We start from the raw sequence: 60,948 nt of genomic DNA, 5'->3' as shown, positions 1-60,948 counted from the left end.
TAAGCAGAAGTTAAAAAGTGTAAATGATTTAGAATTATGTTGCTATCTATAAAACTTCACTATTGGAAACAGCTCAAATTTCCACCAATAAAAGAATGTTTTGAAACTCTGATACATTCTTACAATTCTCTGCTACTCCATCCCAGCCACTTTGTCTCTGGGTGTTTGCTACCTTTTACTTTGGTTGGTATGTAAAAATTTGACTTTGCTTTCAGAAGAACTCGCAGCAATGCACTCCTAAGTAAAGCGTAAGACAGTCATTGTCCTTACAAAGCAAGGGAATGGCTTTGGCATCAGACTGACTCGGTGGTAATCTTACCTTCACCATTTACTTAGTTTCCTCCTCTATAAAATGATAACAGTCCCTACCTTTATCTATTACCAAAATATAAGCCTCTCCAGACGTTAACTTATTTAATTCTCCCATCCATCACCCAAATGAGTTCAATACCGTGGTTTGCTTGTTTTTCTCATAACGGAACTGAGGCACAGAGAGGTTAAGTGACCCGGCAGGGTCACACAGCTGGTAAGTTAGGGGAGTGTGTTGGTTCGCGATTTGATCGCCCACCACCCCCTGGCTGCAGAATCCGTGCCATCCAGCAGGAAATGAGCCCATCCCCGGACCTCGCACACGGTGAGCACTCTGCGCACGGCGGCCGCAGGACGTGCAGCATTCGAGTGGAATCCGCTTTTGCAGGAGCTCGACTTCTCAACACGGCGGGAGGCTGCGAGGGCATCCAGGGGTGGGGACCCCGCCCGGGAATCCTGCAGCGGTCGCGAGCGGAGTCCAGTTCCGCGCGTCCGCCGCACGGGGGCGCTGCCGCCCTCGCTGCCGCCCGCGCGCTCCAGGCTGTCCCCGCGGCAGGGCGCGCCGCTGCAAGATGTCCGTGCGCCGCGGACAGCGGCCCGCGCGGCCGGTCACCCGCCTCTCCTGGCTGCTGTGCTGCAGCGCCCTGCTGTCCCCGGCCGCGGGCTACGTGATCGTGAGCTCGGTGTCTTGGGCCGTCACCAACGAAGTGGACGAGGAGCTGGACAGCGCCTCCACCGAGGAGGCGCTGCCCGCGCTGCTGGAGGACTCGGGCAGCATCTGGCAGCGCAGCTTCCCGGCCTCGGCTCACAAGGAGGACGCGCACCTGCCGCCCCCGGCCGGCGCCGCCCGCTCCAGGCCGCCCCCCGCGCCGCCCGGGATGTTCTCCTACCGGCGGGAGAGCGGCCCGAGACTGCGCCCCAGCACCGCCCGCTTCCTGGCCCACGCCAGCGCCTGGGGCTGTCTGGCCACCGTGTCCGCCCACGAGAAGGTAAGTAGCCCCGCCCGGAGCCGGCTGCAGGTGCGTGCCTGGCGGTGGCCTGGGGACCGGGAGATGCTAGCGACCGCTCGCGCGCTCTGATCCAGGTCTCACAGACGTGCCCCGCCGGCGGGGTTGCGCTGTGGCCGGCGCGTAAATAACGGAACCAGATTGTGCTTTGGTTAACCTGGCAGAATGGGGGGCTTGGGAGGTGCTGACAGTCAGGCATCCTGCCAGGCGCATGGGGATTGAAGTGCAGTCTTGAGATGGTCAAAGAGGCGTACACATAACCAGCGCCTGACCCGAGACCTGGACAAAAGAAGCCAGAGCCGCCTTCGGCATCATAGAGTAGGCGCGTGCAGCCTCCCAGCCCACAGCACCCAATGGACCCGAACTTCCCGGTCACCTACTGACACTGGGGACTGGGAGAAAGACACCACGGGGGGTTTGGTGGAAGTTCACTTTTGAAATATGGAACTTAAGAGGTTTTCTGGAAAGGAGGCTTAGGGTGCAAAGTGTATAAATGCTGGAATGAGTTGTTTTCAGCTGCTGTTTTATCATTCGGTTCGTAAATGTTTTTACTCACCTGTTAGGTATGATTCCACCTTAAGCCAAAATGACATGGATAAATGATGAGGAAGTGACATCCCTAAGTATACACGGCCCAGAAAGCTTTTAGGGCTGGTGAGATCGATGTAAGGGTTTTATTACAGAGAGGTACTTTGAACTCCTGTTTAATTTATGCAAAATAAATATTTTTTTAGGGAATGGATAGGTCATTGGCCAGCGGCAGGTTCTTACCTCAGGTATGGTCTCATCTGTTTGGAGACTGGCCAAGTCACCGAGTTGTCCACTTTATTTTCCCCTTCTATGGAATTAAGTGGTTGACTATGTTAGTTTTGAAGGTCCTGTTTTACTTTTTAAAAAATATTTAAATGACTTTATTCTGATTATGGCAATGATCTTAATCACGTTCACAGCATCCAAATGGTTCCTCACAGTTATAAATTATGCTCCTAAGACATACCTTAGGAAGATATGAAGCTTAAATAATGAGGCTGATCTTAGTCTAAAGCACGGATTGTTCTGGGGTGTGTGGCTGGCTCAGTGGGAAGAGCGTGTCTCTCGATCTCAGGGTTGTGAGTTTGAGCCCTGCATTGGGTGTAGAGATTACTTATATAAATAAATAAACTTAAAAAAAAAAAAAGAAGAAGGATGTAGACAGAGTGAATGTTTGAAAAACCCCTTGGAGCACCTGGGTTGCTCAGTTGGTTTGGCGTCCAACTTCCGCTCGGGTCATGGTCTCACAGTTCGTGAGTTCGAGCCCCATGTCAGACTCTATGCTTACAGCTCAGAGCCTGGAGCCTGCTTCAGATTCTGTGTCTCCCTCTCTCTCTGCCCCTACCCCGCTTGTGCTCTGTGTGTCTCTCTCTCAAAAATAAGTAAACATTAAGAAAAAAAATTTAAAACCACAGATTGTTCAAGCAATTAAAAGTCTAGTGCCAACTAGACTTAGTCTAGTACTAAAGATATTTTGACTTTTGACATCTTTTTTCTTAGCGTTATTAGGAATTCCCTTTTCCAATGTTGACATTTAGTCCAAATTCAGTCCATTCAGAGAGCATTTACCCTATGCATGTCATGTGTGCAAAGCATGATTCCAGCCAATTTATGACAAGCTGAAAAACAGAATCTGTAAATGAACTTATGTTCCCATTTTGGAAGACACCTTAACATTGTGTCTTCTCAAATGATGAAAGCCATCTCCTATTCCAGGCCTATACACCATTGCCATGCAGTGTTTTAAAGACAAGACAGCTCCTGAGTTCTGAGCTCAGTCACAGTAAGGAATATTCTGTAAAGGGTAAATAAAGCTCATGAAGGTTGGAATGCAGGACCCAGCAGGGCCTGGGAAAACCTAAGAAATACTTGCATACATGTCTAAGAATTTCACCTACTCCACCGAAGATCATGAATAAAAATGGGTGTGCAATGTTTCTGTGACTTCCTTTTCTCTAAAAGGGCAAGTTGCTGACTCATATGATGAAAAATTGATTACAATTAAAAAATGGAACTAATAAGTGAGAAAGTGGTGTAGCTGTAAAAGAAACAATAGTAGAAAGTTCTCGGAGTCCAAAGACCAGGTAAGATATTAAAGTTAAGACTTAAGATCTATCCCCAAAGTTGTCAGAACTTTAAGAGAGTCAGTGAAGGCAGTTGGGCTCGCAGGGGCAGGTTGTAGCTGACTTCCATAAATTTCAGTGCCACCCCCAAATAACTTTAAATGTAACAAAGTGAGGGTGTTTTCTATGCACATGCAGCAGCTTCAAGAATAATCCCCTAGCCATCCTTCCAAACAGAATGTCCCTGCTCAGCTCCTCAATAGAGATCCCGGAGCTATCACCGGGTGAGTTGGGTCAATTGGGAACCACTGTGCCTTAACTTACTACCTGTCAGAACCATGGTGATGCCATGCCATCCACATTGCTATATTTCCTGGCTAAGCTCTCAGCTCAGGTCAATCCAAAACCCTGCATTGAAAACAAAAAATGAAATGAAATGAAATGAAATGAAATGAAATGAAATGAAATGAAATGAAATGAAATGAAATGAAATGAAAAATAAAATAAAGTAAAATAAAATAAAATAAAATAAAATAAAATAAAATAAAATAAAATAAAATACCCTGCATTGAAAAAGCCTTTTTTGGTGTTCGTTAGATCCCAGGACTGCCATTTGGAAACTGCCTGCCCATCAGCGACGGCCCCTTGAACAACAGCACTGGGATTCCTTTCTTCTATGTGACACCCAAGGACCCTGCAGTGGCCGATCTGATGAAGAACCCCATGGCCTCCCTCCTGCTGCCAGAATCTGAAGGAGAGTTCTGCAGGTAGACAAAGAGTTTGGCCTGGCCCATACAGGTTCTTTGTTATAAAGCAGAGGGTCTATGGGGTGGGACCTTTCTGAGTTGCATGAATTTACTGGGGCCCTGAGATGCAAAATGATGTGTTCACCAACTTGAAGTGGAAAGAGTATATGTACCTTTGGACTCAGATAAACAGAATTCCACCACTCACCAAGCTATGTGATTTGGGGCAAGCTACCTAATTTTGCGGAGCCTCAGTTTCCTCATCTGTGAAATGGGAATAATGTTTTCTGCCTCATACGGTTCCTGGGAGGGTTGAGGGTCTTGTACAATATCAGTGAGCAAACAGGAGCTCTTGTTATGATGGGAAAGGGGAAGCTGGGAGGTTGATGAAGGAAGATCCAGTAGTTTGTCTGTGGGGCACATGGAGCATAGAATCTATTTACCACCCCAAGAGTCTCCTGCTTCACTCTCTATTTACTGTTTTTCAAATGAATTTCTAACCCACTATCCCCCACCACCAGAGATTTGTACCCAAAGACCCCATATTCTTTAATACACCCTCTCTTAAAAGTCTGAAAGAAAAGACATTTACGTGCAAATGGAGCATTGATCCAACACCTCTGTCTGAACTCAAAATGTAGAGCTTGAAATCAGATCCTGCCTGGAGATATCTGGACCAAGTTTGTGTGGGGGCATGCAGGGAACCCCCTGGGCAGCAGCAAATGCAACAGGTGGCCTCAGGCGAGTCCCTTAACCCCCAGGACTCTGTCACTTCACTATAAGATGTAGTGACCCTTCAGAAACTGGGATAGGATTTATCCCAATTCCAAAGTTTGATTATTTTTTATGCAAAGCATAAAAAAAAAAACATATAAAGCAAACAAATTGATTAGTTCTTTCCGGGGTAGGGGGGTAGGTGGTGTTAATAATCAAAGCCACAAAATGCTGTAAAATGCCCAGATAAAAGACCTTGTCACTTCCCCTTGGGACACTGACAAGGAGAGTCGGCACCAAGCTGGAGACAGTTCAGCTGACCCAGTTCCCCAGCAAGTATGACAAGAAGCCAGGAAAAGGGATGTTTCCTCTTTCATGGAATATTCTGTGTGTTCTTGGCCAGTCAAGCTTGCTTGCTGGCACTAGAAATATGTGCCCAGGATACCTTTCTAAACGCCTGAGGAGTGCCTAGGTCAAGCATCCTAAAACTAGTCATGAGGCTGGAGAGTGTTGATCCTGCACCCGCCCTTGAAGACAGACAGCAGAACACAGAGCGGTGCACACAGCAGCTGCAGCTCACAGGTCGTGGAAGGAATTTATTGGAAGGTTCCAGGAGGACGTCAGCAGGAGCTGAGAGCTGGCAGCCATGAGAAACCCAGCTTAGAGAGGACCTTGCCAAGGGGGACTGAGGTTCTGCCAAAGCTGGGCAGGCCATCTACATGGCCTGGAATCAATCATGTGTGCAAACCATCTTCATGGCAGGTCCACACACCAAAAGTGCAAATGTCTGCACAATACCCCAGGGCAGCTCGGGGCCAGAGGTGGCCACCCAGGCCCCACTCAGCCACCCCAGGGCTGAGGGCATCAGTATCTCAGCACGCTTGTCACTCTGGCCTGGAAGAGGAGGGATAAGTGCCACCAGACTCCCCAAGTCTAGATCCTCACGTGAGACTCCTTCTCAGAACTCCTCCCTCCTCGCACTGTTTAAGCTTCTGAAGCGTTAAGGCACAACTTGAAGAAATAGGTACAGATCAAGGTTAGCCCCAGTGAGCACCAAAGCTTAGGTTACCAGACAGTGAGGGTTGTTATCACCCCAGGGTCCACTACTTCCATTGAACTGCTTATGACCAGGGGTGACTCCTCTGAGTGAGCTTCCCAGTCCAAGTTCAGCATTACATTTGAGGTTTTACGTCCAGAATCTGGGTAACGTTGAGCCGAGAGACTTACCAAGAAAGACAGGCAAACACGGAAGCCCTGGGGAAATAACCCAAGCAGGAGCTCCTTGGGCCACAGGAGCATAACAAGGCATCAGGCAGAAGTGTCCAGGGCTAGGAACCACCCCGACAAGCAAGAAGTTCAGGGGACAGCCTGGCAAGGTGAGCACAAGCGGCCCCTGCTGCCTGATCCCAGGGCCCGGACGGAGGGCCAGCGACACCACAGGTCTTTGTCAAGCACTTCAAAGTGTTTCCCACAGAACAGGGGGATACAAAAACACCTGTTTCTCCTGATGATGATGGCGATCATGACAACGACGATGATGAAGTTGATGAGGAGGATGATGATGAATCAAAGCCACCTGATCCTTTCATCTTCGGAAGGCAGCTCTTACTCAGGAAAATAAAAATTGCCTTCATTCTATAAAGTTGGTGAGTTGAAATTGGGAATCACAAACTTGCATTTTCACCATCACGTTTGGTGCCTTCCGTGGGCTCGTATTCTCTGTGGCTCGTATTCTCTGTGGCTCGTATTCTCTGTGGCTCCCCTCTGGGGAGGGGCCGGGTCTTTCCCGTCTCATCCTAAGTGGGAAGACAAAGCCAGAACTGGTTCCTTCTGTGTGATGCATCCCAGGGCTCTGTGGGCCCACAGGGCCACGTTGGGGCTGAGGAGCCCTCGGCAGCTGAACAAACCAAGGTCAGGCCGGAAGGAAGCAACGTGGCTGCTGAAGCTCTGAGAGAAGGAAAAGAAGTCCCTTCCCAGCCATTCCCTGGGCATTTCAGCTACAACCTGCCTCTGTGTGAATCAGGGTTAGCCCTGGTGCCTGTGGAGTCTGGATGGGGACAGGCTAGTGAGCTCCACTTCCACGGGCAAGACGCAGCTCAAGAAGCGGGGCCAAACACAATTCCTGCCTGAGGGTAAGCTGAATGCATCTGATTCTACTACAAGGGCGGGCTGAGCCGGCCACCTGCTTTTAGAGCTCCACACGCAGGTAGATAGCTGTGTGTGCGCGTGCATGGGTGTGCACCTGTGTGTACTGTCACACGTTCATATTATCCATTCTCACAACAGAAACGTCAACTGCCCCCACTGGGTCCCCCAGGCCACTCTGTCACCTTGAATTCATCGTCAATCCAACAGCTGAAGTGACCTTTCACACCCCAAATCAGATCCTGGAATTTCCCTGCTTAAATGCTGTCATTGGGAAAAAATAACAAAATCCTTGGTAATGGCCTAACAGGCCATGGGTGGCCAGGATCCTGCCTCCCTCTCAGTATAGATAAGAGAGCCTGATCCTTTGCTAATTGACTTAATATTTGATGCCTATTCTAGTTTTATTAATTTGAGAGCTTTAACCTGAAAGCTCATTGTAATCCAAGCTGATATGTGTTTGGCAGGTAGCTAAGAAATGCACCTTTTTTTATATATATAATTGACATGTAACGTTATATAAGTTTAAGGTGTACAATATGTTGATTTGATACATTTATATATTGCAGTGTGATTAGCACCAGAGTTTAGCTAACACCTCTGCCACATGCCATGATTACCATTTCTTTTCTGCGGTGAGAACATTTAAGATCTGGTCTCTTAGCAACTTCGGAATCTCTGCTACAGTGTCTTTGCCTGTGATCACTATGCTGTGCGTTAGCTGTCCAAAACTTACTCATCTTCCAGTTATATGTCTTGTACCCTTTGGCCAACGTCTCTCTGATTTCCCCCAATCCTCAGGCCCTGGTAACCACCATCCTACTCTGTGTTCTGGTGAGTTTGGCTTTTTTTTTTTTAGATTCCACATGTAAGTGAGATCATACCGTATATGTCTTTCTCTGACTGTCTTTTCTCACTCAACATAATGTCCTCAGGGACCATCCATGTTGTCCCAAGCGGCAGGATTTTCTTTCTCATGGCTGAGTAATATCCCATTGTATATATAAGAAATGCTTTTCACTGAGTAAGCACTCATGTATGTTGACTCATATCTTGCCTCCCAAAATTGATACTTAGATCCATCAAAACTGCTATGGGTGAAGGACATTGAGTATCCAAAACTCTCAGGAAGTATAATGATGAAAATACACAGCAGATATCCTTTCCTTAACTGAAGCTGGGAGAGGCCAACATCTTGAGAATAAGGAAAGGGACAAATATTTCTCTGTATTTTACAGGTGTATGGGGACCTTAAAGAGTTTCTCGGCGAATCTGAAAAATTCAACCTGGGATACTGCATCCCATGTAGTTAGGGGATTTTCCCCCAAACTTTTCACCACCCGATCCTCTGATCCCTGAACTTACCCTAAAATGTCACAGTAAAGTCACTAGATTTCATCGCACCCAGCTGTCTTGACTCCTGCCAGGACATATTGAATTGGGTGCTATTACCCTGTCTTTCTTCCTGGAGGAGATCATTTGAGAGGGAATCTTACTGGATAATAAGCAGAAAGTGACTTTTAGTACTGATTAAAGACAGGATTGGCGGTTTCTAAGGGACAAAGCGCAGGTATCCAAACTCAGGTGAACATGACAAATTGAGAATAAGATTCCAGTTTACAAGCTTCGTCAGCAATCCACAGCCCCCTCCTCTCTCATTTTCCTCTCCCTTCAAATACATAAGCATATAGAGATGCTCCTATGCCAAAGTGAATTTATGCTCAGACCAGAGACCCAGTTGTATGAAAATCCAGTAAATAACAAAGCCCCCCAGAGACATTTCTCATCCACTGAAACATCTTTTCTTATGGAGCATGCAGGCTTGACCACCATGGATTTTAGGTTTTGCATCTTCTCAGAGAGCCAAGGCAAAGAAGGCCCTCTGGGTCAGGAAGGGTTCTTCTATTGAGTGACATTCTGTTGTTGGCATCAGATGAATTTCCATTTTGAAGACTGGAAATAAATGGAAACAAAAGAGGTTTATCGGATGCTTTTCACAATGAAAAAATTTTGATAGTTTGGACAAATGCTATGTTTCTATCTGAAAACACTTGTTTCCTTTTTCCCAAAAGGCTTTTAATGAAATATTGCCATGGCCTGTTCCTTTCCCCCCAGCTGAGGGCATCTCTGCCCAAACAATGAGCTTGTCAAAGGTCTTTAATTGACCAGGACTCAGTGTGATTTGGCATCAGAGGAGATGCTAAGATTCTGGTTTGCAAAGGAATCTAGTTTCTGAGAGGGAGGTGCCAGACCCTGAATGGATTACAGCCTAGTAGGTGTGTAAAACATAGGATGGGAGGCTTTCAGAAATGATGATCCCTCAGAATTATTGGCTTGGGGGGTGGGGTGCCATGTTGCGGATGCAATTCAACACCGAAGAATCACACATCAAAAAGGCATCACTCACACTAGAGAGTTTGGGACAATGTGCTTGGACACAGATTCCTGCCCTATCCTCTGAGTAGCCCCTGCATTTGATAGGCACATTAACAGTGTGAGAAATTCTTTTGGTAAAATGTGGGAGGGTGCTGATGGTAGGGCTGGTCTGCCTTTATGCCACAAGCACAGGATAAACGCTTGGTGGGCGCGCACAACTCAAAAAGTGTACTGAGTTTAATTATTCCTTCTCTGCAGCAAATGACAAGAAATTCCACAAATATAAATGCCCCTTAGCCTGCATCTTTTTAACTATTCTTGTAGGAAGAAGAAATACGTTGAGTGGTAGCTGAAAACCTCAGCCCAGCCCAATTCTAAATGCAGGCTCCGGGATTTGTGCCCCTAGAACTGCGTGTGGAAGGCACTCTCTTCCATCATTCTCTAGGAGAGTTTGCACACAGAGTAAACATGTGCTTGCAACAGCTTGCCTGCTAACGGCCAAGATACATCTCTGTCTGCACTCTGTCTACCTGAGACGCGACATGAGTTTCAAAGCACAGGGCCCAGCCCTCATCAGATAAAGAAGCTGAATTCAATTTCTCTTCACTGAATTGTGTTCATTCCCCTTGAAGGCAACATATAAATCTTCTAGATTGCTGTCTGTCCGGATTCATGTTGCCTCTTCTCCTTTGCCTACACATCCCTGAAATCCTAAAGCTAACACTAACCTGAGTTGCTTTTAAAAGAGCTGTCTGGGAAGACCAGGGAGCCATGTGGACAGAAGACTTACTGAGCAGGTGTTTGAGTATTCTCTCCCATCTTTCACTCATTGCCATGGTCAGTGCTCCCAATAACCTGCAGCCACTTCTTTCTCCTGAATTTCATTTCAGCTCCATGAAGTTCTGTCCCTGTGATTCCCAGGACACTCATTTCATGGGTGCACTGATGATTCTGGTTCCTCTGTCTTTATACACCTCTTTCCTGCATCTCTGACTACCTCTCCTGATCCAGTTCATAATATTTTATTCACCTGGTAGACATGATTCCTCCTTGAGCTGAAATGATATGGATTCATAAGGATGCAACTTCTGTAAATATACACCTTCCAGAAAGCTTTTAGGGTTGCGGAGATAGATTTAAGAGTTTTGTTACAAGGCCCTTAGCCTCTGGAAATCAATAATCTCTTTTGTATATCTATTGGATTTGCCTATTCTGGACATTCCCTATAAGTGTAATTATATAATGTATGGTTTTGTGACTGATTTCTTTCACTTAGCACAATGCTTTGCCGATGCAAAATGAACGAACCTTTTAGAATCTCTAAAAGCAAAAAAGAGCATTTTATTCAAGTCCAAGTTAAGACAGCTGCCTGGGAAACACACTCTTGACAGGGAAGAAAGTGCTCTGGAGAGTGAATCATTTTTACAGAGTTATATCCTTTTTTACATCTTGTAAAAGCTCAAAAGATTATGGATTAGCATGTAGGCAGGAATCGCAAGTTTTGTCATAAAGCAATGCAGGGAGCAGGAGCATTGATCGATATCTCAAGGACAAGATGGTGTTCCTTTAGGCTACTCACTCACAAAACAGGTGTACGATGTGTGCTTGGCCAGCCGTAAATTGAGCTTGGGGTTGGAACGAAGTCTACGGACAGTCATGCAGACTTAGAAAGAAATATAATATGGCTTCCACTGCAGATCACACTGTTAGAGTTTTTCTCCCATCAGTTTTCAGGGCTCATTATGTTTTAGCATGGATGAAAACTTCATTCATTTTTATGGCCAAATACAATTTTGTTGTATGAATATACTACGTTTTATTTATCTATTTTTATTTATCTGTTCATTAGTTGATGGACATTTGCTCCCATGTTTTGACTATTACGAATTATGCTACTATGAATATTTGTGTACAGGTTTTTGTATGGACATTTTTTTTTCAGTTCTCTTTGGTATACACCTAACAGTGAAATTTCTGGGTCATATGGTAACTCTGTGTTTAATTTTTTGAGGAACTGACTGTTTTCTTCACTAGCTGTACCATTTTATCTTCCCATCAGCAACATATGAGGTTTCCAGTTTCTCTATATCCTCATCAACCCTTGTTATGTCTTTTTTATGATAGCCATCCTAATGGGTAAGGAGTGATATCTCATGTAGATTTGATAAGTATTTCCCTAATGGCTACTGATGTTAAGCTTCTTTTCATGTTCTTATTAGCTACCTATATATCTTCTTTGGAGAACTACTTAATGCCTTTACCCATTTTTTCAAATTTATTTATTTATTGTCAAGTTAGCTAACATATAGTGTAGTCTTGGCTTCAGGAGTAGATTCTCATAGTTCATCACTTACATACAACACCCAGTGCTCATCCCAACAAGAGCTCTCCTCAGTGTCCATCACCCATTTTCTCCACCCCCCCCAACATCCTATCCCCATCAATCCTCAGTTTATTCTGTGTATTTAAGAGTCTCTTATGGTTTGCCTCCCTGTTTGTATCTTATTTTTCCTTCCCTTCCCCTATGGTCTTTTGTAAAGTTCCTCAAATTCCACATATTAGTGAAATCATATGATATTTGTCTTTCTCTAACTGACTTATTTCACTTAGCATAATACCCTTCAGTTCCATCCATGTTGTTGCGAATGGGAAGATTTCATTCTTTTTCATCACTGAGTAATATTCTGGTGTGTGTGTGTGTGTGTGTGTGTGTGTGTGTGTGTGTGTGTGTATACATACATAAATACACTACATTTTCTTTATCCATTCATGAATTGATGGCCATTTGGGATCTTTCCATAATTTGGCTATTGTTCATGGCACTGCTGTAAACATTGGGGTACATATGCCCCTGTGAATCAGCACTCCTGTATCCCTTGGATAAATTCCTAGTAGTGCTATTGCTGGGTCATAGAGTAATTCTTTTTTTTTTTTTTTAATTTTTTGAGGAACATCCACCCTGTTTGCCAGAACTGCTGCACCAGTTTGCATTCCTACCAACACTGCAAGAGGGGTTCCCTTTCTCCACCTTTCTCCACATCCTTGCCAACATCTCCTGTTTCCTGAGTTAATTTTAGCCACTCTGACCCGTGTGAGGTGGTATCTCAATGTGGTTTTGATTTGTATTTCCCTGATGATGAGTGATGTTGAGCATCTTTTCATGTGCATGTTAGCCATCTGGACGTCTTCTTTGGAAAAATGTCTATTCATGTCTTCTGCCCACTTCTTCATTGGATTCTTTGTTTTTCAGGTGTTGAGTTTGGTAAGTTTTTAATAGATTTTTGATACTTACTAACTCTTTATCTGATATGTCATTTGCAAATGTCTTCTCCCATTCCGTCCGTTGCCTTTTAGTTTTGTTGATTGTTTCCTTTGCTGTGCAGAAGCTTTTTATATTGATGAGGTCCCAATAGTTCATTTTTGCTTTTATTTCCCTTGCCTTTGGAGACATGTCAGGTAAGAAGTTACTGCAGCCGAGGTCAAAGAGGTTGCTTCCTGTGTTCTCCTGTCGGATTTTGATGGTTTCCTGTCTCATTTAGGTCTTTCATCCATTTTAAATTTATTTTTGTGTATGATATTAGAAAGTGGTCCAGTTTCATTCTTCTGAATGTTGCTGTCCAGTTCTCCAAACACCATTTGCTAAAGAGACTGTCTTTTTTCCATTGGATACTCTTGTGACTTTGTCAAAGATTAGTTGACCATATATTTGTGGGTCCATTTCTGCATTCTCTATTCTATTCCATTGATCTATGTGTCTGTTTTTGTGCCAGTATACTGTCTTGATGATTACACTTTGTAATATAGGCTGAAGTCCAGCATTGTGATGCCTCCAGCTTTGGTTTTCTTTTTCAACATTACTTTGGCTGTTCAGGGTCTTTCGTGGTTCCATACAAATTTTAGGATTTGTTTTTTCTAGCTCTGTGAAGAATGCTGTTGCTATTTTGATTGGGATTGCATTGAATGGGCAATGGCATCCCTTCCAAACTCCATGTCTCCTGCTTGTGCCTTTCTCTTCTTTTCTGTGTCTCACCAACCTCCCCAAGCAAAACCAAACCCTTCTGTGTCTACTGCCTCTACAGGAATCCAAAATGCAATACCATCAGGGAGGATGACATTTGCAGGATTGCACACACTTAATCTCTCCTTCTTTCCTCCCACACACCAGCCTGGGTGCACTGGGGAGGGGGCCTTCCCTTGCCCTGATCGTCCAGACTCATTAACGTACTTTCCTAAACATGAAAGCAGCCCTTCCTGAGACGCATTTGCTACTCTCTGCTCCCACCACGTGGCCTCTACCCTAGTCACACAGACATGCAGGAATTCATGGCCAGCTCCGGTCAGTTATTGTTTCTAGTAGTGATTTTATTTTCTTGCTCCTTCAGGAGCGAAAATGTGCAGTTAAGCTAGACTTTAAGGTCAGGAAATAGCAGATGGGGTATCAGACTGGAGGGCTATGCAAAGTGATTACCAGGGAACAAGAGGTGAAGGGCAGACTTGGGGGAGGTTCAGTAGGAGAAGAGGCAGTTCCTTTCCTGCCAGTGCTGCATACATCCCAGGCTGGGGATGGACCAGCAAGGCCCTGAACTAATCCAGAAAGAACAAGGTCACCAATGGATTCCAAACTTTGCATCAGCAAGGTCTTTTTCATTATTTCACTCTATACTCCATATACTATGAAATATTTTTGTCTAATAGGCAGACAGTGTTTTGAAATAATTTATCCCCCCATTTTTATTACTCTGATTTGTACATATGCAAATCAGAGCTTGTGATCAACATGACATTTTTACCTCACTAATTCCGGAGTGATTTAATTCCAACCAAAAGCAAAGAAAATGGCTTTACATGGTGTCAAGAACTGTGACGGGTCTAAGATTTTACCCTATTTGCAAGCAAGTTGGCTATGTTCCTTCTCACTAACAAGTGAGCCTGCCATGGTTTGTGGATGCTGGCAGAAGACACAAAACTCATGGGTCAGAGAAAAAGGGCTGTTACTCACAGCAATATTAGTAGCTAGAGCAGCAGCACTTTATGGCAGGGGTTCCCATGGGCCCTAATTCCCACAGGGATGTGAAGAGGACCACGGGCATGTGTACACACAGTGGGTTGCATTATGGGAGAGGAACCCTCAGCCCAGAGAAACAAAATCTTGTATAACAGAGCAAGCCTGCCTGCCATCCCCCCACCCCCAAGAAAGACAGCATCCTCATCCTACTGGACAGCAAATAAGCCTGCCCTTCGCCCCTGAGGGAAACACTGTCTCTTCCAAGGCTGTTTGCTCTATAAAGATCTTCAGGGAAAAGACGGTCCCAAACACAGGGAGCTAGTCCTCTGCTCACAAGAGTTCAGAAACACGAAAGACCCATGGAGAACTTCTGCCAGAGAGATGGTGTATAGAGTCTTATCTCAGAGAAATGCATAGATTTGTGAATATTTTTTTAAATACAGGCCATTTTTGCTTCACATGATCCCGTGTTAGTACCAATGGTAGCATATGGGAACCACCCTAACTTTACACAGTTCCACCATGACTTTACTACCTGTATTGAGAATAGTTTGTGGATCACTGTTTTTTTAAATGTTTATTTATTTTTGAGAGAGAAGAGTGTGAAGGCATGAGCGGGGGAGGTGCAGAGAGTGAGGGGGACAGAGGATCCAATATGAGCTCCGCGCTGACAGCAGAGAGCCCCATGTGGGGTTCAGACTCATGAACCAAGATATCATGACCAGAGCCAAAGTCAGACACTCAACCAACTGAGCCACTCAGGCACCCCTGTGGATCACTATTAATACCACCCAGCATTAGGATCCATTCTAACAACAAGAAGAGTTCCAGAAACTGCAAACCCTCCTTTCAGTGAGGAACCACTCAGTTGCAAGAAATAGAAAAATAAGCTCAGATGTGCTTAGAGAATTAAAAAAATTGGTTAGTTGACATATTTGAAAAGTCCAGAGGTAGGCTTTTCTTAGGGGCTCTGCAGTGTCGGCCAAAATGAGATTTTCCCGTTTCTCCTGTCTGCCTCCTCCAGTGTCTGCTCCATCTTAAGGGTGGCCCCACTTGTGCTCCAAATGCGGTGCTGGCAACTTCGAGGTCGCTCTCTGCTTATGTCCAGCAAAAGCAGGCATCTCACCAGGTAGACTCCAAAGGAGAGTAAGGGGGTTGCCATTCCAGAAGTCCCCAGCAAGTAGGTCCTTGAGCTTTAGTGACCAAACTTCTTGTGCCAATCCCTGAAATGTCACTCTGGCCAGGGGATAGAGCATGCTGGTTGTTGTAGGCAATCCCAGCCCTCAGGATGTGGGGATGGAGTAGGGCTCCCTGAAGCTGTGTGAGGGAGAAGTGGATGCCTAAACAATATGCAAAGTACAGAGGCAAGAGGCGGGAGTGCTTCCTGCAACCCCTGTTCACCAAGGTGAACTGGAAGGGTTCCCTGGGTACACTGCATCCCCCTTCCTGTCGCTGGCGCATTTACTGACCAGGTGTGTTGCACTCACGTGACTAAGGGTGGGGTTGCCGTCTGACCTCTTCCAGATGGTATATGGTTTCCTTTTGCTGCTGTAACAAAGCACCATAACCCAGTGGCTTCAAACAACACCAATGTGTTAAGGTTATGGAGCACAGGAGTCCCAAACAGGTGTTAGTAGGCTAAAATCCAGCTGTAGGCAGGACTGTGTCCTTCCAGGAGGCTCTAGGGGAATAACCATGTTCTTGCCTTTTCCAGCTTCTAGGAGCTGCCTGCACTCCTTAGCCCATGGCCCCTTCCACACTCAAAGCCAGCCATGGCTAATTGAGTCTTTCTCATACCACATCTCTGTGACACTCTCTTTGGCCTCCCTCTGTGACCTTAAGGACCCCTGTGACTGCATTGGGCACAGCCAGATAATCCCAGATAATCTCCCTATCCAATGCCAGCTGATTAACCACCTTAATTTCTGTTTGAGACAGTCACGTGTCTCAGAGATTAGGCTGCAGACCTCTTTGGGTGGGGGCATTATCCTGCCTACCACAGGTGGGAAGAAACTTAATGCTGAGTCTAGCTGGGTTGCCCACTATGTAAATCGAGTTTTCTATTTGCCTATTTAAATACATCATCTCCTTTGTATTTTATGTAATCACCACCAGTGGAGAAGCAAAACACTTCCTATTTACATATGATGCTCCCTATTTAAATTCTGTAATGACTTACTTATGAGTACTAATTTGTTGCTTTCATCAAATAGCAATTTGTGAAGAAATTAGCTTTAACAGTGAACAAATAATTGGGTACAACTGATGACAGTCTTGCCCAGTATATGTAAATTTTGTTCCTGTTTACTATTCTTACTTATCTTCTCCTATCTCGGGTTTTTTACAAAGTTCAATATAGATTCAGTTTTTGTAGTTATTATGTGGATTGCTTCCCATCATTCCTTCTCCTTAACCCACAAGAAAAATTCACAGTTCAGCAATTAATTTTTGCGGTTTCATAAACACAGCAGACCATAACGTTTCCAGTGGTATACAATGTTCTCACCTGAAGCAATTTACCTGAAAATGTGGGCATGTCCAGTGTTTCTCTTGCTATAACTCAACAGGATGTATAATAAAAGAAAACTTCCAAGCAAGTGAAAACAAGTTCCTTAAATATAAGCAAAACATATGCTTTGCTTAACAAACGTACCTTTCTCAAGATTTTAATGCAATGTAACGGATGAGAATGAGTTTCAATGAATCGTGCCTCAGGGCTTCCATTTTAGAAATGTGTGCCATCTGGGAGAAGAGGATCTGTGAGAGTCTGCTTGGCCAGCTGTGTCAGGAGCCCCCAAACCACCCCCGGGCTTGATGATTCACAAAAAAACTCACAGGATTCAGGAGCTCGTGCTTTATGACTGTGAAAGAATACAGATCAAGGTCATCAGAGGAAAAAGCTGCACTGGGCAGAGTCCAAGCAAAAGCAGGCACAAGCTTCCAGGAGTCCCTCCCAGTGAGACCGTATGGAGACACACTTAATTCTCCCGGCCACCACGCATGACGACGTGTGCAAAATATTGCCAGCCAGAGACGCTCACTTGAGCCTTGGTATCCGGGGTTTGCACTGTAATTCAGTCACATGGGCACTACAGTGTCTGCATGACTGATCTCAGCTACTCCGTCTCTGGGCCCCACGAGTTCAGATTGATCCAGTGTGGCCTAGGGCCTCAGAAGGAGGTGTCAAGAGCTCAGAGGTTAGCTTCCAGGAGCCAGTCAAGGGCCAGTCCTCCTGAAACAGGCCATTCTTTGAAATGTGCAGGCTTTGAGCAACTGTGGTCTGCCGAGTTAGCTCTTTGCCTGCGTGTCAGATTACGTGACCTACGTCGTGTGGATATTGTGAGGCTTAGACAAATCAGTTGCCTTAAAAGATATGTGATGTTATGTAAAGAAGATATGTAAATGTCATATAATCACCCCTGATTTCAAAAAGGAAAACAGAAATTATATCATGTTCTCAGCAGCAATAAAATTATGAAGTGAAACAAATGAATAGGTAGCTAAGTGGCTAGATTTGAAATGATTTGCTTGGCCTACCCAGAAACTGGCAAGGTCCCCACAGTGGGGACAGCTTTTGCCATGATGCCGGGGTACATCACGGTATTAGGATGGTGAAAACACACAAACTTCCAGGAGCCAGACAGTGTGTGCTGTCCCCACATCTCCCTGGGCTCCTTCAACACAGGCTCCCAATACAGGGAGAGGATGTGCCACAAACATAATAGGTGTCCATTTTAAGCTTAAAAAAAAAAAAATACTTCCAAGATTTTATAAGTTAACTCCCCCCTACATTACATGTTAGCTACTACTCTCCTAATTTAACCCCTTCCATCCCATAACACCCTACCTCTGCAACAAATGTAGCCAGGGAGGCAGAGGGGGAGGCTTCTGGTGCTCACCATTTCATAATGACCGTTCAGTCCCTACCATCTTTGCGTTAGCTCAGGCTTCCGTAGCAAAATACCACAGCCTGGGAGAATGAAACAGGAGAAATTTATGTTTTCACAGGTCCAGAGTCCAGAAGCCCAAGACTAAGGTGTCAGCTGGGTTGGTTTCTCTTGAGGCCTCTCTCCTGGGTTTGAAGATGGCCACCTTTTTGCTCTGCCCTCACATGGGCTTTCCTCTGCCTGCCCCTCCCTGTTCTCTTCTTATAAGAGCAGCAGTCCCATAGGATGAGGACACCCCCCTTATGACCTCGTTAACCTTAATTAATTAATTAATCAATTAATCTTAATTACTTCTCTGAAGACCCTATTTTCAAATACACTCATGGGGCACCTGGGTGGCTCAGTCGGTTGAGCATCCGACTCTTGATTTCGGCTCAAGTCATGATCTCGCAGTTCATGGAATTGAGCCCCAAGTCCAGAGCCTGCTTGGGACTCTCTCTCTTCCTCTCACTTCCTCAGGCCTTGCTCATGCTCTCTTACTCTCTCAAATACAGTCACTTTGGGAATTCGTGCTTCACTATTTGAATTTGCCAGGCACACAGTTCGGTCCACAGCAATCTTCTTGATATTTCACAATCAATACCCCCACCAACTGAGGCTGTAAAATTCCTGAACTCTCCAGCCACCCCACCCCTTTCAGCCCCCGTGACATTTGAGCAGCAACAGCATCACTATAGGAGGGCTTGCTACACACCAGGAACTATTCTGATTATATTATGTAAGGGTTCAATCCACATGTAAGGGTTCCAGAGACCCTGACGAACAGCCTACCTCTTCCAGTCCCAGTCTAAACCAGGGGTCAGAAAATGATTTCTGTACTGAGGAGATGGCAAATTTTGTAGGTGAGGTGGGCAATGCAGTTTCTGTCACAACTACACAACTCTGCCATTGTAGCCTGAAAGCCACCACAGAATGGGACTGTACTCCAATACAACTTTTTGCAAGAAGAGTGCAATCCAAATTTCATATAGATTTCATGTGTCATAAAATCTTCTTCTTTTGATTTTTCTCAATCCTCTAAAAGCATAAAATCCATTCTTCTCTCTCGTGCCAAACAGAAACAGGTGACAGGCCACACTTGGCCAGCCAGGCCATCATTTGCCTGATCTAAACCAGTGGAGGAATGAAAGAGTAAAGCAGACAGAATAGCAAAGTATTGCCTTCTCGTTGACCTAGCCAACATGGTGTGGGCCAGGGAACTCCAGAATTCAATAGATGTACACAGTCTGCAGCACTGCACCCAGGGCTTCCCTGAGCTGTGGCAGGTCTTTCTCGTTTATGGCAGATGGATACCATAGTATGTGCACTTCCTGCAGGGAGATGTTCAGTGTCTTCTTTCAAAGTCACCAGTTAATGTAAATCTGAGTAGTGGAGAGAGTCAAGAGTGTTATCCTAGGGAGCCTTGCTCATCGCAGGACTGAAAAGTCTCCCTGTCTCCCGCCACCAACACCTCGAAACACCACTATAAGGCAGGAACTTTTTGTGTCTGTTTCTTACAGGTGAGGAAATCGAGGCACAGAGAAGTTGAATCACAGCCAGGATTCCAGTCTAGGGGACTGAATAGGAGCCCCTACTCTCTCTCTCTCTCTCTCTCTCTCTCTTTCTTTAGTTTATTTATTTATTTTGAAAGAGAAAGAAAGAGTATGAGCGGGGGAGGGGCAGAGAGAGAGGGACAGAGAGAATCCCAAGTAGGCTGGGCATTGTGAGTGCGGAACCCAATATGGGGCTTGAACTCACAAACTGTGAGATGGTGACCTGAGCCGAAACCAAGAGTAGGACACTTAACCGACTGAGCCACCTAGGCATCCCTGAGTAGGAACCCATACTCTTAACCACCTCACTGTATGCCTTTCATGTCCTTCTGCATTTACCATATATCAGAATGCTTGGCTATCCGGACTGTACAAGACAGACAAGGAAGGAGTACTCTATCTCCCTTTTTCCTGACTCTAACTGGCCTCAAGCAAAAGGAAAATGCAAGCTGTTCCCACTTCCTTCTCCTTTGATGTTGGAGAACAATCCATCATAAAGTTTTCTCATTTGGCCTACCATAATGAAATGCAGTGCCGGAAAAATCTTTCAAGGCTATAGACTAATGGAGAAGGGAAATAATGCAGTCTGCCTCAAAGACGATCTTCTCTATCTTTAACCTGCTCACATTCACTTACTGTAGTTTCACATTTATATATATGAGAAAACCATTCATTACTTCCTTATGATGTTCATCGTGCTTTTACATTCCTTTGAACTCTGTGAAGAAGGCAGGCAAAAATTAATGTCCTCATTTTTCAGAAGAGGAAATTGAGGCTATATTCTTGGGGCCCCAGCTCACAAGGTCAATGGGGGCAATGAGACCAGACACTGTATTTGCTGTGACTCAGCTATGTCACACAGCTCTCACAATACAAGTAAAATCATTCAACGTCAGAGGTGAATCTTTCCAGCTCCTCCTGTATATTCAGTAGACAGAAATAGTAGATAAATGTTTGAGAATTTTGTGAGTAAATAGATTTCCCAGCATGTACTTCTCGATCTAAAATGTTCACAATTTAATTTTTGAGTGGAAACAAATAAGATAAAAGCTCTATGTAGGCTATAATTCCAAGTTTATTTAAAAACACTTATTTTTACTTTCTAACATATTTTTATAGTCTCTAAATCTTCTACATGGAAATTCTTTGTTTTTAATCTTAACATTTTTTTATTATTTAAAGTTTTAAAATACAACTACAGACTTCATCAATCTAAAAAAAAAAAAGCGGTAGGAAGAAAAACATTCTTTTAAATGCATACTCATAAGAAACAAAAAGAAATCCCCTGGGGGTCAGAAATGAAGATGAAACAAATGAACAAAAGAAACAGAACCAGAACTTCACTAGTGGGGTTTGCTGGTCTGGGAAAAGTAGAGGCTTAGGTTTTGATACAATGAGAACAAAGAAACAATATCTTGGGCTGGGTCAGGTGACGGGTTAGAAATAAGGGCCCGTTATAAAATCTGACCCCCAAAGAGCTACACTTTCAATTAAAGATTGGGAGACCTTATGCATTTTAGATATCTTTATCTCATAATCAATTTAGTATATCTTGGGTATCTATTTCTGATATTTATTGTTTCTGCTGGCTCTTGCCTGTGTCCTGTGAATTATGGACTAAGGTCATCTTTAACAAGGTTTTGTCTGAGAATCCTTTGAGGATTTCCCCAGGGATACCAAACAGCCCAAGAGAAAACAAACAAACAAAAAAACCCAGATACTGAATAGTTAAGAGTCCTTCAACAAAACCATCAAGACTGATCACCTTAGAGTAAAGTGCACTAGTCAGAAAGCCATACCTATGCAGTCACAATTTCCAACTGGCTCTGGGGTGCCACTTTTAAAAAAAAAAATTGTTTAATGTTTATTTATTTTTAAGACAGAGAGAGACAGAGCATGAGCAGGGAAGGGGCAGAGAGAGAGGGAGACACAGAATCTGAAGCAGGCTCCAGGCTCTGAGCTGTCAGCACAGAGCCCGACGTGGGGCTTGAACTCGTCAGCTGCAAGATCATGACCTGAGCGGAAGTCAGCCGCTCAACCGACTGAGCCACCCAGGGGCCCCTCTGGGGTGCCACATTTTAAATATGAATAAACAGCCAAGGAAAACATTTGAGGAAAGTCTCTACCATGCAAAATGAACAGATAAAAAGAACTAGGAAAAATTAAAATAATACAAAGAGAAGGAAGCAATTTTTCAGGACAGAAGACAATATACTGCAGAAGAATAGGCTTTAAAATAAAAACACTCCATGAGAACAAACAGAAAGAACCCTTAAAAATTAAAAATATGAAGGGTGCCTGGGTGGCTCAGTCAGTGAAACATCTGATTTGATTTCAGCTCAGGGAATGATCTCATGGTTTGTGAGATCAAGCCCCACGCTGGTCATGGAGCCTGCTTAAAATTAAGAAAAATTAAATTTAAATTTAAAATATGGTAGCAAAAATTAAAAATTCAACTGAAGCATTTGAGGGTAGATTTGAAGTAATCTGCCAAAAAGTAGAATAAAAAGAAACAGATGAAACATATGAGAGGAATAATAAGAAAATTAAAAGGCCAATCCAAAAGGTCCAAAAGCCAAAATAAAAGAATTCCAGAAAAGGTGAATTGAGAAAATGAAAGGAAAAAAATTGCTAGATATAACTGAAGAAAAATTCCCCCAAACCAAAAGACATGAGTCTCCAGGTTTAAAACAATCCACCAAGTACCCAGAACAATGGATTTTTTTAAAGCCTGTATCAAGGTACATCATTGTGCAGTTTCAGGGACTCACAGGTAAAGATTAGTTTCTGAAAGCTTTCAGTGGGGCAAGGGCACAAGGTCACATACAAAAGAGCAAGGAAGAAGATCACACTGGACTATTTAATCAGCAACACTGGAATGGAGCAGTACCTTCAACATTATTTGGTGTAATCATTGCAAACATAGCATTTAATACTTAGCCAAACTATCCATCAAGAATGAAAGTAAACTAATCACATTCTCAAACATACAAAACCTCAGGTAATTTTACTTCCACTGAACTTTTTCTTAGAAAACATATATATTTTTGACAGAACCATTATACCAAAATGAGAAGAAAGAGGAAGATGGCAGCCCAGGGAAAGAAGTGATCCAACACAGGATGGGGAAATTCCCCATTGACAATAGAGGGAGTTCTCCAGATTATGGTCATGTAGCAAGCATAAAAGCAAACGGTACAGGTGGGACCCAGAGGATGACAGTCCCCAAGAAGGAAAAAGTGAACTCAGTGGAATGCTACTTTTTTCTTACTTGAGATATAGTTCACATACCATAAAATTCAACCTTTAAAGTGTGAAGTTCACCAACATTTAGAATATTGACAACATTTTGCATCTATCTGTCACCACTATCTAATTTGAGAATATTTTTATTTCCCCCCAGATAAGTGCCATGCACATTAGCTTAGGTTTCTCTTCCTGTTTCCTCTTCTTCCCAGCCCTTACAGCCACTAATCTTTCTGCCTCTATGAATTTGCATATGCTGCATATATATACATATAAATTTTACACACACACACCTTGAAGTATCTTCAGAGTTTATCCATGCTATCAGTACTTCATTCATTTTTTTTCAGCAGTGAGAGAACATATACATTTTATAAATTTGTTTAAGTTTATTTTTTTTTAATTTATTTTGAGAGAGAGTGTGTGTGTGTGAGTGGAGGAGAAGCAGAGGGAGAGGGGGAGAGAGAGAATCCCGAGCAGTCTCCAGAGACCAACGCTAGGCTTGATCCCATAAACTGTGAGATCGTGACTCCAGCCGAAACCAAGAGTCAAGCACTCAACCAGCTGAGCCACCCAGATGCCCCAAAGTGTTTTTTAAACTAATCTCTACACCCAGTGTGGGGCTCAAACTTACAACCCTGAGATCAAGAGTTGCACATTCCAGCAACTGAGCCAGCCAGGCACCCCAGTAGTTCATTCCTTTTTATAGCTGAGCAATATGCCATTGAATAGCTATCCCACATTCTGTCTATTTTTGTGCCATTCAGGTTATTTCTACTTTGGAGTTGTTATAAATGCTGCTACTATCAACAATGATGTACGAGTTTTTATATGAACTTATGTTTTCAGTTCTTTTGAATATGATGGAATATGTCTTATATTTGATCATGCTAAAAAGAAAAGTTTGGGAATGAATAAATGGTAGGTTCATAGAAAACTACTAAGCAAAAGAAAAAAAGAAAAGAAAGATAAAGGGGAAGTTATTAACTAATTCCAAATGAAAACAAAAGGTTGTATAAAAAGGAAGTTTATTCATAGTGTAGTACATGGCTTAGTAAACACTGTGTCACTGCAAACACAATATTTGTATGAATAGAGTAAAAATTATGATAGAACTACTTTGGGAGGAAGAAAAGTAAGTGTGTGTGTGTGTGTGTGTGTGTGTGTGTGTGTGTGTGTGTGTCAAGGATAGATATCCAGAAATTAAGTCCAGAAAATATTTAACACATCCTTTAATAATCAATAGAGTAAGAAAACAAAAACAAAAATAGCAATGAGGTCAGAGATTTGAAGACACTTAAGCTTGCTGTGATGGTAATTTGTAGAACATTGCACTGAACAGTTAGAGAATGTCCATCCTATTCAGGCACACGGCAATTGACCATGAGGCTCTAAGGCTGATTTTAACAAATATCAAACAATAGATACCATATGGGTAACTTTCTGACCAAAATGTAGGTTGGAAATCAGTAACTAACAATGTAACTGAAAAAAAATTGTCAGTTAAAAATTATAGTTTCAGCACACCCACTGTATTCATTTTCTGTGCTGTGTAACAAATTGACACAAACGTAGAGACTTGAAGTAGCACACACTTGTTATATCAGTTTCTGTGGGTGAGGATTCTGGACTTGGCTGAACTGGGTCCTCTGCTCAGAATCTTCCGAAGCTGAAAGATGTCAGTGGGGCCGCAACCCTTTCTGGAGCTCTGGTCCTCTTTCTAGCACCTGTGAGTGTTGTTCCTTGTGGAACAGTTCAGTTCCCTGTGGTTGTAGGACTGAGTCCACAGCTCCTAGAAGCCACCGCCCATTCTCTCCACAGCCAAGGCAGGTCACCTCACAACAGCTTACCTGTTAAAGGCCAATAGAAGGGTGTCTCCCACGGGTAAGACAGTCTCTCTCTCTCTCTCTCTCTCTCTCTCTCTCCCCCACAGTCTCTAAGTCTATCTCACTGGCTGTGATATCTTATAAGCATGGGATTACCAGCACTTCACTTTTGCCATATTCTCTTGGCTAGAAGAGAGTCCCAGCTCCTGCCCACATTCAAGGACAAGGGATTGTACAGGGCAGAGTACTAGGGGTGGAGATGATGGAGGCCATCCCAGAATTCCACTTACCACACTCACTGATAGAATAAGAAATCATAGTGGTAATGAATAGACTTCACCCATAGCTAACTTATGAAACACTTTTATTGAAGAAAGATTTAATTTTAATAAGTCACATTCATCTACCTTTGTGGTTTGAGCATTTTGTGTCATCTTTAAGAAATTCTTTCCAACCCTGAAGTCATAAATATTTTATCCTGAAAGTATTAGGGCTTTGCTTTATACATTTAAATCATTAATTCAATTTATAATTTACTTACACATGGTCTGATATTTTTAGATTTTTTTCCAGACAACCTTTTTTTCAGCACCACTTATTGAATAATTAGAACTTTACCTGCTAATTTCTAATTCAGTCTTTGTTGTATGTGAATAGACCATAGCATGGGTCTATTTCTGGGTCTTCCAGTCTGTTCCCTTGGTCTGTCCTTGTACCAATACCCACTGCCTTAATTAATATGGTTTTATGTTAGGGTTATCTGTAGAGGAAGCGCTCCCACCATGTTGTTCTTCCTTAGAGTGGTTTTGACTATTCTCAGACTTTTGTTATTCCATGTGAAGTTTAGATTCAGCTTGTTTTGTTTTATTAAAAATATATATATCAGAATTGGAACTGAAATTATAGCGTCTCTAGAAATTAATCTCCTTTAAATTGGATTTTCCCATTCATGTATTTGGTATAACCAACCCTCTCTTTACTTAGGCCATTTATGTATTTCAATAAAGTCATAATTTTTTCCACCAAGGTATTACACATTTTTGGGTTAAATTTATCCCTAGGTATTTTATAGGTTTAGTTACCATCTATATACCTTTTAGTATATAAAATGTACTTCAAAAATAGTTTTTTTCTTATAAGTAGCAATGCAGTTGTTTATTGTTCTTGAATTCAACAATCTTGCTGAACTTTTTCTTAATACTAATATTCTGAGTGTGGATTCTTTTGCTTTTTCGTCTCTATACAGTCATGTCATTTGCAAATAACTACAAGTATGCTTATTATTTCTCAATCTTTATACATATTTCTATTTCTTGTATTACTACAAAAACCACAATATCTAATAATATGAATGCTGTCTTGTTCTATAAGATATAACATAACATATGGGTAGGATTTTGATAAATATCCTTTGCCCTAGGTTGCTGGGAGCTTTAAAAAAATCATAAATGGAAACAGAAAAAAAAGAAGTTATTTGGATTTGATGAAAATTTAAAAAAAAAAAATTTGTGCATCAAAGAACACCATCAAGGGGCTCGTGGGTGGCTCAGTCAGTTGAGCATCCAACTCTCGATTTTGTCTTAGGTCATAACCCCAGAGTCATGGGATCGAGCCCCAATCAGGCTCCACACTGAGCATGGAGCCTGCTTAAGATTCTCTCTGTCTCCCTCTGCCCCTCTCCCCTCCTTCTTACTCTCTCCTTCTTACTCTCTCCTTCTTTCTCTAAAACAAAAGTAATCATAAAAATAATACAAATAACAGTATCAAGAAAATGAAAAACAAAATACGTTTAAATCACATATTGGAAAGGGATTTGTATTCAGAATATACAAAGAACTCTCACAACTCAATAATAAAAAGGAAAAGAACCCAATTTGAAATGGACAAAGGATTTGAATAGACATTTGTGCAAAGATATACATACAGCCAGTAAGCACATGAAAAGATAGTCAATATTAGCCATCAGGGAAATGCAAATAAAAACCACAGTGAGATCACTTCACATTCACTAAGACGGCTAGAATGAAAAGGACAGACTAAAACAAGTGCCCTCAAAGATATGAAGGAATTCATTTCGTACAGTGCTGGTGGGAATGTAAATTAGTGCAGCTGCTTTGGAAAACAGTCTGGCTGTTCCTCAAAAGGTTAAACGTAGGGGCGCCTGGGTGGCTCAGTTGGTTAAGCGTCCGACTTCAGCTCAGGTCACGATCTCACGGTCCGTGAGTTCGAGCCCCGCCTCGGGCTCTGGGCTAATGGCTCAGAGCCTGGAGCCTGCTTCCGATTCTGTGTCTCCCTCTCTCTCTGCCCCTTCCCCGTTCATGCTCTGTCTCTCTCTGTCTCAAAAATAAATAAATGTTAAAAAAATTAAAAAAAAAAAAGGTTAAACGTAGAGTTGCTGTAGGATCCGTCGATTCCCTTTCTGACAGTTCCACCTCTAAAAACCACGTCCACGCAAAAGCATGTGCGTACATGTTCATAGCAGCATTATTTGTAATGGGAACAACCCAAATGCCCATCAACTGATGAACTGGTAAACACAGTGTGGTCTATCCATACAATAAAGTAATATTCAGCAATAAAAACAATGCAGTGCCAATACAGGTTAAAACATGGATGAACCTTGAAGTCACTATGCTAAGTGAAAGAAGATAGTCACAAAAGCCCACATACGGTATGATTCCATCAGTGTGGGCAAAACAGGCAACTCTAGAGTTGGAGCGTAGATCAGCGGTTGCTCAGGATGTGGTAAAGGGTCAGGAATGAGGAATCATTGCTAATGGGCAAAGGGTGTAGTGGGTAGGTGATGAAAATGTTCTAAAATTAGATAATGGTGATGGATGCCCAACTCTGAATATTCTGAAAACCCTCAACGGTGCACTTTAAAAGGGTGAATTATATATATATCAATAAAGCTGTAAAAAATTAAATTTCAGGGGCGCCTGGGTGGTTCAGTTGGTTAAGCGACCGACTTCAGCTCAGGTCATGATCTCACAGCTTATGAATTCGAGCCCCACATTGGGCTCTGTGCTGACAGCTCAGAGACTGGAGCCTGCTTCAGATTTTGTGTCTCCCTCTCTCTCTGCCCCTCCCACTCATGCTCTATTTCTCCTTCAAAAATAAATAAACGTTAAAATTTTTTTAAAAAATTAAATTTCAGGTAAACAACTATTCTCACATGACTATGTGTCATGCAGTATTTTAGCTGGCAACCCTAGTTAGGAGAATTACTAATTAGGAGAATTATATTGTATCATATCATATCATATTATATTTATATTAGAATTATATTCACCTGGAGAAAGAGTGATATCCAGAATACAAAGTACATCCTCACTGCCAGGTGACTCTTTCAATGAAAGCCAAGTCTTAGAAGAATTCTGTCACCATGGAAACACTTATTAGCAGGCAGTTACAAATACAGTCACGCTAACATTCTCATTATTTCCAACATCCCTTACACTGAAGGAGGACCCTCCACATTCTGATTGTGATATCAGAAAACCTTCACCTCAGTCACTGCTGGATCCAGACAGATGTATTGCCTTACTTCTGGAGCACAACTCCTATTGTCTTTGAGTGGTACCCCTAAGGTTGTGCAGACTAGCAACAGGATTCCGGACAGTGGCTCCCAACTGGGGTCTTGCAGAATTGCACCCTTGACTAGATGCACCCCCCAGGGTGCAGGCTGATGTCTCACTTACCCAAACACACCTCTCACACAGCCAGTGCCAAAGTATGTTTTTACTGTTCATTTATTATTTATTTTGAGAAAGTGGGTGGGAGAAGCAGGAAGAGAGGGAGAGAGAGAATCCCAAGCAGGATCTTCACAGTCAGCACAGAGCCTGACATGGGGATCGATCTTACGGAAGGTGAGATCATGACCTGAGCTGAAATCCAGAGTCAGACACTTAACCAACTGAGCCACCCAGACACCCCGTGTGCCAAAGTATTTTAAAGTAATTATAGATAGTGTAAAAACTTCAATGATAGACCCAGCCATGTGACTGCTCTTTTTTTTTTTTTTTTAATTTTTTTTTTTCAACGTTTATTTATTTTTGGGACAGAGAGAGACAGAGCATGAACGGGGGAGGGGCAGAGAGAGAGGGAGACACAGAATCGGAAACAGGCTCCAGGTTCTGAGCTATCAGCCCAGAGCCCGACGCGGGGCTCGAACTCACGGACCGCGAGATCGTGACCTGGCTGAAGACGGACGCTTAACCGACTGCGCCACCCAGGCGCCCCATGTGACTGCTCTTTTTAATTTTTAATAAAATTCTTGGTATTTCAGGCTTATGTTCTATCATCATTTTAATAAGTGAAAAACATTCTTTGAATGCAGAAAAAATATCGTCGACCCGGAAGACCCCCGATGTGCCCGGTTGACGCTCACTGGCCAGATGACTGCAGTGTCTCCAGAAGAAGTAGAATTTGCCAAGCAAGCCATGTTTTCAAGGTTTGTATATGCTTTGAAGTTGGTTTGTCCAGAAATACACTGTAATAAAAAGCGGAAGTCAGGACTGTGCCATGTGATGCCTCTGAGGCATAGTGTATCTATGCCTCTCATAGATAGTGAAGGTCTGAGCTGTGATATCAGCAACATGCTGCAGGTGACAGCAGAGGCCAGGCAGACTGTCTTCCTGTGGCCTCACCCTGCCTTTAGACAGCACCCCACACTGAGGGATTCCAGGCGCTCTTCCCTGTGCACTTGCAACCCTCTACAACGCCCTGCCTTGATATGGAAATAACCAGGGGCCCCTGGGTGGCTCAGTCAGTTAACATCCAACTCTTGGTTTTGGCTCAGGTCATGATTTCATGGTTCATGAGTTCGATCCCTGTGTCTGTCTCTGTGCTGACAGTGTGGAGCCTGCTTGGAATTCTCTCTCTCCCTGTCTCTCCCTGTCTCTCTCTGCCCCTCCCTGGCTTGTTCTCTCTCTCAAAAAATAAATAAACATTAAAAAATTTAAAAAATGGAAGCAAATAATTGAGGCTTTGTAGAGAAATCCAGAAAACAGACATTTTCATACATCCAGAAGTGAAAGAACACTTCTCGGTGTGGTCCTCTCACACCTACATCTGACCCACTGAGGATTCTTGCATAGACAGGCTTTCTGCCCCCACCCTCCTGCCCTGACCTGCTTACTGAATCAGATTCTCTGGATGTAAGACTCAATCTAAATTTTAAAAGCAGGTCCCAGGAAATTAGCATTTCTACTAAAGTTTAAAAATCACCGCTGTAGGGATCAAAATGTGCCAGAGGGCAGACCAGTTAGCAGGAGGCGGGAGGCCCAGAGCTCCTGATAGGTAAGGAGGGTGCCTGCTTGGAGGGGTGGTCTCCCATGGGTCAGGAGGGTGTCTGTGCAGGGAGGGCAGCAGGGAGTGGAAGGGTGGAGCCAGGGCTAGGAGCTGTGTGTGTCTTCCCAGAGGCACAGGCAATGAAAACAGGCAGATTCACACTTCGTGTTAGTTAGTGGAAGAGTAAGACGAAAGCAAATCGTAAGCTGCAGGAGCTACCCACACCCCAAAGGAGGTGGAAGGATTTTACATACAGGGGAACCATCAAATAAGTAAACACGGTCAGGACAGGGGAAGCCTGGTTTCTCACACTACAGGAAGGGGTTTTTTACACATAAACGGAGAAAATGAGAGTGAACTCTGGAATTGGATTGCGATTGGATATATCCACATGAACGTGTGGTTTTCAGTACATAGATTGAGAAAAGAGCATAGGGGTGTGTGTGTGTGATTTATTTTTTAACTTCACTGTCCTCTTTTTTTAATGTTTATTTATTTTCTAGAGAGGGGGAGGGGCAGGGAGCAAGGGGAACAGAGGATCTAAAGCTGGCCCTGTGCAGATAGCAAAGAGCCTGATGTGGGGCTTGAACTCATGGACCCCATGATCATGACCTGAGCTGGTCAGACACTTTACTGACTGAGCCACCCAGGCTCCCCGGCCCAGCTGTCCTCTTTCCTTCTAAACCCTCCTCTTTCATGTTATGATAGGCAGTGAGACTAGGTCAAAACCCTAGGGAGACCATTGGGTTCATTAAATTCATTCCGTATTTTCTGTAGGCACAGTGTTGCTGAATTTTCCACCACCATGTTACGAGGGTGCCTTTACCTCCTGCTTCCACTAACTTTATCTTTACCTTCTTTTAAACCCCTGCTGTCAGTCTCCTCCAGGTCCCTCCCCCTGCCACTCACTGCCTGGATGCAAAACCAGTGCCCCCTGGGATTTGTTATAGTTGCAGGTGCCAAAATGTGTTCTGGCTGCAAGTACAAAACGTGTTTGCTGAAAATAACAATAACAACAACCTTTTATCATCTTGGCTGCACAAGTATTTGGAGTATTGGGGCATCACATCAGCTTATTTCCAACTTATTTCCAAATGGTTTAGGGGGAAAGAAATAGTTCATTGTACTGTACTTTTCAACTTCTCTGTGAGTTTACGGTTATTTCAAAATAATATTTTTTATAAAAGGTCATCAGCCTATTATTGCATCTGCATTGTTGCAAATGTTCTTCCCAGTCTGCACTTGGTCTTCGAATTTTTGTAACATTTTTAGGTATGAGTAAAATTTTTATTTTTATGAAGTTTATTTCTTTTCATGTTTATTGATGTGTTTTGAGAGAGAGAACACACACATGCCAGTGGGGGAGGGGCAGAGAGAGAGAGAGAATCCCAAGCAGGCTCCAGCGTGGAGCCAGACATGGGGCTTGATCTCACGACCATGAGATCATGACCTGAGCTGAAATCAGGAGTCGGACACTTAACCGGCTGAGCCACCCAGGTGCCCCAATTTTTATGAAGTTTAAAAGAAGTGGGCTGGGGCACGTGGGTGGGTCAGTCGGTTGAGCATCCGACTTCAGCTCAGGTCATGATCTCACGGTTCGTGGGTTCAAGCCCCACGTCAGGCTTTGTACTGACAGTGCCTGTGTTTAGGGTTACACGTGAGAGAGAAAGCAAGTCAGTAAGCAGAAGGTGGAATGTGATGTTCCCTGTCCACTCTGTCTGACTCTCAACTTGGTTCAACACTTGTAAGCCTGCTGTAGGAATGGAAATCTCCCCCTGAGCAGATTTGTTTCGGAGGCCCGCAATTCTTTTGACGTCTCACAGAGACAGAGATGCATAACGCCTTTCTTTATGTTTCCTGATAACAGCAACCGGCATTCACTGAGCACTTGCTCTGTGCAGGTGCTTTATGTGTGCAGAGTTGTTTGCTCCCCCCGCAGCCCCACAATCAGAGCACCGTCACTGTCGGCCCCCCTGACGGTGAGGAGACCGGGGTTTGAGAGGGCAAACAGCCCATGAAGCACCACAGCTCATCAGCAGCCGAACAAAGAAGCCTGGTGGAAGACTGGGCTGCCCCTCTGTGGAGATGGTAGTTTCCTGCCTTCCTAAGGCTGCCCCAGTCCCCATCCTTGGCTCCCTGGCATCCGCCTCTGGCTTCAGCCCAAATGGGGCCTGGAGTCTGAAGGGCTGGATGACCTGTCCAGTGATACGCCAACTCTGGAGCGGTGCCCTGGGAGGGACACCCCCTGATAAGAGCAGCTGTGTCGTGACCTCTCCTTTATTTCTGCAGACACCCAGTTCTGAGGAAGTGGCCTCGTCAGTATGAGTGGTTCTTTATGAAGATGAAGATAGAACATATCTGGCTTCAGAAATGGTATGGTGGAGTATCCGACATTTCAAGGGAGGAATACTTCAAGGCAGTTCCAAGAAAGGCCTGATGCAGTAAGAGGAAAGCGCTCGGTGTTTGCGTGAAATGAAAATCTTTTAAGTGCTGCTGCCGACGGTGACTGACTGCTGACTCTTCGTGGCCAGGGTTCGCAGCAGCCCTGTCATCCTCACAGCAGAACGAGAGAGGGTGGCCAGGGAACCCTGTGCCAGACTGGATATTAAAGTGGTCATTTGCAAACTCCCAATCCACACAGATACTCACATATATAGCCTTTGTTCATATCGTATTCACACCCGTCTCACCGACTTGAGAAACATTGTTGGTTGTCAAAGTGACACGTTGAGACAGTTGCCATTCCATTCCTTAGGACAAAAAAAAAAAAAAAAGAAAAAAAAAAAGGTATGTGCAATGTGATTGCACTGTATTGTGAGAGTGTTTTTGTTGCTTGCTGTGCCCAAAGCAGTCTTGATTCGAAACTCACTGCAACCATGAAGGAACTAAGTACATCACACGGTCAGTCTTGAGTTTGGGGTGAGCATGCAGGACTGTTTGTCTCCGGATTATCCATCGCCATGTACTGAACTGCAGGTGCACTATGAAGTCACATTTGCTAGAATGTGTCAGTTACTTATGAAGCTTTGGTCGCGCTGTAACATGAAAATGGCATGAGAACACAGAGTCTTGTGCGCAGCCCTATCTGTGTAAACAGGCCATGGGAATACACTAATGAGGTGGGACAGCCTCAGCAACAAGCTCTCCAGACCCCCACTGCTAGTGCTTCTGACAGAGGGTTCCCTTCTCTCAGGCATGAGGTGTGGCATCCAAAATAAGAAGTGTCTCATTCTGTGGTATGTGGAGAGGAGAGGGGAGAGGCTGAAGAGGGGAAGGAAACAGGACAAAGTGTAAGAAGAGGAAGCAAAGAAGTCAGTAATTGAAGGCACACTCCCTGCCCAGCTTTAGACCAGGCCCTTGGCAAGATCATCTCATTTAAGCCTTATAACCAGCGAGAGTCACATCATCATTGCTACTTACAGATGAGAAAACTGAGGCTCAGAGAGGCTAGGTCCATGCCCCAAGACCTGACTCCAGAACTCACTGCGCTCAATGGATAGAGTGGTACTTAGATCGTTTCCAATCTTGAGAAAAAGACAAGAGAGTTACTGAAATGCACAGGTGCTCATTGAATCGGCAAAATCAGTATAGTGATGACTAGCCTGCCTGTGATGATTTGTCACTGTTAACTACCAAAACAAACAAAAATTCGTCTCTGAAATTTGGTTGTTACTACAGATTTAAAATGTTTCTACAAATTATGTGCAGGAGCTCCTGGTTTTTCAAGAAACTACATTGTACCTGAGTACACATCTAAGGCCTCTAAGGACCTATGTGTATATATCCAAGACCTCTTATATTGAAGTCTATAAAGCATCAAGCAGTACCCCATTTTCTGTCTTTTCATAATGGCCATAAACCCTCTCTGGTGGGTTAGGTACATCATATAACATAAAAACGCAACACTATATATAGGAAATATACATTTTTAAAATAAGTAAAAATGTTATTAATGATCATATTTTTGTTTAAAAAATTAAGACATGAACAGAGTTTGAGACGTCAAAATATTTTTAAGTGCCTTTTACTAAAAGCATAGTAAGATGCACAGAAGTCTTTATTTGTCAAAAGTCAATTCTCAGAAGAGTTCCTAGCAATTTCTAATATATAAGAATAAGGTAATTTTGATGGTATTTCATACTTCTGAGTTTAAAATTACTGCTATCACCAATTTAGAGGTAAGAGGGGACAACTGGAAGGACATACCACATACTCCATAAGTCAACCTCACACCTTAATTCTTTGAGCATCACTACCTCCTGGTTCTGTCTTATGAATAATATTCCTATGCTAAGTTTGCTTTTATAAGCAGTTTCCACTTAGCTCATTAAAGGCCTCTCTGTTGCTTCAAGGGACTTTGTAGTGTGGGTGCCATTTATAACCACTGATGAATGTTATCAGTTATTTATCCAAATTATAGGAAATGAACTCTAGACAGGTTGGATGATAAGAAAAGTGTTGAAAATGCACTTGTTTGAGAATGATGGGCCTCATTCAGGCCAGTGCATTTTAGCAAATCTCCAGACATTTACACTGATAAAAATGTTTAAGGCTGTACCAGAAGTTCTACACATGGCAATAAAGCAAGAAAAAGAAATTAAATGCATATGATTGGAAAGAAAGAAATAAAAATATCTCTGTTTACATATGCCATGATAGAAAATTCCAAAGAATCTGTTAAAAAGAAAAGAAAAGAAAGAACTCGTGGGTTCAGCAAGATTTCAGGATATGAGATCAGCACACAAAATATAATCATATTTCTAAATATTAAAGATGAACAAAGTGGAAACAAAAATTAAAAGCATAATATCATTTATAATCACTCTGAAGAAAATAAATACTTAGGTATAAATTTATCAAAACATGTATAAGATCTAAATGCTGAAAATTAAAAGATACTAATGAAAGAAATCAAAGATCTAAATAAATGAAGAGATATACCATGTTCATGGATTGGGAGACACAAAATAGCAAGGATGTCAGTTCTCCCTATATTTTTCTATAGATTTAATCCAATTTCTATCAAAATCTCAGCAAAGTTTGTAGACATATTCAAGTTTATTCTAAGAGTTCCAAGACATAGGCCTTGGAATAACTAAAACAATCTTGTAAAAGAAAAATAAGTAGGAGAAATCACTCTATTCAATATAAAAACTTATTATGTAGCTATAGTAATCAAGATAGTATGGTATTTATTGATGGAGGCACAGACACATACATCAATAGAACAGGATAGAAAATCTAGAAATAGATCCACACAAATATACTCAGTTGGGTATACTCCCTCTTCAATGGAGGGAGAATAGTCTTTTCAGTAAATGTGTTAGAGCAATGGGATATCCACAGGCAAATAACCTCAACCTACCTGTCACACCTTGTATAAAAATTAACTCAAAATGGATCATAATTCTAAACATAAAATGTAAAACTATAAAATTTTTTTTAAAAGTAGAAAATCATAGGGACCTAGGGTTAAGCAAAGAGTATTTTCACACCAAAAAGCATAATCCATAAAGGAAAGTTGGATAAATTGCACTACATCAAAATTTTAAACTTTTGCTCTGAAAAAGACCATGTTAAGGGAATGAAAAGACAGGCTACATACAGACTGAGAGAAAAATATTTGCAAGTCCATTTCCAACAAAGGACTGGTATCTAGAATATATGGAGAACTCACAAAAACTCAACAGTGTTTTTTAAAAATCCAATTAAAAAATGGAGAACATATACAGACTTTTCACTGAAGAAGATGTACAAATGGCAAATAAGCCCATGAAAAGATACTCAATATCGCTAATCATTAGGGAACTGCAAATTAAAACCACAATGAGATACCACTAAGCACCCATCAAAATTGCTAAAAATGTAACAACACCAAATAATAGTAAGGATGCAAAGAAACTGGATCAGTCTTATATAGCTGAGGGGAATGAAAATGGAACAGCCACTCTGAAAAACCATTTGGCAGTTTCTTATAAAACTAAACATGCAGCTGCCACACCACTCAGCAATTGCACTGTTGGGCATTTGTCCCAGAGAGGTGAAAACGTATGTTCACACAAAAACTTGTACGTGAATATACATAGCAGCTTTATTCATAATATTCAAAAACTGTAAACAACCGGATGTCCTTTAATGGGTGGCTGGTGAAACATATGATACATCCGTGCCATGGAATACTACTCAGCAATAAAAATAATTTCTCATACAAGCAACAGCTTGGATGAATCTCCAGAGTATTATGCTGAGTGAAAAAGCCAATCCCACAAGGTTACATACTGTAGAATTCCATGTATACAACATTTTGAAATGCAAAATTCTAGAAATAGAGAACAGATTAGAGTTTGCTAGGGAGGAGGGTGGAGAAGGAGAGAGGTGGGTAACACACAGGATCCTTGGGATGGAACATTCTATATCTTGACTATACCAGTATGAAAATCCTGGTTGTGATATGGTATAGTTTTGCAAGATATTACCATTGGGAGAAGCTGGGTAAAAGGCAGACAGGATCTCTTCGTATTATTTCTTACAACTGCATGTGAATCTACAATTTCTGCAATTATCTCAGAGTAAAAAGTCTAATACAAATAAAATTGATGGCTTAGCTTACTTAATAAGGCATTTATGCTACATCTTGTTAGTCCCCAATGAAATGAAGAACTGAGCCATGTGCCAAAATCTAACAGAACAGACAACATTAGTTTACTTTTGTCAACCATCAACCTATGCATTTGTGAAAGTGATAGAAGATTTAAGTTTTCTAAATGTATTCAATTTAACACTGAATACAAATTAATAAGAATTCAACAAATCTCTGTATTGGTTTTACATGGGACACTTAGAAGGGGACAATATCTTCAAGTTTCTGACATAAGCATGTTGAGTAAGCTATAGGTGCATATAGGAATCCAAGTCTCCACATACTGATTCTCCACTGATATTTATAACAAAGAACTATATTTCCATGAATCTTCCTGAAATATTCTTAAATATTCTGGGAAAGTATTCTTCTTCTGTTTCTGTGAATAGCTATCCTGATCCCCAGGTTTATTTACAGTGATTGTACAAATCTATGATGGTGACACAGAGAGTATAATTCTGATGTTACTTGCTTCAGTATACCTTGTATATGTTGATTAATTATAAAAGAGTTATTCTTTGGTTGAAATGTATTTCTACAATTTTTCCAGAAAATCTGTATTTCATTTTCAATAATTTAGCCATCAAATTCTGTTCTGAAAATAAAACTTCTCTGGAATAATTTATTGATGCATATTTGATTGCTATAACAGCAATTATAAAACTTGAATTATAACAAAGCTATGGTTTGTCTATGTTATGTGATGCATGTGGAGTGTGAAATCTATTTTCAACACTAGATATGTCTATTTAACCAAAGACTATTTCATTCTTGACATGATTCTCGTGCTCAATTAAATAAAATTATGATATTTATGTACAGTCCTTTCATATAATACTGCAAATTGACATTACTGGATTTCTAAGAAAATAGATGCTATTAGAATAAATCTGCAGTTAAATTTCCTATAGAAAGGAAAGAATCTGCCGGGGAGCTTTGTTGATGTGATTTTTTAAGGCTCTAAGTACAATGCACTTAATTGGCAGACTTGAAAATGCTGATGTAGCCACACTTTGGTGTTGCCACTCTCAGAAGTATTTGCCATTTTTAGCATACTTGTTGTTCCCAGACTTCAGGGCTATGAAAAAGCTCCCTTTCACTGCTGAGAAAACATGCCTAAGGAGTCCCACATGGAGTGTGCCAAAAAATGACAAGCTCACAAGAATGATCAATCCTGCAGCTTCCATAGACCACCCACCACTATTCTGGCTTCCCGGAGATATTCTTGTTCTCCATTTAGTAACCAGTTGGCCAATTTACCCACGATTGAAGGTTCTCCAGGACAGAGGTCTTTCAGTGGTGGAGTCCAGAAAGTCTGGGCAAACTGAGATGGATTGGTCACCCATCTGCATTGGACCTCAGGCCCCCATACCCTGAGCAAGTCTCCTGCAGTGACCCGCCTCTGAAACTGTGCATTCAGACCTTGAACCACACCCTCTCTCCTTTAGCCTCCTGTCCTTCTGCCAGAACCCTGAGGTTCTTTATTCTCAGCGTCTGACTCCCTTACTCAAGAAGGTGACCACAACATGTAGGATTACATGGAGAACAAGGCCCTGCCCTCAGCAAGTTTATGTTTTGTAAACAATAAGTAAACAAGCAAGTTTTTAAACCAGGTAATCTGGTAATGTCTGTAGATTCTCTCCAGCACTTCGGCCAGTATCCCCAATATCCCCACTGTTTTCTGTTGGAACCACATGTCAAAACCCTGCCCTGGATAAATTCACTGTCCGTCCCTGCAGCCGAGTGTTAACAGGGAAAACCACAAGCACACAATTGGTCACACCTTAGATCCAGGGTCCACATCCTCACCTGGGCCCTCCACGCTGCCCAAATCCCCCTCGGGTGTTTCCCATTCTCTTAAGCAGCTGTCAGACATCTCCACAGTCCAGCCCTGGGAGCCCACACCCTTGTTCCCCTCCCAGAGAACTCTGAACCCTTGCGATGAGCACTCCCTCGCCTCCTTTCAAAATGTCCTATTCCCCTTCCCTTCTCCTCGCCCAACAGCCTCCCCTGCTGCAAGGTTTCCCAGCACTGCTGCGGGATGCAGTCCTGAGCAAGGACAGGCGTTAGCGGGGTAGAAGCCAGCACCACGGAACAGAGCGAGATGAGGGGGGAGCTTCCGGTGTTCTTTAAACGTGGCTGGTATGCGGCGTCATGGGAGGTAAACCAGGGAAAGAAGGAAGTGAAGTCAGGAGAGGCTGATGCAGGTAGAAGCTGGACTAGCTGTAAGGGGACCCAGTGAAGCAAAGAATAGCTGTGTTAACCTTAAAAATAAAACTGTCAGTTATTATACTATCAAAAATGGGTTTATTCAGAAATAGAGAATGGCAACTCGGAACAAGCAAGCCATGGCAAAATCATAGGCAAACCCACAACACAACACAAAGGACAGAACCTGTCATTCATAGAGCAGTGGGAGAAATGGGGGGGGGGGCGCGGGGGAGGGGGTTTGTTTTAAACGAAATAGTCACAGGTGTAAACTGGGAGTTCAAAGTGCCGTGGCTTTTCATTGGCTGAGTTGTGACAGTCTCTCATTGGCTGGGCTGTTGGAGAGGTGAGGAGAGAACCCTTCCTCCCTCCTCGACCCTGAAGCCCCTGAAGCCGTAGCTAACTCAAGTATCTACGTGCAAGGTAAGTGTTCCTGTTGGGTCTGCAGTTGACAACCAGTGGTAGGGCGTTAGAGCTCCCCCTGCTGGCCTCCTCACGCCATTTTAAACGAGGTTTCCTTTTACCAATTTTCACAGCTGCGGAGCCAACTGTACTTAAGCCAACCCGAGGGAAGGCCGAGTCACTATAAATAGGGAGATGTGTGAGCTAGTGCTCTCTAGAGCTGAGCTGTCAGTGATGACCAAGGCCAGGCTGTGGCTGTGGGAGAGGCAGCTGGGGTGACCAGAAGATGGTGGGTAGGGTGAGCCAGATGCCTTGGACAGTGAATGAACGAACAGTAGGCAGGAGATGGGGCGGTGCCAGCAGAGGGGAGGGAAAGAGGGGCACCTGAGCCCACTGGGGAGTGCCCACCATCTTATTGTCAACGCTTGCCGAGACTAACTTCAAGTGGTGAGCTTTAAAGGAGCGGGGCTGTTTTGTCTTCTTTTAGTAGAGGAGTAATGATGGGTAAAGCACTCCTAACATAGCCTTTGAAACCATTGTTTCTCAGCTTTGTGAATTCGGGAAACGAGTGAATTTCTTGAATCTCAGTTTCTTCATATGCAACGTAGGGAAATTATAAAGTGCCTGGCTCATCATAAGGGTTAAAGAGATGGTGGCATCATGTCTTGTGATTTTCACATTATATATTAGTCATTTGTTTATGTGTCAGACTTCTCCTGTGACCTACTTGAGGGGGCTGATTTCACACCGTGCCCTGTTTATGGCTCACGGTAAGTGCTCAACAAATGTTTTGGCAAGAATGGATGAATTATCTGTGGGCTTTGGGCCAGAGCCCCTACCCAGGTCACATGGGTACCTTTCACTGACACATTTCCTTTATTCCTTCTCCTGCTGTGACTCACCTCCCTAGCCTTCTTGCCCCTCACTGAAGTCTTGCATCCTCCTGACCACTTCCAGATAAACTGCTGACCCTATCTGAGCTTCCCACGCTACTTCTGGCTTCCAAACCTGTATTTTCACTACACCCTGGCAAGGAATCGCTCCGCCACCTGGTGGCTATATCTGGGAACTTCAACTTTCTCAGAACCTGGAATCCTGGGAGAAAATCCCAAATTCAGAATGCAGGATCTAGGCCAGAGAGAAACTGTGGCCCTGAGCCACCTATAATGACTGTGGTGTACATACATTCACACCAAACTCTCCCCTTTGAAAACATACACACAAACGTAAATGTTTTCCCCGCACATGATGACAGGTCACAATACTTTGTGACATTTTGATAGTGATTTTTTACTAAATATTTAATTATTTCAATTATTTTAAATTATTTCTAAAATAATTACTTAATTACAGAAATTCTTGGAATTGAACTCTTGCTACAAGCTAGGCATTTTACATACTTTAAAAAATCTCATTTAGTGTTTGTATCTGTCCTGCAAGGAAGAAAATGCTTCAGTGTTCCATGCGGAAACCTGTACCTCAGCAAGCTCTTCGGATGTGCACACTCCTGGGGACCTATGGGTACTAAAGCCAGGACTGTCTGACTCCAACCTCCTCTCCCTCTTCTCAGTGCTGTACAGTTTTTCTGGAAGGACCCAGCCATCTCTATATAGTTTTCTTTCCATTCTCCACCAGGGTGAGTGGCTGTCCACGCTGCTTCCAGCAGATGCAAGGACCATGAATCAGTGGAGCATTTCCTGAGTGCCAGGCCTGCTACGAGCCAAGCCATCGGTAAGGCGTACCCTGTTTAGTCATTGCAGCAACCCTGGGAGGTGGGCCCTTGTCTGATGGCCAAGTGAGAAACCGTGCCCAGAGTCAGGCAGCCAGCAATTGCCGGCACCTCACGTCCGTGCCCCGAGCCACCACCAGTATCAAATTGTGATCAGTATCAAATTTTTATTTTTTTCGATTTTTTTTATTTTTATTTTTATTTTTATTTATTTCAATAATACAAGAACAGCAATGCAAATGTGCCTACAGCCAGGCACTAGGACCTTTTGCCATGATCCCCACCTCCCTCCCAGCCCTTCCAATGTCTTTGTAGCTAAGTCCCTGCTTTAATCCCTGTTCACTGGAATTATCTAGAGTGTTTGTTTGTCTGCTTGGACACTGATTAACACCTTCTAACAAGAAAGAAATGTGCATGGCATTGATCTCTTAGGTTCTCCTGGCATAAAAAACATTTGTTGTCATGATTCACATTTCCCAAGTCATACAATATTTTAATTACTTTAAAGATTGTGCTCTAGATCTCTCCTACATGAATGCTACTTTTTTAATAGATAATTTTGAAAGAATTGAAAGAATTACGTAGCTGACCTGAGAGTGTTTCGGAACTGTGAAACAGTATGACTGTTTGGGGTTTGTTTTTAAACATGGTAATTATTTTGTTATTGTGTTCATCTGTGGTGTACTACGTTTGGCAAAGTGGCTGGTGATTTTTTTTAAATGTTTGTGTATTTTAAAAGAGAGAGCGCGAGTGGGGCAGGGGCAGAGTGGGACAGAGAGAATCCCAAACAGGGTGCAGAACCCTATGTGGGGCTCAGACCCACAAACTGTGAGACCATGACCTGAGCCAAAATCGAGAGTGGGATGCTTAACTGACTGAGCCACCCAGGTGCCCCAGGTTTTTAAATGAAGATTCAAACAATCCTCTCTCCAGACACTATATTAAGAAAGGAAAAAGTGCCCTGCCCTGAATCTGGCTGGCACAACAGACACAAAGCCAGTGGCAAAAGTTAACTGGAAACAAACAATATGACTCCCAAGGTCATGCTACAGCTGTCAAATGTCATAACAAACCCCTTTTGAATGACTTATGCTTTCTTGATGAGAAACCTTATTCTAAAATCAGCAGCTGTCAGAAATTTTGCTGTTTAAAGTCAGATCAGTGAGAATGAAAAATCCCACTTTTGCCCAGATGTATGTCTTTAACGTAGAGAAACACCTTCCATTTTAACTCAAATTCAGTCTCTAGAAAAGCACTTTCTAGACAAGACATTATATAGCTATTTTAATTTGCTAATTTCCAAGAAACAAAGCCCTGAGTCTGATTTGCAGTTTAGACCCAAAACCGACCCCTTACACAGCCCTGTTTGCCCTGAGGCTATCCAAACATTGCTTCATTTAAGTTGTGCCTAGATTCCCTTCCCCCATATTACATAAAAACCTTATCTCTTTGTTTGGTGAAATGCCCCAGGGCTCTGCTGGTAGCAGTCTCTATTTCCTTGAGCCAATAAACCTGACTTTGTCAGACTTGAGGTTTGTGGGGATAGCTGTTGGCTGAGCAAGTGAACCAGCTAGGACCGCATCCACAGACCCTAATGCTCCTGCCTCACAATAAGGAGCACCCCTCCCCCCCCACTTCCAAACCATCAGGAAAGCTGAATTATCACTCAAGAGTTGTTTGAAGGGCATAAAACAGATCAAAAGGGTAGAATGGACTAGAAGGGGTTATTCATCTAGGTTGAGAGACAGGCAAACAAGATCATCTTTATTCCCCAACAGAGAATGCAGCCAAGTTATTCTTATAATCCAGATTTAGTGGCTCTCTCCCTAGAAGATGGTGATGAGTAAATGCTTAATATCACTGAGGAGGCTGTATTCCAAGGCATCGTTCTGTAAGCCATGAGACATTCTGTCTCCGACAATTTATTAAGTGTTGATTTTTTAAATCTTATTTTAAGTTTATTAATTTTGAGCTAGAGTGTGTGCAAGTTGGGGAGGGGCAGAGAGAGAGAAAGGGAGAAAGAATACCAAGCAGGCTCCTCACCATTAGCACGGAGCCCAGTGGGGGGGGGGGGGGGGGGGGGCTAGATACCACAAACTGTGAGATCATGATCTGAGCCAAAGTTGGACACTTAATCAACTGAGCCACCCAGGCACCCGATTAAGTATTGATTGAATTATAGCCACCCAGTAAGTTTTGAGATGCCCTACCATGACAACCAATAATTTCCATATCATCTGCTTAGTTGATTTAGATTGTATCACAATGTTTTGGTTATCTATTGCGGTGTAACAAATTACCCCCAAACTCAGCAGTTGAACACAACACATATTTATCATGTCACATAGTTTCTGAGGTCAGGAATTCTCATTATGCACTTTGCTAGAATTCTTAGGGAATTTAAATCCAGTTGGTACTATTCCTATTTGAATGAAGATAGCTTGTATTTAAATTAAGTTAGGGGCACCTGGGTGGCTCAGTCGGTTAAGCGTCCGACTTTGGCTCAGGTCATGATCTCACTGTTCGTGGGTTCGAGCCCTACATTGGGCTCTGTGCTGACAGCTGGGAGCCTGGAGCCTGCTTCGGATTCTGTGTCTCCCTCTCTCTCTGCCCCTCCCCTGTTCATGCTCTGTCTGTCTCTCTCTCTCTCTCTCTCTCAAAAAAAAAAAAATAAAATAAAATAAACATTTAAAAATAAATAAAGTTAATATGAATGCAACCTGTGAAAGCCTTTGTTGTTGTGTGTGTATACTCATACACACGGTCAGCATACTCACTTTCCTCAGGTCTGGGATACAAATACTTTTTGAGTTAAGATGTATTACCCATGGATGTTGTACAGCTCAAAAGTTGAGCAAGTTAGGGCACCTGGCTGGCTCAGTCGGTGGAGCAGGTAAACTTTGATATCAGGATTGTGAGTTCGAGTCCCACAGTGGGTGTGGAGATTACTTAAAAATAAACCTTTAAAAAAGAAAGCAAAAAACTAGAGCACCTTTATGACAACATCAAAATATTTTAGGAAAACTTAAGATGTATTCTTTTCGTAGCTGAGTTAGTATGCCTGTTCATATTTATGGATGCAACTGCTATGTTTGGTCTCTGTCATATTTTATAATATATATTTTATTTACTGTACTTCTTTTCCTAAAGATTGCACATTCTTTATTCTTATTTATTAAAACATTTTTGGTATTTAGGAAAGTTCATGTTTTTCTTCTTGTGGTTACCTCTGAACTTACACCTTTTGTTTTCTGCAGTATCTAATCGGCTGTTAATTCCAGTGTGTTGCTCATCTCTAGACTTTCCATTTGTGTCCTTTTTATATCTTTCTTATCTCTACTTACCACAGTCAGTCTTTTCCATCTTGAACATAATAAGCAGAGTTATATTAACTGTGTGCTTTGTCTACAGATTTAATCATCTTGTCATTTCTGGGCCTGATTCTGTTGATCTGCTTTTCTCCTCACCAGCCTCTTTTTTACTGAATATTGTACCTTGTTTGGGGTGCTAGATGTTTTTGTATTCCTATAAATATCATTGAATGTTGTTCTGAGATGAAGTTATTTAGAAACAGTTTGATCCTTTCAATTTTGTTTTTTAGGTTGGTTAGGTAGGATCAGAGCAACCTTTAGTCTGTGACTAATGTGACTCCATCACTGAAGCAATAAGTTTCTGAGTACTCACTGTCCATGAGTTGGGAAGCTTCCCACTCCAGCCCATGAGCACAGGAACAATTCTTAGCCCTGTGTGAGCTTCCAGGATTGTTCTCTTCAATCTAAAAGGCTGATTCTTTCCACAGCCTTGAGTAGTTTCCTCATACACATGCACTGATCAATACTTAGCTGAAGACTAGAAAAAGACCCTTGGCAGATCTCTGGCACTGTGTGTGTGTGTGCGCGCACGCGCGCGCAGCTCTCTCCTGTCTGGCACTTTCCTCTGCACACTCCAGCCATCTTGGCCTCCCAGGACTCCTGATCCCATTTCCTCAATTCAGGAAACCACTGGGCTCTAGCTGGACTCACTCACAACACGGAGATTCTCTCCAGACAACAAGGTGGGCATTCACACGTCTCACATTGAATGATTCCTCAGGAATCACTTTTCTCCATAATCTGATGTGCCAGGTCTAAAAACCATGACTTCACATATTTTGTCTTTGTCTTAGTCATTTCAAGTGGGAGACTAAATCCAATCCCTGTTACTCCATCATGCTAGAAGCAGAAGTCCCTTGTAATTTTTTAATGCCTTTGCTCCCCTCTTTTCTATTTTTTTTTATTTCATAACTGGATGTTTGTACCTCTTAATGCCGGTCACCTGTCTCCCCTATCTTCCCACCCATCTCCTCTCTGGTGACCACCAGTTTGTTCTCTGTATTTAAGAGTCTTTTACTGTTTGTTTGCTTGTTTTGTTTTATTTTTTAGATTGGTATTTTTCTTTCTCTGACTGACTTATTTCATTTAGCATAATGCCATCCAGATTCATCCATGTTGTTGCAAATGGCAAGATCTCACTATTTTTGTGGGTGAGTAATATTCTACTGTGTGTGTGTATGACATATATATATCGCATACCACATCTTTTTTATCCATTTATCTATTGATGGATACTTGGTTGCTTCCATAATCTGGCTATTGTAAATAATGCCACAGTAGACATAGGGATGCATGTACCTTTTTGAATTAGTGTTTTCATTTTCTTTGGGTAAATAGCCAATAGTGGAATAACTGGATTGTGTGGTATTTCTATTTTTAATGTTAAGGTACCTCCATACTGTTTTCCACAGTGGCTGCTACACCAGTTTGCATTCCCTCCAAAAGCACATAGGGTTCCTTTTCCTCCACATCCTCAGCAACACCTGTTATTTGTCTTTTTGATATTAGCCATTCCGACAGGTATAGGGTGATATCTTATTACGTTTTTGATCTGCATGTGCCTGATGATGAATGATGTCGAACATCTTTTCATGTGTCTCTTGGCCATCTGTATGTCTTCTTTGGAAAAATGTCAATTCAACCCCTCTGCCCATTTTTAATTGGATTGTTTGGTTTTTTGTTTGGTTTGGTTTGAGTTGTATAAATTCTTGATATATTTTGGATATTAACCTCTTATTGGTTACATTGTTTACAAATATTTTCTCCCATTCAGTAGGTTGTCTTTATGTTTTGTCGATAGTTTCCTTTGCTGTGCCAAAGCTTTTTATTTTGGTGAAGTCCCAATACTTTATTGTTGCTTTTGTTACCATTGCCTGAAGAGACATATCCATAAATATGTTGCTAAAGCCAATGTCCAAGATATTACTCCCTGTGTTTTCTTTTAGGAGCTTTATGGTTTCAGGCCTCACATGTAGGCATCTCCTTTATTTTCTTATTTAATTTTTATGATCTGGTTCATTTTTAAATTGGTATCCTTTAAAGCCCACCTATTGTCTACAATAACCAATAAGCTTATTAAGTTTTCCACTTTCCTACTCCCTTCTCCCATATTTTAGTTTTCTTCTTTCAATTTTATCATAATATATAACATCTGTACTTTGGTCTTCTACATTTGTCCCCACTTCTAAAAAAATTTTTCAGTTTGTTTATTTAGAGAGAGAGAGGGAGAGAGCAGGGGAGGGGCAGAGATACAGAAGGAGAGAAAATCCCAAGCAGGCTCTATACCATCAGCATGGAGCCTGACATGGGTCTCGAACTCACGAACCATGAGATCATGATCTGAGCCAAAACCAAGAGTTGGGCACTTAACCAACAGACCCCCCAGGTGCCCCTGTCCCCACTTTTGTTTTAATCTTAGAGGTATATTTATATATTTCAAAATACTCACCATCAGTCTGTTTGCTGAAGTTTTCCAAGTCATCATTTGGTTGTATAATACTCATCCTGTAGTAAATCCTCAAAGAAGTTGATAGATGCAGATTTCCCTATGTTATTATATGTCTAAAATTACTTTTCTTTAGCCTTGATATTTGAAGGACAACTTGGCTCGGTATAAAACCCTTGGATCATGCTTTATTTCCTTGTTTCCTTTTCCTTTTTTTTTTTTTTTTTTTTTTTTTTTTTTGATGGTGTGTGTTGTTGCTTTCTTGGTATGTAGACTAAAAGACTAAAAAGTTTGATGCCAGACTAATTTTTTTGCTGCCAGACTAATTCTCTTTCTTTTGTAATTTATTTGATAAATTTGCCTGCAGGACTTTAGGATTTTTTTCTTTGAAATCTAATAGTTTTTTGTTTGTTTACTTGTTTATTTATTTATTTTGAGAGAGGCAGAGACAGTGCAAGTAGGGGAGGGGCAGAGAGAGAGAGAGAGCGAGCCAGCAGGCTCCCAAGCAGGCTCCACACTCTCAGTGCAGAGCCCAATGCAGGACTTGAACCTATGAAACTGTAAGATCATGACCTGAGCTGAAACCAAGAGTCTGATGCTTAACCGACTCAGCCACCCAGGTGTCCCGAAATCTAATAGTTTTAATAGGCAGTGTCTCAGAATTGGTATCTCTGGGGTAATTTCCCCAGTACCCAGTAAGACCCTTTACTGGATAGGTCTTTTCTCATTTCTTCCTGCCATTCTGGCCAGTCATCAAATTAATACTAAAATCCTACAACTAACCAGATAGTTACATTCTTGGTTCAGAAAAGATCAACACTTTGAATTAAAATATCAATTTGAATGCTATGCACTAAAATATATGTTTTTTTAATGTTTATTTTTTTGAGAGAGTGTGTAAGCATGAGCAGGGAAGAGGTACAGGGGGGGCGGAGAGAGAGAATCCCAAATAGGCTCTGTGCTCTCAGTGCAGAGCCCAACACAGGGCTCCAACCTGTAATCCGTGAGATCATAAACTGAGCTTAAATCAAGACTTAACCAACTGAGCCATCCAGGCATTCTTAAAACATAAGTTCTAACTAGCAACCTAAATATTGTGTGGAGAAACAGACTGTACAACAAATATCATAGAAGTGAAAAAAAAAATTTGTTCACTTTCCAGTATGCTTTGTAAAAGTTATGGAAAACTGGTTTCTTTATGACAACAAAATCAAATTGAAGTTAGTTCAACTTATCTAACATCATTTGAGATGTTGCTGGACACTATGTTAATGTTTTTCAGTTGTTAATTATGAAGTAATGCAACATGTAAGCAAATATAACAAGCATTCATTTAGGTAACAGCCACCTAAATTTAAAGGATGTTGACATTTTGCTTCATATTTCTCTGTTTTTTAAATTTTTTTATGTTTATTTATTTAGTTTTTGAGAGAGAAAGAGAGAGAGAGCAAGCCAGGGAGGGGCAGAGAGACAGGGAGAGAGAGAGAATCCTAAGCAGACTCCACACTGTCAGTGCAGAGCCTGATGAAGGGTTCAAACTCACAAACTGTGCGATCATGACCTGAGCCGAAATCAAGAGTCAGACACTTAACTGACTGAGCACCCCAGGTGCCCTAGATTTCTTAAAGAAATAAAGTCATACCCCCAATCCTTCTTTCTTCCTTTCCCTGTAGTCACCGCTATCCAGCAGATGGCAAGTTTATCATCCCATGCTTATTTTCACACTTACACAGACTATGTGTTCCTCCCCACAATATATAGTATTGTTTTATGTGCTTTAAAAATTAATATACTTGGAATATTGTTGTCAGTGTCCTTCTGCAACATTATATATTTATGATTTATCCTTATTGGTGGTAGGTAGACTAATGGCCTCCTATGGTTTCCACATCTTAATCCCCAGAATCTGTGAATGGATTGGCAAAAGGAACTTTGTCTTTGTGATTGAGTTAAAGATCTCGAGATAGGAGATTATTCTGGAATATCTGGGTGGGCCTGACATAATCACAAGAGTCTTTCTAAGTGAAAGAAGGAAGCAAGAGAGTCTGAGTCTGAGTAATGCAATGTGAGAAAGACTTAACTAGCTACTTCTGGCTTGGGAAATGGAAAGGGCCATGAGCCAAGAAATGCAAGAAGCTTCTAGAAGCTGGAAAAGGCAAAGAAAGTGGATTCTCCCCTAAAGCCTCCTCAAAGGAATATAGCTGTGCTGACACCATGATTTAAATTCATTGAGAACCATTTTAGACTTCTGACCGCCAAAACTTTAGGACAATAAATTTGTGTTGTTTTGTATTTTTTTAAGTTTATTTTTTTATTTGGAGAGAGAGAGAGAGAGAGAGAGCCAACCACGTGTGTGTGTGCACATGAGAGCTGGGGAGGGACAGAGAGAAGGAAAGAGAGAATCCCAAGCAGACCCAGTGTTGTCAGTGCAGAGCCTAACATGGGATCCAATCCCACGAACCATAAGATCATGACCTGCACTGAAATCAAGAGTCTTACGCTTAACCTACTGAGCCACCAAGGCACCCACAATTTATGTTGTTTTAAGGCACTAACTATGTGATAAGTTGTTACAACAGCCATAGGAAACTAATGTAGTACATATTCATGACAAATTAGTTCCTATTTAAAAAATGAGTAAAATGTAAAGGATAAGACCCAGTTAATAAAAACGAAAACTCAGTTAACAAAAATTAATTGGATCTTGATCCATTCTATTAAATGAGGTGAACTTATCTTAGTTTAAAAAAAAAAAAATAATGCTAATTGATTTTTATTTGTTATGCCAGAATAATATCCCAGTTATAAAAATGGGGAGAAATGAGAGAGTCTGATGGAGTCCCTACACACATACAACAAAAAAGGTTTTCTTTTTTTTCTTTTCTTTTTAGTTTTTATTTTTTAAAATTTATATCCAAATTAGTTAGCATATAGTGAAACAATGATTTCAGGAGTAGACTCCTTAATGCCTCTTACCCATTTAGCCCATCCCCCCTCCCACAACCCCTCCAGCAACCCTCAGTTTGTTCTCCATATTTATGAGTCTCTTCTGTTTTGTCCCCCTCCCTGTTTTTATATTATTTTTGTTTCCCTTCCCTTACGTTTATCTGTTTGTCTCTTAAAGTCCTCATATGAGTGAAGTCCTATGATTTTTGTCTTTCTCTGACTAATTTCACTTAGCATAATACCTTCCAGTTCCATCCACATAGTTGCAAATGGCAAGATTTCATTCTTTTTGATTGCCGAGTAATACTCCATTGTATATATATACACCACCTCTTCTTTATCCATTCATCCATCAATGGACATTTGGGCTCTTTCCAAACTTTGGCTATTGTTGATAGTGCTGCTATAAACATGGAGGTGCATGTGTCCCTTCAAAATAGCACACCTGTATCCCGTGGATAAATGCCTAGTAGTGCAATTGCTGGGTCGTAGGGTAGTTCTATTTTTAGTTTTTTGAGGAACCTCCATACTGTTTTCCAGAGTGGCTGCACAAGCTTGCATTGCCACCAACAATGCAAAAGAGATCCTCTTTCTCCACATCCTCGCCAACATCTGTTGTTGCCTGAGTTGTTAATGTTAGCCATTCTGACAGGTGTGAGGTGATATCTCATTGTGGTTTTGTATTTCCCTGATGATGAGTGATGTGGAGCATTTTTTCATGTGTCGGTTGACCATCTGGATGTCTTCCTTGAAAAAGTGTCTATTCGTGTCTTTTGCCCATTTCTTCACTGGATTATTTGTTTTTTGGGTGTTGAGTTTGATAAGTTCTTTATAGATTTTGGATACTAACCCTTTATCTGATATGTCGTTTGCAAATATCTTCTCCCCTTCTATCAGTTGCCTTTTAAGTTTTGCTGATTGTTTCCTTTGCTGTGCAGAAGCTTTTTATTTTGATGAGGTCCCAATAGTTCATTTTTCCTTTTGTTGCCCTTGCCTCCGGAGACGTGTTGAGTAAGAAGTTGCTGTGACCGAGGTCAAAGAGGTTTTTGCCTGTTTTCTCCTCGAGAATTTTGATGGTTTCCTGTCTTACATGGAGGTCTTTCATACATTTTGAGTTTATTTTTGTGTATAGTGTAAGAAAGTGGTCCAGGTTCATTGTTCTACATGTCGCTGTCCAGTTTTCCCAGCACCACTTGCTGAAGAGACTGTCTTTATTCCATTGGATATTCTTTCCTGCTTTGTCAAAGATTAGTTGGCCATATGTTTGTGGGTCCATTTCTGGGTTCTCTATTCTGTTCCATTGATCTGAGTGTTCCTGTGCCAGTACCATACTGTCTTGATGATTATAGCTTTGTAGTATAGCTTGAAGTCCGGGATTGTGATGCCTCCTGCTTTGGTCTTTTTCAAGATTGCTTTGGCTATTCGGGGTCTTTTCTGGTTCCACACAAATTTTAGAATTATTTTTTCTAGCTCTGTGAAGAATGCTGGTGTTACTTTGATAGGGATTGCATTGAATACGTAGATTGCTTTGGGTAGTATCGACATTTTAACAATAGTTGTTCTTCCTATCCAGGAGCATGGAGTCTTTTTCCATTTTTTTGTGTCTTCTTCAATTTCTTTCATAAGCTTTCTATCATTTTCAGTGTATAGATTTTTCATCTCTTTGGTTAGATTTATTCCTAGGTATTTTATGGTTTTTTGTGCAACTGTAAATGGGATCGATTCCTTGATTTCTCTTTCTGTCACTTCATTGTTGGTGTATAGGAATGCTATCGATTTCTGTGCATTGATTTTTATATCCTGCAACTCTGTTGAATTCATGAATCAATTCTAGCAGTTTTTTGGTGGAATCTTTTGGGTTTTCCATATAAAGTATCATGTCATCTGCAAAGAGTGAGGGGCAAAAAAAAGGTTTTTTTAAGGGGCACCTGTGTGCCTCAGTCAGTTGAGCATCTGACTTCAGCTCAGGTTATGATCTTATGGTTCATGAGTTCAAGTCCCACATTCAGCTTACTGCTGTCAGCACAGAGCCCACTTCAGATCTTCTTTCCTCCTCTCTCTGACCCTCCCCTGCTTGTACTCTCTCAAAAATAAATTTAAAAAAGGTTCTCTTAATATAAATTGGCATAACTATTAAGGAAATGGGATTCTGGAAAAAAATTAATTTAAGTCTAATAGATTTTGAAATTAGGGATCTAAATTAAAGATATAATGGGGCACCTGGGTGGCTCAGCTGATTAAGCATCCAACTTCAACTCAGGTCATGATCTCATGGGTTCGTGAATTTGAGCCCCACATCAGGCTCTCTGCTATTAGCACAGACCCACTTTGGATCCTCTGTCCCCCTCTCTCTCTGCCCCTCCCTCTGGTTATGCTCTTTCTCAAAAATAAAAAATAAATGTTAAAGATAAAATATAATAAACAAAGATATATCTGTCTACACATGTAAGGTTAAAATTTCCAAACAAATTTAGAATGATGGTCCTCATGATGTGATATCAGAAAAATCCTCAACAACATATGAAGAGCAATGATAATTCTGTTAAACATTATTTTCCTGCAGAGCCTCTGTATAGCTTTAGTTTGGAAAAAGAAAGAATCTGCTATGTATAGAGGCAGGAACTGTGAAAACTAAAATTAATAAATAACAAGGTTCAGAACTATATGAATTCACATCATAATGTTTCATTATAACTATCTTAACAAATTCCCACAGTTTTTTTCCAGAATTCCTTTTTGATGATTTCATACAAATTCATACAAATTTAAAATTGTTGATTTTTCTGGGGTACCTGGGTGGCTCATTTGGTTAAGCATCTGACTCCTGGTTTCAGGTCAGGTCATGATCTTGGGGTTTCATGGGTTTGAGCCCTGTATCAGGCTGTGCTCTGGCAGCATGGAACCTGCTTGGGATTCTCACTCGCTTGCTCTCTCCCCCTCCCCCACTTGTGCTGTCTCTGTCTCTCTCAAAGTAAATAAATAAATAAACTAAAAAAAAAATGGTGATTTTTCTGAGCATGCATAAGAAAGTAACCTGAGAGTTCTGTATATTTTTTACAATTGATTATTTTGAGCCTTTTGGAATAGTTGGGTTAAATACCCAGTACAATAAGTCCTCCACATCTTACTCTACTTACTAAGTGATCGAAAATCATGAGTTTTACTGAAAACAAAAAACTACCCAAGATCTAAGACCTATAAAATAACTCTAAGCTTAGGCATTAGCTGAAGGAGGGAATGAGAAACTTTTAAAATGTCTTTGCCTCTAGGTGAAATTATAGCCAAATAAGTTTTTCAATGTGAAAAAGATACATTAAAAGTTTTCCATTTAATCAGAATTCACATAATGTAGAATTAGCCATTGTAAATTATACAATGCAGTAGTATTTAGTACATTCACATTATTGTGCAACCAAAACACTATGTTTTAAATGTATTTGCACAAACCTTTAAGACACAGAATTTTTCACCAAGTGTTAATACATGATTTCTACAAAGACTGCAATCATTGCAGCTAAAAGAGGTCGAATATCAAATACCTATCAAACAGTGACAACACTTTGTCTTTTCTGATGCCAACAAATTTGTCCAAATCCCTTCAGCTAAAAAGTCAACAGAGATCAAAGGGGCTCCTAATGTTACTGCTGAGAAAAAAATGTGTGCTCTCTTCACACATTTTAATAAATCAGTAATGCCCAATGACCTACCTGGCGGATAATGTCTCACAGGCTTTTCAGGAGAGAACAGTCATAATTTCCAGAGTAAATTTGATAGGTATTCGTGACATTAGCGATAAACACAGATGTTTGTCCTTTTTAGTGCTATGTGATTCGGTCTTGCAGTTTTTCGCTCAATTAGCAACTTCAAATAGAAGACCCAAGTATTTGGAAAAGCTGACAAAATGGTTTCTTATTCACCAGTTAATTTCAACATAGACACTCTTGAATACTCACAGGATTTCACCTCTTGAAGGAGCATTTCCTCCCCTTCTCCCACCTTGGGATCTGCCATGAGTGCCTTCTGTTGGCAGAAGGTAATAGGAAGTCAGCTGACAAGGAAGCGTGGGACTCCAAGAGAGTTTGTACACTCCCAGCCCTAACATTACAGAACCAGTTAGAAAAGAGACATTGCAGATGTAAGAGACAATTGGTCAATAACCAGCACAGTCTACCCCTGGATAGCTGATCCATTTGGGAATGATGCCATATTGGGGACTGAGCACTGACATCTGTTTGTGGCAGGGCCAGCACACAGTAGCCATAGTAGCAGCACCAGTCTTGTGAAAGGAAGCATAAGTTGCTGAGTCCATGCATTACCCACATCCCCACCTGCACTGGGCAGGGGTGATGGAAAAAAGAGGCTAAATGACATGCACAGAATAGGGCATGTCATTCTTCTGAATATTACGGTCTTCCTCTGCTCCTTGGTGTACATGCACATGGGGTATTGAACATTTTCCCAATTTTTGCCCATTCCAAGATGTCAATGCACATTCCCCCTTCTCAGGCCTCCTTGTTATCTGTCTTATTTTCCAGATCCCTGGCTATCTAGCCAAACAAACCATTAATACAGACCATCTCTTTGGTTGTCTCTCCATGTGGGCAGTCTTGCCCAGGATTTGCCTTCCGTATTGTCAAAAGACACCCTCCTGGGGGAAACCACAATGTTGCAGCTGTCCACTTCCAGCTGATAGCAGCATATCATAAACTAAGCTTAAGTTTTTCCTCAGTGACTTGGTCATAGAAAACTCCCCATTAGAACTGGATTATGTGGGCTGTAACCTTCCATCTCAGAACCCTTAAAGCCTTTCTTATCTAGATCCTGGTAAAAATAAATGATATCCATTTTTCATCTAAGTACTTAAAACATTGGGTTCAGTTATTGGTTCCACTTGAAAGAAGAAATGAGAAATGAAGCAGTTGCAGAAATCATATTTTCACAGCAGCTGAACAAAGAGAACTAATTCAGGAATTTCCTCAAAACACCTAGAGCCTACTGGAGAAATCATGAGAACCCAAACTGAGCTTCAAGAAAGCTAAAAGACCACAGAAGTTGATTTGGAAAAAAATGGTCTCTTTCCTCCTCTCTACTCATTCATCAATTGATTTTTTTTCTTATTTTTTGACTTGTTTATTTATCTGTTGTAACATTTATTGATCACCTACTTTACGTCAAGCACAGAGTGGATACAAGAGTGAACAGAACAAAGCCCATGCCCTCGCAGAGCCTCCATCACAAGGGTAGGGTGTTGTGAGAATTAAGTGAGTTAATACATACAAAATACATGGAATAGAGCCTAATGTATATCAAGCACAAAGGAAATGTTATGCTTACATTCCTTTTTCTACCCATAATGTCACAGAGAAAGAGAGAACATTTGAGAATGGCAAAGAAAACTTATGGGGCAAGCAATCCAACATCTTCACATTACAGACATGGAAATGGAGGTCCAGAGGAGGCCCCTCAGGTCTCACAGGGTATAAGTGGTGGGGCCCAAATCACAACTCAAGACCAAGGTGGGCACTGCAAGGAGTGATTTGAGAGATCCCAGCACAGCATCACTGAGACAGACAACTGAATATATGTGCCAACCCCATCACTCCCTAATTACATAACTCTGGGACAGCTCTATTCACCCATGAGGAAGAGGAGGAGGTTCTTGAGGGTTCCACAGAGACACTGAATGTGATGGTGCCCTTAAAGAGAAAGGTGATCCCACTTGTAAGGGAATAAACTTCATTATTTCCTTGCTGTTCCTTTTTGATTTTGTTCCAAAGGGACTCTCTTGAAAGATGGAGTAGAGTACAACCAGTGAGAACCATCTCTGCCTAATTCAAGCAAAGAGAAGTCTTGGAATTCTTTGGGGATGACCACAGACTTGAGAGAAAGCCACAGTTCCTGGGCTTCTAGAGGTCTGCTTCAGGAGCCAAGAGAAGGTCTCTTCAGAGTCCTGGCCTCTGAACAAATGTTCTCCAATCACCTCCAGTTTTGTGCTGCTCTAATTCAGGTTCTGGGAGAGAGCGCCTCTTTGAGTCACTTGCCAACCCCTGAGTGAGGGAAAGGAAGCACCTTGAGTGACGCTCCCATCAAGACTGTATCCAGTGAAGAAGGCTTTTTCTACAAAACAAAATGGTGGTGCTCCTAGCAAAAGAACAGGAGATGGACCCTCAGTAGGCACACCCAACAGATGTTTACTATACTTAGCTCAGTGGTTTGGTCACAGAAGTATGTTCCCCAGTCAAATATCAATTCACTGAGACTGTCCCTTTTTCTCCTTACATATTAAGTGGAGAAGAGGAAACCTGCATTTTTAATTTAATTTAATGCGTTGATTTGACTGGGTCAAGGGATGCACAGATAGCTGGTTAAACATGTCTGAGTGTGTCTGTGAGAATGTTTCCCAAGAGATTAGCATTTGAATCACTAGACTAAGTCTAGATTTGAATCACTAGACTAAGAAAAAAATATCACATTTACCAATGTAAGTGGTCATCACCCAGTCCATTCAAGGTCTGAATAGAATGAAGGAGGAAGAGGGGTGAATTTTCTCTTTTGCTTGAGCTGGGACATCCACCTTCTGCTATCCTTGAACATTGGTGCTCCTGGTTCTCAGGCCTTTGAACTCAGATTGGGGCCATCAGCTCCCAAGGACAAAAACCAAAATACATATTTCTTACAATGCCATTAGCCACTTCAGTGGCTAGAACAATGCTATGGAAACTGTCACCTGCCATCAGTGCCTCTTGGCCTCTGGGTCATGATGCCAATTTCCATGTCAATGCAGGTCCTCCAAGAAGCCAACTCCAAGATAAGATGAATGGAGCAAGCATTTTATTATCCCTGTGAGAGAGAATGGGAAGGAAACTGGGAAATGTAGGGAACAAATTAGCACTCATGCAAATTTGACCTTGAGTGAAGGAGAGAGGGAAGAAAGACTGCTGGAGGTGTCCCAGACCTCTGTGTGATATAAGGAAGGTTCTGCAAGTCCAAAGGAGAGCCCTCAAGCCAAAGTTGGCCATCAGAAGAGGTCCATGTCTTCCAAGAAGTGCCTCAGCATCCCTGGCTGGAGCACCCAGTCATTGACCAAGAGAAGGCCAGCAGCGGTGGTCAGTTACACCCCTGCCATTTGAGGTCTACAAGATTCACTGTAGGGCCACCTCAGGTTCACAGTCATCTGTCTCTAAAAGGAGTGTTCTACCCAGAAATATTAAATTCTGAGAATCTAGGTCTATAGACTACAAATGTTCATAAAATAGCTAAATGATTATTAATTTTATCTTGTACCTTCCTCATGTGGTCTCTGTGGGTTTTTTTTGTTTGTTCTTTTTAGAAAAGCCCATGTCCTTTGCTAAAACATTAGATACTTCTAATTGAAGGGAGCACTAAATTCTGTATTTCTTGACTTCAGTCTTAACAACATAAAAGTTTGTTTCTGGAAGAAGTATAATTACAGTAAATTGCCTCTGATCCTGCCCAGCTTTGCAGCTTTTGAACTTGTTCTGTTAATTCATCCATGAATTAATATGCCTCCCATTAATCAAATTCACACAAGACTGGTTTTATAAGCCATCATGCTAATTTATTAATGTTAAAAGAAGATAAAATCTTTGTAGTAAACCATGATTGTGGCTTTGATATTAGATGTAATAGATCTTAGGAAGCCAAATTAGAGATCAAGGCTGCAAGGTAAGCATGGTGACCAAGGAGGGGAGGGGGCGAGCTCTTCTGCACAAGTAGGTGTGTTGAGCTTCTACAGGAAAGAAGTATTCAAGGTTCCGGCATCTTCTCTCTGGCATGTGGAGATGGCCATTGCCGACGGGACACTGACTCAGTCTTAGTAATAACACTGTTTCTCACCCACCATCCTCTCCTTCTGCTGTATGGTAGCCAGTTAATAAGAATTTTAATCTTGCTGCACAGTTTGTTTATTCATTCTATAAACCCTTATTAAGTATGAACATGGTAATTGTACTGACTATAGGGACTACAACACCAGGTAAGGTATGAATCTGTTCTTCACTTGCAGTGATAATGTAAAATATATAGGTAGCTGACTAGAATATATATCTGGAAGAGCCCACTATCTGCTTTGCCCTCCAGGGACCCCACATGATTGATCATGCCATCTAGTTCTACCACAAATTCTTGAATTTAGACTCAGTTGGGCTACCAGTGGTCTTCAGAAATCTGTTTGCCCATTTCTAGTGGACTCTATCTCATTTTCCAATAGCCACTTCAATCCTTTTCCTTGTTCTCAAAACACAACACCTGCCCCACCCCAGTCTCTGGTGACCTCACTTTCTATTCTCTCGGGAAGAATGAGTCACCCACTAAGAATGCCTTCAGCTTCCTGCCTCTACACATCAAAAATGTCTTTGTATCCACACTTACCTTTTCATCCTTCTCCCCCATATATATCCAAGAAAAATATATACTTCCTTCCTTGTAAGGTTGCCTCTTCTGGCTGAATCCCACCCATATAGCAACTTTTTGCAGACTTCATCCATCAACCACTTCCTCTAACCTCCTTCCTCATCTCTCCATATCCCTGGTTCCTTCTCCTCAGACTACAAAATTCCCATCTCCCCCACCCCAAGAAAGAAAATGCTCCCCTCAATCCTACGCTCCTTGGAATTACCAATATTGCTTCTCCTCAAATGACTTAACGCATTTAATGGTTACATTTACAGCTTCCGGTATTATAGCCAAGATAATCCCTGGGGTCTTCCTCCTTGAACATTTATCTGTCATTTTTAATGTCTCTTCTTCATTTTCTTGCCCTTCCCAACCACCATTCCTTCTTCCTCCCAGGTTCTTGCTTGGCTTAAGGTAGAAAACCTACCCCCAAGTCTCTCTACCTTCTCTCTTCAAATAGTTTCCTTTGTGGGCATCCCAATCCTTGTAGCTTTCTAATCGTCTGGATGCTGTTACCTCTCAAATTAGGATCACTAGACCTCACCTTTCACTCAGGTTGCTGACCTACATTGTCTGTGCATATTTCTACTTGGATGGTTTGCCAAGCACCTCAGACTCAATCCAAGCCAGCTCATTATCTTCCCACCAAACCAGTTCTTCCTGCTGTCTCTTTACTTTGGTTTGCCACCATCATTCTTTCAAGCACCCTTTCTTTCCCTTGTTCATATTTAAGCAGTTTTAAGACCTGTAAATGCTGCCTTAATCATGGCCCTGGCAGATCCCACTACCACCACCCTGATTTGGTCCCTCATGATTGGTCTCTTATAACTAGTCTCTCTCACTCCAGTCTCTTACTCTTTAGATACCTGCTCCTCAAAGATATGAGGTTAATCCTTCAAATCAAAGTAAAATCATGTCACTTCCTGGTTCACAAAATGTCAGTGTGTCCCTGTTGTCCAAGTGGAGGACAAACCCCATAGTGTGGAATCCAAGTTCTTTTCTTCTTCCATTTTTTTTTTTTTAAGTAGGCTCATGCTGGGCGTGGACTCAGAACCCTGAGATCAAGACCTGACACTTAGATCAAGAGTCAGACACTTAACCAACTGAGCCACCCAGGTGCCGCACCCCTCCAAGTCCTTTCAAATGTGGCCTCAAATACTTTCTGACCTCACCTCACTCTAACTTCTTTACCCTACTTTCCATTCAAATTTCACTACTTACTAGCTTCCAAACACAACCCCAGTTTTCCTACTTCCAAACTTTTTCTTATACTGTGTCCTACCTCAAATGCCTTATCTTTTCACCCTACCCACACCATTCATAACCTAATTAAACAATGGGCAGTGGACCTTGATAGACATTTTTCCAGGAAGATGTATAAATGGCCAAAGGGCACATGACAGGATATTTGATATTGTTAATCATTAGGGAAATGAAAATCAAAACCACAATGAGATATTACCTCGTACCTCTTAGAATAGCTAATATCCAAAAAGACAAGAGATAACAAGTATTGGTGGGGATATAAACTGGCCACTATGGAAAATGGTACGCAGGTTCCTTAAAAATTAAAACTAGAACTACAATGTCATCCAGCAATCCCATTTCTGGCTATATATGGAAATATATGGTATGGAAACAACTTAAGTGTCTGTCAATGAATGAATGGATAAAGAAAATATATATATTATATATGATACCATGTATCATATATATCAATCCATATATGTGAATTACATATATGGATTTACATATATATATGACAGTGCAGAGCCTGCTTGGGATTCTCTCTCCCTCTCTCTCTGCCCATTCCCCACTCATGCTCTCTCTCCCTCTCTTTTTCAAAATAAAGTAAAAAAAAAAATTGGGGGTGCCTGGTTGCCTCAGTTGGGTGAGCATCCAATTTTGTTTCAGGTCATGATCTCGCGGTTCTTGGGTTCCAGCCCCACATCAGGCTTTGTGCTGACCACATGGAGCCTGCTTCAGATTATCTGTGTCCCCACCCCTCTCTCTCCCCCTCCCCAACTTGCACTTTCCCTCTCTGAAAAATAAACATTAAAAAATTAAAAAAAAAAAAAACTTAAGGGACACCTGGGTGGCTCAGTCATTTAAGCATCAGACTTCAGCTCAGGTCATGATCTCATGGTCTGTGAGTTCGAGCCCCACATCAAACTCTGCACTGACAATGCAGAGCCTGCGTGGGATTCTCTCTCCTTCTCTCTTTGCCCCTCCCCCACTTGCACTTGCTCTCTCTCCTTTCCTATTTAAAAAAAAATAAAACACTTAATAACAAAATAAAAATAAATTTAAAAAAAAGGAAATCCTGCCATTTGTGACAACATGACTGAATCTAGAAGACATTATGCTAAGTGAAATAAACCAGACACCAAAAGATAAATACTGTATGATATCACTTACATGTGAAATGAAAACAGCTGAACTCATACAAGCAGAGTCGAATGACAGTTGCTAGGGGCTGGGGGAAACGGGGAAATGTTGGTCAAAGAGCACAAACTTCCAGTTTACAAGAGGAACAAGTTCTAGGTGATACTG

At 41.9% G+C, this 60,948-nt stretch overlaps 1 protein-coding gene across 1 annotated transcript; it reads left to right on the top strand.

The window, feature by feature from the left end:
* The first annotated feature begins 849 nt into the window (after positions 1-849).
* Positions 850-37,699, top strand: CREG2 (cellular repressor of E1A stimulated genes 2). Its single transcript, XM_025932530.2, has 4 exons — positions 850-1,298; positions 4,007-4,176; positions 29,286-29,399; positions 32,528-37,699. Exons 1-4 carry the CDS (start codon positions 882-884, stop codon positions 32,673-32,675), a joined length of 849 nt encoding a protein of 282 aa, XP_025788315.2. The 5' UTR covers positions 850-881; the 3' UTR covers positions 32,676-37,699.
* Positions 37,700-60,948: the final 23,249 nt, after the last annotated feature.

Source organism: Puma concolor, chromosome A3 (genome assembly GCF_028749965.1).
Source record: "Puma concolor isolate L17-30 chromosome A3, mPumCon1.1.hap2, whole genome shotgun sequence".
NCBI classification, from domain to species: Eukaryota; Metazoa; Chordata; class Mammalia; order Carnivora; family Felidae; genus Puma; species Puma concolor.
Note: the sequence above shows the minus strand (reverse complement) of the source record. Positions and strands in the feature narration are given on the sequence as shown.

Excerpts from the sequence above, each read along its gene's own strand:
- CREG2 (XM_025932530.2), top strand. The coding sequence starts at position 882 with ATGTCCGTGCGCCGCGGACAGCGGCCCGCGCGGCCGGTCACCCGCCTC. Across the intron at positions 1,299-4,006 it reads CCGTGTCCGCCCACGAGAAG|ATCCCAGGACTGCCATTTGG; the intron begins GTAAGTAGCCCC and ends GGTGTTCGTTAG. Across the intron at positions 29,400-32,527 it reads AAGCAAGCCATGTTTTCAAG|ACACCCAGTTCTGAGGAAGT; the intron begins GTTTGTATATGC and ends TTATTTCTGCAG.